At 41.7% G+C, this 72,089-nt stretch overlaps 1 protein-coding gene across 1 annotated transcript; it reads right to left on the reverse strand.

Annotated features, from left to right (window-relative positions):
- Positions 1–2,413: 2,413 nt before the first annotated feature.
- LOC139368314 (beta-citrylglutamate synthase B-like) lies at positions 2,414–39,426 on the reverse strand. Its single transcript, XM_071107063.1, has 5 exons — positions 38,530–39,426; positions 30,705–30,935; positions 22,862–22,948; positions 12,201–12,404; positions 2,414–7,586 (listed from the first exon to the last, which is right to left on the reverse strand). The coding sequence occupies exons 1-5, from the start codon at positions 38,690–38,692 to the stop codon at positions 7,075–7,077; spliced, it is 1,197 nt and encodes a 398-aa protein (XP_070963164.1). The 5' UTR covers positions 38,693–39,426; the 3' UTR covers positions 2,414–7,074.
- Positions 39,427–72,089: the final 32,663 nt, after the last annotated feature.

The raw sequence follows: 72,089 nt of genomic DNA on the forward strand, positions 1-72,089 counted from the left end.
AAAAAGAAATGGCTGAGGATATAATAAAAATGTCTGGTATGTAATGACATTTAATTCAAAGCAAATGTAGATTCTTTATTTTTATGTAGTGTCGGACAGCCATATGTTCAGTTCATGCCTATGATTTCAGAGTTCAACAAAGCCAATAACTGGGTTAGTAACTTTATTTAACATGTTTATATTCTTTTGACAACAGTGACGGCATGCAAGACAATTTATGATATAACACAATGGATGGCTAATTCATCATTCTGCATTGATATTTGATATAATTTATAACGTGTTATGCTTTGTTTTGTTTAAGATTGAATGTTTTGCATGCCAACGGTGGTTCCATGTGCTGTAACTGGGAATGAAGACAAAATAATTCAACTAACTGGAAGTGCAGTCTTTGTTGTTGAAAATGCATGCTATACCCCATCCACACTGAAGAGGCTCTGAAATGTACATCAACCATGGATAAAGAGAAAGTTAACACTGTGAAATGTTTCATACTTATCTGAAGTGTCTGTTGACATGTTGGAAAAGATTAAAGGTCTACAACTTCTGTTTAATTTGTCAATATTACATTTTTATTAATTGATTTACTGGCCACCATTACTGTGGTTAAATGTTCAGTATATGTATTGACCAGCAAACCCACTGCAGCCTACCTCACTAGCTCACTCTCCATCCCTGCTTTGGACAATTAATAGCATGACTCTCGTACTTTGCCGTTTTCCTTTATGGTTGATATTAACGACGAAAGGAGATACCATCTGTCTCTCTCCTATTGTGTACCGCTGTTAAATACTGTAGAAAAATAAAAAAACAGGGACAATAAGTACTTAGAACTACCAATTATTATAGATAAATATGAAAGAAAAGGGTAAACACAACACTGGACTGAACCCCCTAATTGTCAAATTAATCTTAATGTACAACAATATAGAAGATACATGACAAGAGGTTATGCAATATGGGTGTATATCCACTGCACGCATCTTAGGTGTGTAATTGACATGACCAAGGAGCTATTGAAATGTGAAACTATGAAGAAATGTACATTACACCGCATGATTTTACAGTACACAAACAAGAGTGTGCAATATAGAAGGGTACATTCTGCACCATGTTTGAAATCAGGTCACATGTAAAATCTTGTGAGATGAAAATGGACAAATTAAAGGGTGTGCAATGTGTAGGCCCACTGAGTGAACATTCTGAACCTTGTTTGAAGTCACTAGGTCACATGAGCAAGGAGCCATTGTCATTCTAAATTTAGAAAAATTAATGTGAGATGAAAATGGACAAACTAAAGGTTGTGCAATATAGAAGGGTGGTCAGTGGACATTCTGTACCTTGTTTGAAGTCCCTAGGTCACATGACCATACAACTATTGACATTTTACATTTTGAATGATTCATGTAAAATCATGTGAGATGAAAATGGACGATCTAATGTGTAGGCCCACTCAGTGGACATGCTAAACCTTGTTTGAAGTCCCTAGGTTACATGATCAAGGAGCTATTGAAATTTTACATTTAGAAAAATTCATGTAAAATCATGTGAGATGAAAATGGACAAGCTAAAGGGTGTGCAATGTGTAGGCCCACTGAGTGGACATTCTGAACCTTGTTTGAAGTCATTAGGTCACATGACCATGGAGCTATTGAAATGTTACAATTTCAAAAATGAATGTAAATCTTGTGAGATGAAAATGGACCTAACTAAAGGGTGTGCAATATAGAAGGTTAGTCAGTGGACATTCTGAACCTTGTTTGAGTCCCGTAGGTCACATGACCAATGAGCTATTGAAATTAAAAATAATAATAATTTAAAATAGTGCGAGATGTAAATCGACAAAAAATAAATGTGTGCAATGTGTGTCTATCGGGTTAGCTAGAACCCATTTTGAAAGTTTTAGGAGTAATGGTTAAATAGCAATTGAAATTTGAAAAATGTGATTTGTCATTATGTTGACGGTCCCTAACTGCTGTTGGTGGACGTAAGGAAGACTACAGGCGAATATCCATCGAATTTCCAACCTGAAACTGTATTTACCTCTGTGCGGAAACCACAAAAAATAACAGTAAACGGGATAAGATGTTTACATGTCACAGTATCCCATCTAAGATCAGCATATCCCAGACATCTTATCCTGGTTTCGTATAACCGGGATACATGCTTTTTCGGGTTATTGTAAACGGGATATGATGTTTATATGCCTCAACTCAAAAACAGAATACTTGAGTATCCCGAACAATATTGGGATATTAGTGTGCATGTAAACGTGGTCACCGATTGACCCTGTTTCTTCAAACAAAATTCATCACACACAGATGGTTTGAAGGGGAAAGTTCTTGTGTTATGGAATATATTTAATTAGTATTTTAACCCACAAAGTTGAATTAGATCATGAACAAATGTGGTATAACAGAAGCAGTTTTTTTATTGATCAATTTAATATATCAATCAATATTGTAAACCTTAGAGCAAACATCAGGTTCATTTCTGAACACATTGATGGATGAAATGAAGGACTCTTTCAAGTCCTACATATGTACAAGTCATGTCTTTATATCAAAACACAAAGAATCAATGTTAATAATTTCACTACTAGTATTATTAGTGTTGATTTTTACATCCATGCTTGTTTTTGGCATTCAGATTAATTACCAGGTGTTGAGAGACTGATAAACTCAGAAACACATTGGTTTCCTTAATTGAGCCAAATATACATTAGCAGCAATTCAGAAATAAATAGTAACTTTGAATTGTGTTGTTGTTGTGTATGGTCACAGACCCTTCACTCACCACAGGTGAACTAGGAAACTCGGAAATGTATGATTTGCTAACTGGTTTAACACGGCATATGTATAACTACAACTAGTTAGCAAGTCGGAAGTTTACGAGTTTCCTTGTTCCGACTAGCACGTTAACATCAGTACAGAACAGGCTGGAGTGCTACATCATCAAACCAGGACCATGTCATTACTTACCAATTACTAGCTTTAGCCATGTCATATATAGAATAGGCAGTGTAACCTGTTCTCGTCAATTGGTTCTTTGTCTCCTTCCTATGGTGGACACTGATCAGAAAAGACCAGATAGATGAAATCAAAGCTAAAAACATTTTTCATGCCTTACAACGCCAACCACATTTTTCAAAGAAGTTTCCAATTCTGTGCATATTTGTGAATAAAAAGAGTGTGTAGGGGGGGCTGTTTTTGTCAGGCAAATTTGAATCATTTCAGTGTTTCCCTATCAGTTTCCACAAAGTAAATGGGATAAGGCATTTAAAGTTCTTTTGGACACACATACTAAACCATAGAGTAAATTAACCTAGATATGCTTTGTAGGTTATATGAATGTAGTAATTAGGATTATTATTATTATTTCAACAATGCATATGTTGGAGAAATGGTAATCCCTTCATTCTTTCCAATGGCTGGTAATTAAGGTCTAGACCAGGGGTGCTCAAACTTTTTGGCTCAAGGGCCACATCGGGATTTTGAATTTCAATGGAGGGCCGCATTTCTTGTGGGACCAATTGTTTGTTAAAATCAAATTGCGGTGGCTTCCCAAGAGTGTTGCAGCGGTCTAAGGCACTGCATTGCTGTGCATGAGACGTCACTACAGACCCGGGTTCGATCCCAGGCTGTGTCACAGCATGCCGTGACTGGGAGACCCATGAGGCGGAACACAATTGGCCCAGCGTCGTCCGGGTTAGGAGAGGGTTTGGCAGGCCGAGATTCCTTGTCCCATCGTGCTCTAGAGACTCCTATGGTGGTCCGGGCGCATGCACGCTGACGAGGTCGGCAGGTGTACGGCGTTTCCTCTGATACATTGGTGCAGCTGGCTTCCGGGTTAAGCGGGCATTGTGTCAAGAAGCAGTGCAGCTTGGCTGGGTCGTGTTTCGGAGAGCGCACGGCTCTCGACCTTTGCCACTCCCTGTACGGGAGTCTGTACGGGAATTGCAGCGATGTAACTACCAATTGGATACCACGAAATTGGGGAGAAAAAAGGGGTCTCGCGGGACGGATTGAAGTGCCCGGCGGGCCGTACTTTGCCCCCTGGTCTAGACTCTAGGATGTCTTCTCTTTACATTATTTTTTTTTAAAGTATACATCAAACGTAACCTTTGGGAAAATAAAAGGGACAACAACAATTGTAGACCAGTCACCCAGAAACTGTGGAAGCAGGGTGACTTAGACTTATTGATGATCAGACCCCCTGGCCCTATTTCAAGTACAGGGGATTCAGTTTACTCAAATAGATATTTCATAATGTTGGACAAATCACAGTACTGTAAATGGTGTTACCTCCCGGTTGAGCTTGCTGAAATACTTGACTGCATTGTCCCTAAAACTTTCCCAAAAATGATTTGCCGTGTTCACATTTGGCATATTCGTGATATCTTCCCCATGGAGACCCATTAGATTCCAGCTGGTTAGTAAATCGCCCCCCACAAAAACCATGCTTCACAGCGGCCTCACTTTATTTGAGACGAGATAAGTGCACACAAACCACATCCTTAAAAAATACCAGAAATGAATTAGTGGAAAAAACACTGAACATTATAAAACAAGTAAGGAAAAAAAGTGAGTGTTAACCTTAATGGTACAACGCATCTTTTAATAGTTACAAATCCTTTTTTGTTTGTCATCAATACACATTTTAGGCAGATCTGTAGCTAGGATGGAAATGTCACATGCCTTAGGAGTGGGGATGAGATCAAGGCTGCTTCCCTGAGTTATGTTAGAGTCAACGGTTTGACATCGAAGCCTTTTACATATGGGTTATATGCCTCAACACTATGCTGTAGCTAGTCACCAAGTGGCACAAAGTAGAGTGGCTTGTGCTTTGGATGATTACAGCGAATGCTTTTTGGTTGATGATGGATGCCCCAAAGTTAATACCTAGAGGATAGGTATTTTTTGAAGGCTGAGTAGTAGATTTACCGCAAGTAACCAACAGATATCCCTGGAGAAGTTTTCCTTTTGAGGAATAAAAAAAGTAACATTCTATCAAACACACTGTAAAAAAAAGTAAGTATTGTTTTGCATTTTATTTGTACAACAGGTTTATGAAGATTACCTCACTTGAGTTGAATAAACAGTAATTCATCACCGGCCAAAACGTTGGGCTGATTAAACACATTTAGCCAAATCCACAGAAACGTTAGCACTTGCGTTTTTTTGTAAAACATTTATTTCTGACATTGCAGTTCTGTACAAACCAATCTTTTCTACACAAGTTTACCAAAATGTTTAAGTTGAGAAAGTTAGCAGTTATTTCAGCCCTTATGGTTTTCATATCAGCCAGACTAGTAAGCATGAACACTTCTAAAATTATTATTTACAAAAAATGTACTTGACTACAGTATATCTACACCCTATGTATCAAGGGAGGGACATCTTGTAAAGTCAAGGATGCTGGCTGATATGTATGACTCAAAGTAGTTTATTCTATGGCAGTGAGAAGTTTTCTGTATTGAGGTATATTTTTCTTGTAGGTGTAGTGACAGTTTCCGCACTGTTTCTAGACGGATTGAACTTGCCTCTAAAGTATCAGGTTAGAGTTTTTCGTCATGAATATTGTTCTGGAGGCAGCTCTGCAGAATGGTCACTAGCTAGCACAGCCACAAAATCATAACATCTCTAATCCTAAATTGAAACCAAAAAGCACATTTTACTTTTCATGAATTTTTACAATATTGACAAATTTGACTTTGCAGCTAGCCTATCTAAGGGGAAATCACTCAGTTCTGCCTCCAGGACAACCCTCATGACAATAAACGTCAACCTGCTCCCGAGTATGTAGTTCCACCACGCAATTCATCGGTTTATCTTAAAGTGCTTTATTTCAGATGAAGAGAAAGAGTCGCTGTTTGACTATTGTTCTTGTAAAATCCTAATAAAAACAAGCCGCTAAAAACATTAACTTGAAAACCAAGTGACAGTAGCGCTCGATTTTAGAGTTTCAGGGTCAATTGTGCTTGACCTATGCTTATGCATTTCTAGATGGAATCTCTTGAGAGGGTATCGTGTAGTGTTGTTACTATACAAGGTGCCTCTTGGCAATGGTGCTAGGTCAGTTTTGTTATTCTAATGATCCCGTGTTTAGGGGCTCCTTGTCAGCATTGGGTGGTAAGTCCCATTTTGATTACAGACAATTCGTGAATTTAATACGAATGAAATGTGACAGTGATTTTTTTATTTGTCAATTTCAATCATCCCATTTCCAGATTTAACTGAGGTAGAAAATGGAATTGACCCCAATCTGCACTTAATAGTCCCTGTGACGGTAAACCAGGTCTGTCCTCTGCTACATGGAGCTGGTGGGCAGTCTAACTAGTCCTCTGTATGTACCCCTCGCCCAGTTATGGAGAAAATCACTTGAAAAACACTTCATTTCACCACCAGTAAATCAAGCCTGGCTACTTCCTCAGTGGTTGATCTATAACGACGACCACGCATCATTCTCATTCTCCAAAATACAGTTTTGTAGTGTGTGTTCAGTTTAATTGGGTGACAGACTGGCGTGATTTTCATATAAGCCCTTGGGCTTCCAACCACACCTGCAAACAGTTGTTTTAAATGTGTTTTTATCTGTATTGTTGTCCATCACTTGTTTTCTTTGGTGCAAACAAATAAAACTTGATGTATGATGTATGCAATGCTCTTTAGGGTTCTCCCAAAAAACGCTCTTACTCAACTCACACTCACAATGCAATTGAAAACAAAAAGATTCAGTAATTCATCTAACCTTCTGTATCCCACTTCTGCCACCACCTGCGGTTGTAAAACTGGGTTGTTCGCAGTTGGGGAGAAGAGCAGTAGAGTCAGGGGAGCAGCCTCAGATCTCTATGTGTTTATGGGGGGAGTTAGTAAGAGAATGTTTCTGTGGTCATGGCATTTTTCATTTCATTTTTGTTTGTTCAGCTCATGCTTTTGCATGTAACATCCTGCCTGTATAATGTGTATAGGAGTTTGTGTGTGTGCTCTGTAACAGGAATGTCCATCGCCATGTGTTCAGGTGTGTGTGTGTCTGTGTGTGTAAGTGTGCATGTGTGCCGTGGCTGTATTCAGCTCACTCAGTCAATAGTTTGATCTCGTTGGCGAGGAGGGTGTTGAAGTTGTAGGCCGGGTCAGGGAGGTTGGGCAGGACCGGGCTGGGGCCAACTTGGCGGCTCGTGGGCTGCGGGGTGGTATCGGCCAGCTCGGGGTCGCTCTCACTAGAAGTGGACCCCACGCTCATGTTGCACACGGCCTCGGGCAGTACGTTACTGGGCGCCGGGCACACCTCAGGCTCGCTGCTAGTCTCGCTGGCACTGGACACCACCGAGAGCAGCGACATCTTGCGTGTCAGGCGGCTAGGCAGCAGTGAGAGGGCGTAGTCAGCCACGATGCCCGCCACGTCCATGCCGCACGCCTGATCGAAGGCAATGAAGCCCACATTGGCGTTGGCCTCGCACACCACAAACGAGCCGTCGTTGAGCTGCAGCAGGTCAATGCCGCACACGTCCATGCCAAGGATGTTGGACACCTGCACCGCCAGCTGCTTGCCCTGCTCACTCAGCGGGCACATCATCCCCACGCCACCTGCGGGAGAGGAGGGCACAATGGAAAGACCGGTATGTCAGTACCACAGACACGCCTGTAACTGCGATCTGTGGACTGTTCACTGTGTGCCTTACATTCACATTCTCTGCGGTCTCTATGGCAAGGAATGACAGGACAGAGAAAACAGCGACCAACTCCCAGGGCAACTATTTCTTAATGTATTGTGAAATGTGTGAAATGAACTTTGCAACCTTTTGCCACATTTCAGGCTTCAAACATAAAGATATAAAACTGTATTTTTTTGTGAAGAATCAACAACAAGTGGGACACAATCATGAAGTGGAACGACATTTATTGGATATTTCAAACTTTTTTAACAAATCAAAAACTGAAAAATTGGGCGTGCAAAATTATTCAGCCCCCTTAAGTTAATACTTTGTAGCGCCACCTTTTGCTGCGATTACAGCTGTGTAAGTCGCTTGGGGTATGTCTCTATCAGTTTTGCACATCGAGAGACTGAATTTTTTTCCCATTCCTCCTTGCAAAACAGCTCGAGCTCAGTGAGGTTGGATGGAGAGCATTTGTGAACAGCAGTTTTCAGTTCTTTCCACAGATTCTCGATTGGATTCAGGTCTGGACTTTGACTTGGCCATTGTAACACCTGGATATGTTTATTTTTGAACCATTCCATTGTAGATTTTGCTTTATGTTTTGGATCATTGTCTTGTTGGAAGACAAATCTCCGTCCCAGTCTCAGGTCTTTTGCAGACTCCATCAGATTTTCTTCCAGAATGGTCCTGTATTTGGCTCCATCCATCTTCCCATCAATTTTAACCATCTTCCCTGTCCCTGCTGAAGAAAAGCAGGCCCAAACCATGATGCTGCCACCACCATGTTTGACAGTGGGGATGGTGTGTTCAGCTGTGCTGCTTTTACGCCAAACATAACGTTTTGCATTGTTGCCAAAAAGTTCAATTTTGGTTTCATCTGACCAGAGCACCTTCTTCCACATGTTTGGTGTGTCTCCCAAGTGGCTTGTGGCAAACTTTAAACGACACTTTTTATGTATATCTTTAAGAAATGGCTTTCTTCTTGACACTTTTCCATAAAGGCCAGATTTGTGCAATATACGACTGATTGTTGTCCTATGGACAGAGTCTCCCACCTCAGCTGTAGATCTCTGCAGTTCATCCAGAGTGATCATGGGCCTCTTGGCTGCATCTCTGATCAGTCTTCTCCTTGTATGAGCTGAAAGTTTAGAGGGACGGCCAGGTCTTGGTAGATTTGCAGTGGTCTGATACTCCTTCCATTTCAATATTATCGCTTGCACAGTGCTCCTTGGGATGTTTAAAGCTTGGGAAATATTTTTGTATCCAAATCCGGCTTTAAACTTCTTCACAACAGTATCTCGGACCTGCCTGGTGTGTTCCTTGTTCTTCATGATGCTCTCTGCGCTTTTAACGGACCTCTGAGACTATCACAGTGCAGGTGCATTTATATGGAGACTTGATTACACACAGGTGGATTGTATTTATCATCATTAGTCATTTAGGTCAACATTGGATCATTCAGAGATCCTCACTGAACTTCTGGAGAGAGTTTGCTGCACTGAAAGTAAAGGGGCTGAATAATTTTGCACGCCCAATTTTTCAGTTTTTGATTTGTTAAAAAAGTTTGAAATATCCAATAAATGTCGTTCCACTTCATGATTGTGTCCCACTTGTTGTTGATTCTTCACAAAAAAATAAATTTTATATCTTTATGTTTGAAGCCTGAAATGTGGCAAAAGGTCGCAAAGTTCAAGGGGGCCGAATACTTTCGCAAGGCACTGTATTATGTAAGTAAGCCAGAGCAACCGAGAATCTATGCTTGCGTAAGACAAACAACATTTTGTTATAAAACACAATGTGACACTTGCCATGTAACTGTGGAACAATTGAAGGCTGATGACCCCAAAATGTCACAAGACATGAGTGTGTTTGCTAACCTAAAACTGAAGACGTTATGACAAGCATAATCATGTCTGTCATCAAAAGCAAAGTCACATTCAAGACAACTATATTGTCCTTCTTTGGCCAAATTCAAGTGCAATGCTCCTCTCACTGTCCCCTGTGCTCTGGTGTGGTTTCCTAACATACATGAAATAGCATGTTCAGGGTCAGTTCCATATGTTTCTTAAGAAATGATCTCATTCACTGAAAGTAACATCAGTATGTAAAAAAACTGATTTGGCCCTGACCTTGGTTCTCTTTGGCAATAACCAGTCCATAGTTGAGTATATTGTGATAAACTGCAGGCCACACTACTTGCCTAGATAGTTCTCAGCTATACTTTTCGTGGCTGTTTATTTACCACCACAGACAGATGCTGGCACTAAGACCGCACTTAGTCAGCTGTATAAGGAAATAAGCAAACAGGAAACCACTCACCCAGAGGCGGCGCTCCAAGTAGCCGGAGACTTTAATGCATGGAAACTTAAATCAGTTCTACCAAATCTCTATCAACATGTTAAATGTCACCTGTACTCCACACACAGAGACGCGTACAAAGCTCTCTCTCGCCCTCCATTTGGTAAATCCGACCACAACTCTATCCTCCTGATTCCTGCTTACAAGCAAAAATTAAAGCAGGAAGTCCCAGTGACTCGGTCTATAAAAAAATGGTCAGATGAAGCAGATGCTAAACTACAGGACTGCTTTGCTATCACAGACTGGAACATGTTCCGTGATTCTTCCGATGACATTGAGGAATACACCACATCAGTCACTGGCTTTATCAATAAGTGCATTGAGGACGTCATGCCCACAGTGACTGTACGTACATAACCCAACCAGAAGCCATGGATTACAGGCAACATTCGCACTGAGCTAAAGGGTAGAGCTGCCGCGTTCAAGGTGCGGGACTATAACCCGGAAGCTTACAAGAAATCCCACTATGCCTTGCGAAGAACCATAAAACAGGCAAAGCGTCAATACAGGGCTACATACAGATTGAATCATACTACACCGGCTCCGACGCTCGTCGGATGTGGCATTTTCAACATGTCCCCGATTGAGTCTGTAATACCAACATGCTTCAAGCAGACCACCATAGTCCCTGTGCCCAAGAACACAAAGGCAACCTGTCTAAATGACAACAGACCCGTAGCACTCACGTCCGTAGCCATGAAGTGCTTTGAAATGCTGGTAATGGCTCACATCAACACCATTATCTTAGAAACCCTAGACCCACTCCAACATGCATACCGCCCAAACAGATCCACAGATGATGCAATCTCTATTGCACTCCACACTGCCCTTTCCCACCTGGACAAAAGGAACACCTATGTGAGAATGCTGTTCATTGACGACAGCTCAGCGTTCAACACCATAGTACCCTCAAAGCTCATCACCAAGCTAAGGATCCTGGGACTAAACACCTCCCTCTGCAACTGGATCCTGGACTTCCTGACAGGCCGCCCCCAGGTGGTGAGGGTAGGTAGCAACACATCTGCCACGCTGATCCTCAACTCTGGAGCTCCCCAGGGGTGCGTACTCAGTCCCCTCCTGTACTCCCTGTTCACCCACGACTGCATGGCCAGGCACGACTCCAACACCATCATTAAGTTTGCTGACGACACAACAGCCTGATCACCGACAACGATGAGAAAGCCTATCAGAGACCTGGCCGGGTGGTGCCAGAATAACAACCTATCCCTCAATGTAACCAAGACTAAGGAGATGATTGTGGACTACAGGAAAAGGAGCACCGAGCCCGACTGCAAGGCACTTCAGAGGGTAGTGAGTACGGCCCAGTAGATCACTGGGGCAAAGCTGCCTGCCATCCAGTACCTCTACACCAGGCGGTGTCAGAGGAAGGCCCTGGATATTGTCAAAGACCCCAGCCACCCCAGTCATAGACTGTTCTCTCTACTACCGCATGGCAAGCGGTACCGGAGTGCCAAGTTTAGGACAAAAAGGCTTCTCAACAGTTTTTTCCCCCAAGCCATAAGATTCCTGACTATTTGCATCGTGTACCCCCCCCCCCCCCCCCCCTCCAGCCCCTCTTTTACGCTGCTGCTACTCTCTGTTTATCTTATATGCATAGTCACTTTAACTATACATTCATGTACATACTACCTAAATCGGCCCGACCAACCAGTGCTCCCGCACATTGGCTAACCGGGCCATCTGCATTGTATCCCACCACCCGCCAACCCCTCTTTTTACGCTTTTGCTACTCCTCGGTTCATCATATATGCATAGTCATTTTAACGATACCTACATGTACATACTACCTCAATAAGCCTGACTAAACAGGTGTCTGTATATAGCCTTGCTACTCTTTTTTCAAATGTATTTTTACTGTTGTTTTATTTCTTTACTTACCTACACACACACACATACCCTTTTTTTCACACCATTGGTTAGAGCCTGTAAGTAAGCACATGACAAATAAACTTTGATTTTATTTGATAGACCTAACCACTGGAGAAAACTTTGCAGAGGACCCACCAGTGGGGGTTTTACTTAAGCCTCCTTTCATTTTCTGTCTGTAAAACCCTGACAAAGGCTACAATCCAAATCGTGTACATTTAAAAATATATATATATATATCCTATTGTCCTCCAAGAGTGACCAAATATCCTCCTCTCCTCTTTCCAGCATCACTCACCCAGGGAGCAGTTGCTTTGCATGCGTCCATCGGTGGAGCAGCGCAGCATGGAGCCAATGACGCGGCCGCCCACCAGCACCACCCGGACGTCGCGGCCGTGAGACTCCTTTACGTACTCCTGGAAGAGGTAGGGAGCGTCGTGGCGAATCAGGTGGCTCAGGTCGGCCAGGTGGTGCTTGTCCCTGGCCAGGAACACCGCCTTTCCTGTGGGTGAGACAGAGTGAAGGGGAGCAAGAGAGAATGATTTCATTTATATATAATTTTTCATTACATGAAGAAGACGCGTTAAAAAGAAAAAGAAACTTTGGCTATTGATGGTTCGTGGCCTGGACAGTGAATGAGAAAAGCAGAATGAGGAAAATCACGTGAACAATAAAAAAATGCACATGTTTATTTTTCACGTTGTTTTTCCCTCGTGAATGTTATTTTTTCTTTTCACATTATTATTTTTTACCACTTCCAGCTACATCTGAACTTCCATCAGAGGCAAAGCAGCAGTGGGATGTAAGGTGCTATGTTGCTGGAATGAATGTGCCAAAACTTCCCACTTCACCAAAGACAAGGAAAATTGCAGGAAAGAGGGAGGCGTTTTATTTAATTGCGTTATCATTTATTTTTATCACTGATTTTGTTGTATCCATTTACAATTGATTTGCTCTGCATAAAAAAACAATCTGTGCAATATTTTGTTTTGCTATCAATAATTTTGAATTTGTTTTGCTTTCAATATCATATTTTTTGTTCTCGACTTCAGAAGTTTTGCATGATATTAAAGCAGTGCTTCTCAATTATTTTCTGTTACGCCCCCCATAGGAAGAAGTAAACATTTCGCGCCCCCCAACTCTCCGCCACGACTGTAAATAGTATAATTTGTCTATAAAATTGTTACAAGTACACCTCTGCATAACATTGTATCCTTATTAACATTAAAGAAAAAAGAAAGAAATTTAGATCAAAGAATAACTTTATTAACATTGTTTTTTTAGTCTGTAACAGAAAAGACTTAAAGTGCATCAATTTGCCTGAAATTAAAAAAAATAATTAAATCCTTATTTAAACTGTAAACATTTTTTGACCATTTGATACTGAAAAATAAAATAAAATATAATCAATAAATAATAAAAACATTCAAATTGATCAGCAACATTAACTCAGGAGCACAATATATGAAACACTTTGACCTATAAAACAAAAATGAATAAAACAATTTGTGCTGATTTTTTTTTAAATCAAAATGAGGAAGTCAGGATTAATGGCTACAATGAGCACGTTTTGCAGAGCACAGCTTTTCGAAGCGGGGTTTGAAGCATAATACTGCAACTCTCAGCTCCTGCTCAATGTTTAGCTGGGAAATGTACTTGGTCTTCAGTGCAGCAACAGCAGAGAAGCCAGTCTCACAAAGATAAGAAGAATGCCCATGGCCCTCTGCCCTAAGAGTGGATACTGCCTCTCACTCAGCCAGAATTCACTCAGTGTCTGTGATGTGAACCTCAGTCTCAATGTGGAGTCAGACGTCATATCAATGAACTGGTCCTCCTCTGCAGAGCTGAAACCAGTTGGAGCTGGTGCATTGAAAGGATCTCTCACCCAGTCATATTGGGAACTGCTTTCATGGAAGTACTTTTTAAAGAATCCCATCAGTGATGAAATATGCTCCTTAATCATAGTCAGTAGAGTCAACAAATTCATGCAGGTTCTCGAATGAATCAGTATTACCTTCATCAAGTGGCCTGCCCCACATTGCAAGCTTTTGAGTGAAAGAGCTGATCTTGTCTGTGACCTGAGGGAGGTGTTTATCTTTCCCTTGAAGCTGTAGATTTAGTTCATTTAGCTTTCCAAATATGTCACTCAGGTAGGCCAGTTTTGCCAGGAAGTTCTCATCACTACATTTTTCTGCGAGGTCATACTTGTACTCCTGCTCCGAAAACATTCTTATCTGCTCTCTGAGCTCAAAAACTCAGGACAAGACTTTTCCTCATGACAGCCACCTTGCTTCACTGTGAAACAGCACAGTCTGTCTGTAAACAATTGTTGGAAAAATTACTTGTCATGCACAAAGTAGATATCCTATCCGACTTGCCAAAATTATAGTTTGTTAACAAGACGAAAAACGAGTTTTAATGACTCCAACCTAAGTGTATGTAAACTTCCGACTTCAACTGTATATATATATTTTTAAATAGTTATGTTTAGATAGAGTCAAGGATATGTTTTGCAAAATTCTACAAAGTCCTGGAAAAACACTTAGGCCTATAGCCTATTCTCGTTTCCCTCACAATAAAAACATTACAGTGTAATCCATTTGATCAGCTTTGTAGATTCGATTAGTAATTAATAAAGTCCAGCTTCATTTGAAAAAGTAGAAATGAAAAATATAATAAAACCAGCTAGGTGCACAGGTGAAATAATTTGCAGCATTCCTAAACAAAAGCACCAGTGCATGAACAATTGTAAAGGATGAATTGCATAAATAAAAAACGTAAAATTAAAATATGCTAATATTACTAGTTTTTGCTTCGTAGCCAGAGCAACGCTGCCGCGCGATTGGTCATGTGCTGAATGCATGGACAGCACGGATATTCTTGGAAAAAGTTCAATCTGCACCTCTTGAATTATGAGAGTTATTTGACAAAGGTAAGTGTAATAGAAACTGGAAATATGCTCTTTCTGATACTATATAGAAATCACAATGTTTTACCTGCATAATGCCTATGAAGGATGATTTGATGAAGTGATGATCCTTTCCATGCATCTGTAAATTACAAGTAAGCCCATCTCTTCATGTACAATTTGACCGTTGGCCTAATATTGTCACTCATCAGATTATTGTCAACTTAAATATTGTCTATAAGCTAACTCTTATTATGTGTGAAATTAGTTTCGGTATAGTTTAGGTGTAGTTTCAGGCTGTGCAGGCTGACCGGCATTGTTTGTTTCCTGCTCATCAAGTTGGATAGAGTCAAGGATATGTTTTGCATTATTCTAAAGGCCTACTGCAACACATAGCTTGTTTTCCTTTCTCTTACAATACATTCAATTAGTAATAAAGTAAGTAAAACAGTCCCATAACTGCTTCTTTATACAATGTAAAAGAGAATGGTATCAACCTGCAAGGTCAAATGATTAAACATGAGCACCAACGGTGATAAATAGGCATAACACAAACTCATCTTTACACTATTGTCTTTCTGAATTAAGTCAACCTCTTCACCCTCATTTCACCCTCCAGTTTGGCTTAATTTAAATTTGATTGTGAATTATTGCCCATTCCATCCATTTGTCATTCATTCAGTAGGCTGGCATTGCTTGGTTCAATGGATAGAGTCAAGGATATGTTTTGCATTATTCTAAAGGCCTACTGCAATATGTAGAATGTTTTCGTTTTAATAAATTATGACATATGAGCAGTGTAAAATACAAACATTTAGTAAAAGTCAGGGAAGGAGCAGGACATACAGTGCCTTCGGAAAGAATTCAGACCCCTTGAATTTTTCAAAATGTTATGTTACAGCCTTATTCTAAAATGGATTACATATGATATTTTTCTCCGCAATCTACACACAATATCCTGTAATGATAAATAAAAAACATAAATACCTTATAGACATAAGTTTTCTGAGAGTCAAAATTGAGCTCAGGCGCATCCTGTATCCATTCATCATTCTTGAGATATTTCTACAACTTTATTGGAGTCCACCTGTGGTAAATTCAATTGACTGGACATTATTTGGAAAGGCACATACCTGCCTATTATAAGGTCCCACAGCTGACTGTGCATGTCAGAGCAAAAACCAAGCCATGAGTTCGAAGGAATTGTCCGTAGTGCTCTGAGACAAGATTGTGTCGAGGAATAGATCTGGGGAAGGGCACCAAAATATTTCTACATCATTGAAGGTCCCCAAGAACATAGTGGCCTCCATCATTCTTAAATGGAAGAAGTTTGAAACCACCAAGACTCTTCCTAGAGCTGGCCGCCCGGCCAACTGAGCAATCGGGGGAGAAGGGCCTTGGTCAGGGAAGTGACCAAAAACCCAATGGTCACTCTGACAGAGCTTTAGAGTTCCTCTGTGGAGATGGGAGAACCTTCCAGAAGGACAACCATCTCCACAGCACTCCACCAATCAGGCCATAGTAGAGTGGCCAGACGGAAGCCACTCCTCAGTTAAAGGCACATGACAGCCCGCTTGGAGTTTGCCAAAAGGCACCTAAAGACTCTCAGACCATGAAAAACAAAATTCTCTGGTCTGATGAAACCAAGATTGAACTACTGTCATTATTGAAAGAGATTGTGATATCTCACATTTCAAAATAGGGCTACTTAATGTTAGACCCCTCACTTCCAAGGCAGTTATAGTCAATGAACTAATCACTGATCATAATCTTGATGTGATTGGTCTGACTGAAACATGACTTAAGCCTGTCCTCCTGGTTACACCAGTGACCATATCCCCCGCGCATCCTGCAAAGGCGGAGGTGTTGCTAACATTTACGACGACAAATTTCAATTTACAAAAAAAAAGACTGCGTTTGTCTTTTGAGCTTTTAGTCATCTATGCAGCCTACTCAATCACTTTTTATAGCTACTGTTTATAGGCCTCCTGGGCCGTATACAACGTTCCTTACTGAGTTCCCTGAATTGCTATCGGACCTTGTAGTCATGACAGATAATATTCACATGGAAAAGTCCACAGACCTACTCCAAAAGGCTTTCGGAGCCATCATCGACTTTTCATCGGGTTTTGTCTAACATGTCTCCGGAATCACTGCCACAGTCATACTCTGGACCAGTTTTGTCCCGTGGAATAAATATTGTGGATCTTAATGTTTCCTCATAATCCTGGACTATCGGACCGCCAATTTATTACGTTTGCAATCACAACAAATAATCTGCTTAAAACCCAACCAAGGATCATCAAAAGCAGTGCTAGAAATTCCCAGACAACTCAAAGATTCCTGATTCCCTTCTAGACTCCCTCCACCTACCCAAGGACATCGGAGTATAAAAATTGGTTAACCACCTAACTAAGGAACTAAAGTCTACTTGCGTAATACCCTAGATGCAGTCGCACCCCTAAAAACAAAAAACATTTGTCATAAGAAACTAGCTACCTGGTATACAGAAAATACCCGAGCCCTGAAGATAGCTTCCAGAAAATTGGAACGGAAATGTTGATCCTGTCACGCCCTGGTCTTAGTATTTTGTGTTTTCTTTATTATTTTGGTCAGGCCAGGGTGTGACATGGGTTATTTATGTGGTGTGTTTTGTCTATGGTTTTTCTGTAGATTATGGGATTGTGGTGTAGTATAGTTGTCTAGAAAAGTCTATGGTTGCCTGGAGTGGTTCTCAATCAGAGGCAGGTGTTTATCGTCTCTGATTGGGAACCATATTAAGGCAGCCATATTCTTTGAGTGTTTCGTGGGTGATTGTTCCTGTCTCTGTGTTTGTTTGCACCAGATAGGGCTGTTTCGGGTTTTTCACGTTACGTTTATTGTTTTTGTATTGTTCGTTATCATCTTTATAACCAAGCTGCATTTTGGTCCTCCTCTCTTTCGACAGAAGAAAACCTTAACAGATCCACCCGACTAGCTTGGAAAGACAGTAACGCACAATGTTGAAGAGCCCTCACTGCTGCTCGATTATCCTATTTTTCCAACTTAATTGAGGCGAATAAGAACAATCCCAAATGTATTTTTGATACTGTCGCTAAATAAAAAGCATTTCCATGAGAGGATGGCTTTCACTTCAGCAGTGATAAATTCATGAACTTCTTTGATGAAAAGATCATGATCATCAGAAAGCAAATTAAGGACTCCTCTTTAAATCTGCATATTTCTCCAAAGCTCAGTTGTCCTGAGTCTGCACAACACTGCCAGGACCTAGGATTAAGGGAGACACTCAAGTTTTTTAATCCTATATCTCTTGACCCAATCATGAAAATAGTAATGGCCTCAACACGGGGGCCCCTCAGGGGTGCGTGCTCATCAGTCCCCTCATGACTGCATGGCCTGGCACGAATCCAACACCAACACCATCATTAAGTGCTGTGTGGTGCAAGGACGACAACAACCTCTCTCTCAATGTGATCAAGGCAAAGGAAATGATCGTGGACTACAGGAAAAGGAGGACTGAACACGCCCCCATTCTCATTGACGGGGCTGTAGTGGAGCAGTTTGAGAGCTTCAAGTTCCTTGGCGTCCACATCACCAACAAACTAACATGGTCCAAGGCCACCAAGACAGTCGTAAAGAGGGCACAACAAAACCTATTCCCTCTCCAGAGACGAAAAGATTTGGCATGGGTCCTCAGATCCTCAAAACGTTTTACAGCTGCACCATCGAGAGCATCCTGACGGGTTGCATCACTGCCTGGTATGGCAACTGCTTGGCCTCCGTCTGCAAGGCACAACAGAGGGTAGTGCGTAAGGCCCAAGACATCACCAGGCCAAGCTTCCTGCCATCCAGGACCTCTATACCAGGCAGTGTCAGAGGAAGATCCTAAAAATCCTCAAAGGCTCCAGCCACCCTAGTCCTAGACTGTTCTCTCTGCTACCGCATGGCAAGCAGTAGCAAGTGCCAAGTCTAGGTCCAAGAGGCTTCTATAAACAGCTTCTACCACCAAGCTATAAGACTCCTGAACAGCTAAACAAATGGCAACCCAAACTATTTGCCCCCCCCAAACACCCTCTTCTACGTTGCTGCTACTATCTGTTATCTATGCATAGTCACTTAGTCACTTGCATAGTCACTAATAACTACACCTACAGTGGGGCAAAAAAGTATTTAGTCAGCCACCAATTGTGCAAGTTCCTCCACTGAAAAAGATGAGGCCTGTAATTTTCATCATAGGTACACTTCAACTATGACAGACAGAATGAGGAAAAAAATCCAGAAAATCACATTGTAGGATTTTTAATGAATTTATTTGCAAATCATGGTGGAAAATAAGTATTTGGTCAATTTTATTTTATTTTACCTTTATTTAACTAGGCAAGTCAGTTAAGAACAAATTCTTATTTTCAATGACGGCCTAGGAACAGTGGGTTTAACTGCCTGTTCAGGGGCAGAACGACAGATTTATACCTTGTCAGCTCGGGGGTTTGAACTTGCAACCTTCCGGTTACTAGTCTAACGCTCTAACCACTAGGCTACCCTGTTTATCTCAATACTTTGTTATATACCCTTTGTTGGCAATGACAGAGGTCAAACGTTTTCTGTAAGTCTTCACAAGGTTTTCACAAACTGTTATTTTTTGCCCATTCCTCCATGCAGATCTCCTCTAGAGCAGTGATGTTTTGGGGCTGTTGCTGGGCAACCCGGACTTTCAACTCCCTCCAAAGATTTTCTATGGGGTTGAGATCTGGAGACTGGCTAGGCCACTCCAGGACCTTGAAATGCTTCTTACGAAGCCACTCCTTCGTTGCCCGGGCGGTGTGTTTGGGATCATTGTCATGCTGAAAGACCCAGCCACGTCTATAATCGATGCAGTGCGTATTCGCGAAAAAGGACTGTCCTTGCTCCAATGTGTACCTAACCATAAACATCAATGCCTTTCTTTAAAATCAATATACATTTTTAAACATGCATATTTAGCTAAAAGAAAACCAAGTTAGCAGGCAATATTAACCAGGTGAAATTGTCACTTCTCTTGCGTTCATTGCACACAGGGTATATGCAACAGTTTGGGCCGCCTAATTTGCCAGAATTTTACGTAATTATGACAACATTGAAGGTTGTGCAATGTAACAGGAATATTTAGACTTATGGATGCCACCCATTAGATAAAATACGGAACGGTTCCGTATTTCACTGAAAGAATAAACGTCTTGTTTTCTTACCTGGGAATATTGAAGACTCATGTTAAAAAGGAACCACCAGCTTTCATATGTTCTGAGCAAGGAACTTAAACGTTAGCTTTCTTACATGGCACATATTGCACTTTTACTTTCTTCTCCAACACTTTGTTTTTGCATTATTTAAACCAAATTGAACATGTTACATTATTTATTTGAGGCTAAATTGATTTTATTGGTGTAATATATTAAGTTCAAATAAGTGTTCATTCAGTATTGTTTTTTAAATCGTCCGATTAATCGGTATCGGCTTTTTTTGTTCCTTCAATAATCGGTATTGGCATTGAAAAATCATAATCGGTCGACCTCTAGTACATACCTACACGTATGCTACGGTCACAAGACACAGGCCTCCTTATTGTCCCTAGAATTTCTAAGCAAACAGCTGGAGGCAGGTCTTTCTCCTATAGAGCTCCATTTTTATGGAATGGTCTGCCTATCCATGTGAGAGACGCAGACTCGACCTTTAAGTCTTTATTGAAGACTCATCTCTTTTGTAGGTTCTATGATTGAGTGTATTCTGGTCCAGGGGTGTGAAGGTGAACGGAAAGGCACTGGAGCAATGAACCGCCCTTGCGGTTCCCCTCTCTCCACCAGGATTCTCTGCCTCTAACCCTATTACGGGAGCTGAGCCACTTGCTTACTGGTGCTCTTCCATCCCGTCCCTAGCAGGGGTGCATCACTTGAGTGGGTTGAGTCACTGACATGATCTTCCTGTCCGGGGTTGGCGCCCCCCTCGGGTTCGTGCCGTGGGGGAGATCTTTGTGGGCTATACTCAGCCTTGTCTCGGGTAGTAAGTGATGGTTTGAAGATATTCCTCTAGTGGAGTGGGGCTGAGCTTTGGCAAAGTGGGTGGGGTTATATCCTGCCTGGTTGGCCCTGTCCAGGGGTATCGTCAGACGGGGCCAGTGTCTCCCGTCCCCTCTTGTCTCAGCCTCCAGTATTTATGCTGCAATAGTTTGTGACTGGGGGCTATGGTCAGTCTGTTATTTTTGGAGTATTTCTTCTGTCTTATCCGGTGTCATGTAGGAATTTAAGTATGCTCCCTCTAATTCTCTCGCTCTCCCTCTCCCTCCCGGAGGACCTGAGCCCTGGGACCATGCGTCAGGACTACCTGGTCTGACGACTCGTTGCTGTTCCCAGTTCACCTGGTCGTGCTGCTGCTCCAGTTTCAACTGTTTTACCTGCGGCTATGGAACCCTGATCTATTCACCGAACGTGCTGTTTTCGACACTCTCTCTCTACCACACCTGCTGTCTCTAACTCTTAATGCTCAACTATGAAAAGCCAACTGACATTTACTCCTGAGGTGCTGACCTGTTGCACCCTCTACAACCACTGTGATTATTATTTGACCCTGCTGGTCATCTATGAACGGTTGAACATCTTGGCCATGTACTGTTATAATCTCAACCCGGCACCGCCAGAAAAGGACTGGCCACCCCCTCAGAGCCTGGTTCCTCTCTAGGTTTCATCCTAGGTTCCTGTCTTTCTAGGGAGTTTTTCCTAGCCACCGTGCTTCTACATCTGCATTGCTTGCTGTTTGGGATTTTAGGCTGGGTTTATAGCTCTTTGTGACATTGGCTGATGTAAAAAGGGCTTTATAAATACATTTGATTGATACATTTGATTGATTTGGCCCAAATGCCAAGCGTCACATCTAGAGGAAACCTGGCACCATCCCTACGGTGAAGCAGGATGGTGGCAGCATCATGCTGCGGGGATGTTTCTCAGCGGCAGGGACTGGGAGACTAGTCAGGGTCGAGGCAAAGATTAACGATGAAAACCTGCTCCAGAGTGCTCAGGACCTCAGACTCGGGCGAAGATTCATCTAACAGGACAACGACCCTAAGCACAAAGACAACATAGAACTGGCTACAGGACAAGTCGCTGAATGTCCTTGAGTGGCCCAGCTAGAGCCTGGACTTGAACCCGATCGAACACCTCTGGAGAGACCTGAAAATAGCTGTGCAGCAACGATTCCCATCTAACCTGATAGGATCTGCAGCGAAAAATGGGAGAAACTCCCCAAATACAGGTGTGCCACGCTTGTAACGTCATACCGAAGAAGACTCAAGGCTGTAATTGCTGCCAATGGTGCTTCATCCAAGTTCTTAGTAAAGGGTCTGAATACTTTGTAATTTTTATATATTAGCAAAAAAAAAAAAACTTTTATGGCGTATTGTGTATAGGGAAAAAACTATTTTATCAATTTTAGAATAAGGCTGTAATGTAACAAAATGTGGAACAAGTCAAGGGGTCTGAATACTTCCCGAATGCACTGTAGCTTTTTGGGTGGGGCTGATTTGTTTGTATATACAAAATCAAACTTCAGTGGCCGTTTGCCTATGGCAGTTCTAGCGTTAACAATGCCCTTTCTTGATACTACTATCTAGGCTCTGTCATTACCCAAAGTCTATTGTTATAGACACAGACAATGGGAGACCAATTAAAGTGTCAATGACTATGAATAAAAAGTTGATGGGCCAGAAATAGCTAAGGTTCAATCTCTTTCCTAACTTGACATTAGTCAAAAACTTCTCTGGCAATCCTACTCTAAATGAGAAGGAAAGTTGAAAAATAAGCAGTCGATGATTTGTACTATGTGCTTTCCTTTTTACAATGACAATCACTTAGCACCCCTTTGTTAAATTCCTTTTATGGGTGGACCGAAGTGCTATTGGTCACGCACACAATGGTGGAAGAGGATTCGAGAAGCAGTTTTGCAAAAAACGAGAGGCCTGGGCTGATTTTGATATTAAAGAGAGGAGTGAGAGAGGTGAATGGGGGGATGATTGCGGTCAGACTAACCTCTGTGACCACGTGCGTTCTTCACCACCACAGGGTAGCCCAGCGGTTCCGCTTCATCAATCATCTTGCGGAAGTTCTCGTGTCCTCCTACGAATAACACAAGATACACACGTTACAATTTGTCCAATGATCAAAATCTCTCCATTACCATCTGTGTAGCTCAGTCATTTGACTGTGCAAAATGGGGTGTGTTGCTATAGGAACCATGTTCTGACTTGTGAAGCAAGGAATGATTGCCATTGGGTGAGGATTGTTGTGGGTATGTCATTCTTTGTTCAAGGGATATTTCGGTATTTGGGGTAATTTCCTACTTACCCAGAGTCAGATGAACTCACAAATACCATTTTTATGTCTATGCATGCAGTTCTAAGGAAGTTGAAGGCAGCATATCATTAGCTTACCGCAATTGCTGGAAGTCTATGGGTATCTACTAACCATCTCCTGGGAAATAGACCTAACTTCTCCAAATCTGGGTGGTCGATCATTTATAAAAACTTACAAAGCTATACACAGTAATCAATATTTTATAAATTAGAATGTAATTTCTGATGATTATCAGTAAAATTGACTATCAACTTCCTCATTCACGGACTACTTTGGGTTCTTTTTAGTAGCTAGCTCACTTGCTTATTGGCAAATCATCATAATAACATGATGATTTGCCAATAATAATAACATTTGATGAATCATGTCAGACTTTGAGGTAGTAGAAGAACATTTCTATTCAGAGCCATATTTGTTAGAGACAGAATTTAGGAGGGAGGGGGAATCAGCGGAGTCAGTAGACGAGATAGCAGAAGTTGTGGCGAGACCCTGGTCTGAGGGGGACGGCGGGGCATATCAACCAACAAAGAGTGTTTGTGCTGTGCTGAGTGGGGCTTGATACTCTACATGACCAAAAGTATGTGGAAACTCTTTCAAATTAGTGGACTTGGCTATTTCAGCCACACCCGTTGCTGACAGGTGTATAAAATCGAGCACACAGCAATGCAATCTCCATAGACAAACTTGTCAGTGGAATGGCCTTACTTAAGAGCTCAGTGACTTTCAACGTGGCACGTCATAGGATGCCACTTTTCCAAGTCAGTTTAGAACTGCTCCGGTCAACTGTAAGTGCTGTTATTGTGACATGGAAACGTCTAGAAGCAACAACGGCTTAGCTGCAAAGTGGTAGGCCACACAAGCTCACAGAACGGGAACGGGTGTGCTGAAGCGCGTATAAATCGTCTGTCCCTCGGTTGCAACACTCACTACTGAGTTGTAAACTGCCTCTGGAAGCAACGTCAGCACAAGAACTATTCGTTGGGATCTTGATGAAGTGGGTTTCCATGGCCGAGCAGCCTAAGATCACCATGCAAAATGCCAAGCATCGGCCTGAGTGGTGGAAACGCGTTCTCTGGAGTGATGAATCGCGCTTCATCTGGCAGTCCAACGGACGAATCTGGGCTTGGCAGAAGCCAGCAGAACGCTACCTGCCCCAATGCATAGTGCAGACTATACATTTGGAAGAGGAGGAATAATGGTCTGGTACCGTTTTTCATGGTTCGCGCTAGACCCCTTAGTTCCCGTTAAGGGAAATCTTAATGCTACAGCATACAATGACATTCTAGACGATTCTGTGCTTCCAACATTGTGGCAACAGTTTGGGGAAGGCCCTTTCCTGTTTCAGCATGACAATGCCCCAGTGCAGAAAGTGAGGTCCATACAGAAATGGTTTGTCGAGATCAGTGTAGAAGAATTGACTGGCCTGCACAGTCCTGACCTCAACCCCGTCAAATACTATTGAGATGAATTGGAACGTCGACTGCTAGCCAGGCCTAATCGCACATCATCAGTGCCCGACCTCACTAATGCTCGTGGCTGAATGGAAGAAAGTCCCCGCAGCAATGTTCCAACATCTAGTGGAAAGCCTTTCCCGAAAAGTGGAGGCTGTTATAACAGCAAAATGGGGGTGACCAACTCCACATTAATGTCCATGATTTTTGAATGAGATGTTCGAAGAGCAGGTGTCCACATACTTTTGATCATGTAGTGTATCTACAGCGAAGAGAGCAGCGCACCCAGAGACTAACAAACCGCAAGGACTTTTATGCTTTCATCAAACCTGGATTCTTCGGTCCCAAAAATAAACTGGAAAAAGTAGCCCATACCTGCTGGACCACTGTCTATCGAGTAAGTGACAATACTCTTGCTTGTCCCAGCACACAGTAACAACATTTAAAAGATCTATTAACTTTTGTTTTATAATTTCATTCTGATCAAATTAAATTCTTTCCTGTTATTACATTTTGGCTCTAGCTACTCACAAATAACAACTTAGTTGTTCTTAGTCAATACAGGCTGGTTGCAGTGTTGGTGTTGGAGTAGGCACTGAAGGGCTATAGACTGGGACCAGAAGTCATGCATTCACGTGTTGCTTCTGCCATTCGCCTCAAATATCCCTCGCCCACATGAGTCTACATGGGATTCAAGAAGAAAGAGGATGTAATGGGCCTGTTGTAATTACACTCTGATGATTTAGCTTCACAGACAGATATTGCCAAACTAATTTAGACAAATCACTTTAATAAATGCTGTTTGAACCAGTACAACTTATTTCGTTCCAATTCTGTCAAATCACTGCCATTTTAGTTAATATCTACTATAAGTAATTCATTACAGTATGAGATAGTTGTGTGAATGAAATATAGGAGTCAAGTCAATGTTTCAGTAACATTTGAATATTAAAGGTAGAGACCTATGTAATGACATGACAATCGATGAACCGGCAATTATTTATTTTATACAACACAATACAGATCACTGCACATAATGTAAAATACACAGTATAGACAAGACATTCACACAATTCACAGCAATAAAAAGTAAATATACAATAAAATAGACAGTACAAAGTAGGTATAGCAGTAGTCTAAAGTGAATGGATTTTCTTTTCATGCTAAAGATGCAGACAGATAATGACCAGAGGCTAACAAATGATGTTACAATAAGTGTGTTTGTATTAGGTAGTAGTGCAAGGAGGACCATGTCAGTTGGGGGTGTCAGAATAGCCCCAAGTGTACTTGAATCTTGATGTGTGTGCTGCAATTGTCTATCAGAGTGTTTTGTTACTTGTCGTGTTTATGTGGACCCAAGGAAGAATAGCTAATGGAGATACCAGTAATGACCTCCTCCTTGCTGGGTTTTTGCATGGGGTTATGTTGGCAGCCAAACAACAGCCTCTTCCACAGGATTTGTTTGGGCTCCAAGTATTTGTCCATTCGTCTCTGCAGGGTGATCTCCATCAGGTCATCCCTGAATCTTTGAGCGGTGGGTTGATATATCAGCCGTGCAATCCACTGTTTTGATTGTTTTGGGTAGACAACGTTGGATCTTGGAGTGCCTGAAATGAGGCAAGAGAAGACGATAAACCAGTGAATACAATCTAAACACAAGGAAGTTGTCGTACATATAAAAAATAACATACATCTTGCTTTGCTACATTGCAATCAGGCTGGATGCAGTGGATCAGATTAGTGCAGTGATTGACGTAGTGTATATCCACTACATATACAAAAGTATGTGGACACCCCTTCAAATTAGTGGGTTCGGCTATTTCAGCCACACCCGTTGCTGAAAGGCGTATAAAAATCGAGCACACATCCATGCAATCTCCATAGACAAATATTGGCAGGAAAATGGCTCAGTGACTTTCAACATGGAACCGTCAAATTTCTGCCCTGCTAGAGCTGCTCCAGTCAACTAAGTGCTGTTATTGTGAAGTGGAAACGTCTAGGAGCAACCATTGGCTCAGGCGCGAAGTGGTAGGCCATACAAGATCACAGAACGGGACCGCCAAGTGCTGAAGCTCGTAGTGCATAAAAATCGTTAGTCCTCGGTTACAACACTCACTACAGAGTTTCAAACTGCCTCTGGAAGCAACGTCAGCACAAGAACTGTTCGTCGGGATCTTCATGAAATGAGTTTTCATGGCCAAGCAGCCGCACACAAGCCTAAGATCACCCCGTGCAATGCCAAGCGCCAGCTGGAGTGGTGTAAAGCTCCCCACCATTGGACTCTGGAGCAGTGGAAACGCGTTCTCTGGAGTGATGAATCACGTTTCACCATCTGGCAGTCTGACGGACGAATCTGGGTTTGGCGGATGCCAGGACGCGACCTTCCCGAATGCATAGTGCCACCTGTAAAGTTGGGGCTGTTTTTCAAGGTTCGGGCTAGGCCACATTTGTTCCAGTGAAGGGATATCTTAAAGCTACAGCATACAAGCACATTCGAGACGATTCTGTTTTTCTAACTTTGTGGCAACAGTTTGGGGAAGGCACTTTCCTGTTTCAGCATGACAATGGTTTGTCGAGATCGGCGTGGAAGAACTTGACTGCACAGAGCCCTGACCTCAACCCCATCAAACACCTTTGGGATGAATTGGAACGCCGACTGCTAGCCGGGCCTAATCACCCAACATCAGTGCCTGACCTCACTAATGCTCTGGTGGCTGAATGGAAGCAAGTCCCCACAGCAATGTTCCCACATCTAGTGGAAAGCCTTCCCAGAAGAGTGGAGGCTGTTATAGCAGCAAAAAAGAGGGAACCAACTACATATTAACTCCCATGATTTTGGAATTAGATTTTCATACTTTTGGTCATGTCGCACACTAGAAAAGGGGAGCCTCTGAGCACACTTGAAAGGGAGCACCATCCCCCAGAGAAACCCCCCCACTTTCCCCAAATCAACCAAACTATCCTGGAGGGGCTACCTGTCCTTTTGTTAGAATAAATCTGTCTAGACAGGCCAATGATTGCATTACCATCCCAATATGACAAAAGAAGTGCCAAAAAGTGTAAACCAGAACATTGATGGCATATTTTGAGTACCTACCAACAACTGTTGAGGCTTGTCCTCTATTCTGGTTCTGAATGCGATGTTACTTCAGCAGACATGGAGTCCGTTCCTTGTGGACAGTCCACAGCAGTCACGTCATCTATCTCAACTTTAGTTAAAAATAAAGGAAAAGGGTACAGGAAATGTTGGTATTCATAAGCAAACGAGAACACATTTGAAGAAAGCCATAATAGCTGTTTTGTTATTGTGGCATGCTGTCACCTATTACATAGCTAACACCATAAAGTCAAGCCAATTCATTTGTTTCTAAAGCATGTGGAAATTGTATAATTAGGTGGAAAGTGTTTAAATCAATTTGAATAATGATTAAAATAATGGCACCACACAATTTTTTATAATGAAAGGACATCACATAGTTTTGTGAATTTTAAGTTGTTTTGTTGTACTCAGCTATACTTTGGCTTTGAGAGGAGGGCATTCCATTAAATGTAATGGATGACATGGACAGTTTATCCACAAGACAATTGACAGGCCTATCACATTTTATCATGAGAACAGCTAGCTCCTACTCAATCAATCAGATACTGTTAGATCATCATCACACTTACCCCATTCTACTTTGTTCTGGCGTGCGTAGAATGACCACTGTATGCGTCAGGAAACGTCTCATCTTATGGCTCGTCAGTTCATCCTCTAAAAAAATAGCTACAACCTTTGAGGTCCTTGGTCAGCGTTGTCTATATTCACGGCAACTAGCCATAGTTTAAATTAGTCCGGATTATTCAATGGAAGTTTGTGAAAGATTATAGCCGACCACTTCCTTGGTTTGTTATTGCAAACTTTTACAGCATACCCACAAACCATTTTCAATATTGGACTAGTGATGGTAGTCCGTTGATGTAACCCAAGTCTCACCACACTCTACTTACTACATGTGCTAGCTAGCTGTCAAGGTAACGTAAACTAGCCAATAGCGTGAAAATACTTCCAGCAGTGTCAAGAATATTCACAGTCATGGCTGCTACTATAGTTTTGGACTGTTGATGTACTCTTGTTCTTCTGTGGGTTTTACAATTGATGTTCTCTTCTCACACGTTGCCTACTTGATATCTAGCTAGCAAACTTGTTCAAAACTGCCGCTGTCCCGACGTCTCAGCTGGCCAGCTCACACACAGCCCATCCTTGCCCACCGTCACAGCGGATTAATAAAATGCGTAGTTAGGAGAAAATAGTTCCAAAAATAAATAACTATAATTAAAATTTTACAATTTCATATATACTTAGAGTACAAAGTGCTAATTTCCCTGCTTTTAAGAGAAGATAGCTAGTAGATATCCATAGACTTCCAGCAATTGCGCTAAAATAACGATATGCTACCTTCAACTTGCACGCATACACATAAAAATGGTATCCATGAGTTAGTCTTTCTCTCCGTAAATAGGAAATTATCCAAAATACCGACGTATACTTTTAATACTTGGTTGTTCTGCCGTCTCTGACTTTTCATATGACTATATCTAGTAATACATCAAATTCAATTGACCAGCAGGACAATTTCTGACATTTAAACGCCATCTGGAGAGCGAAATCTGCTTAGTTTTGCTGTCTGGGCCTGAACTAATGTGGAATATTGAACACTGCAATTTTTGGGTGCTCTCTGTCTGTGGTCTGGCCTTTTGACAGAAGACCAGATGTGAGCTGCCCTGCACATGCCTTCTCCAAAAAGCACACGTCCACACTCTGCTGTGAGACAGAGCGAAAGAGAGCAGCAGCAAATGTCAGGCCCAGCTCTACCACGTCACCGGCTGCTACGGCAGGAGAGCCAGAGGAGGTTAGGGGCAGCAGGGAGGGATTTTTTTATTGTCCAAGTCATGATGGTTGGTGGAGGGGCGTGTTACATAAACACCCCGGCCTCTTTGTAGTCTGAGGAGTGTTAGGTTGCCCTCACCAAAATACAAAGCACTAGATTTCTGCAGTGGCACTAAATATATTAAAATACACCTTTCCTCTCTGCTTTGGTTTAGTCTTAAGACAAAATAAAAACACAGCAAGTGTGGTTTTGGCTTACAGGCCTCGTTGCCTGCCTGTATTATTCCACATCCTGCTTTGTCCAAAGTAGAGAAGTCAGAGATTCCAGGCAAAATGTGACAAATATTTTTTTTAGAGTGTTTGAGAAAGTGATGATGACAGAGGGGACTGGATGGGTCAAATGCTTTTTATTTTATGATGCATTCTTAAGATCAACTAGTGTTAGCATATTTGCTAGCTACATGGCCATGTGAAGAGGGGTGCTGAGACATTTGGGGGGGGCTAATAAAGGCCCAGTGGACTACTTTTTTGAAAAAATATGTTTTTCTTTCATTTATAATGATTTGTCAGGGGGTGCTGTAGCACCCTCAGCACCCCTACTTCATGTGGCTATGGCTAGCTAGCTAAGGAGTGCTTAAGTGGTTAGCTAGCTTGGAGGAAGTATTTAGTGTTGTGCGCATTGGGTCTGTGCACTTAGCTAACTACCATCCCATAGCCTACATTGCATATGAAGTGTGACTGGTTCACCATGGATTTACGGAGAAAATGCCCTCTTTTCTCATTTTATTTTTTGGGCTACCCCAAGTGGGGTTTGTGCTCTCTGATTGGATCAAAGTCAAGTTTTTGGCCACTGACGAGCCTTGCTAGGTTCGTCTCTACCGGGTCGGCCCACAGCAGGTACCGCTTTTGTTCAAGCAAGAGAAGGAACGGCCTCCCACTGTGATAAGTACTTTTCTGCAGTCTATCAGCAGTGAGATTCTCGGTGTGTTTCATACTTTACCCACTCGACCAGACTCCGGTCTCTTGGGTGACTTAAGTTAATCCTGGTTGTAGAACTTTGTAAGGACACTCTCAGACCAACTCAAGTGCATTCAAAAGCATGATTGGCATATATCCAATACAAGAATACACCGAATTCATACACTGGATTTTCTAAGCTCAGGAATCAGGAATAATATGACCAAGCTTAGTAGCTCACCGTAGGAGAAGGTGTCAGGGAGTGGGACCCCATGGCCGGCCAGCTCCTGGAAGGTCCAGAACTTGTTGACGCAGTTGAGGATGGCCTGGGGCCGGTTGACCAGCCGGCAGCCCATCTTTTCCAGGTGGCGTAGCACTGTGATGTCGCTGTCCGACTGCACCCAGGGGGTGGGGACTCGCACCACCGCCACCTGAGGGTAGGACGTCACCACCTCCTGCTCGACCCGCAGACCTGGAGAGGGAATGAGAGAGAGTGAGAGGAGAGAGACAAAATAGGTTTTTAGCGTGAAATATTCCAAATGTCACATTTCACATACCGTAAAGATTTAAATGAAATGCAGTCTCAAATTTCCGCCTGTCCCTTTTTATTAGCCGGGCAACGGCACACTTTTCATCAAATAAGAGACTGTTTCAAATAAACAAGGTTTAATAATGTTTGATTTGTTACATTAAATAATTCAGTAATGACTTAAAAAAATATGAAAATCATCTGTTTTTATCGCCATTAGCTGCTAACAGCTGAGAACGGCTAGCTAACTTGCAAGCACAAAAACAGTCACAACTTCGGAAGTACGGAACCCTAGAAATCAGATGATCGCCCTTTTGTGGTCACTTTAACAATGTTTACATATCTTACATTACTCATCTCATATGTATATACTGTATTCTATACTATCTACTGTGTCTTAGTCTATGCTGCTCTGACATTGCTCATCCATATATTTATATATTCTGAATTCCATTCCTTTACTTAGATTAGTGTGTATTTGGGATTTGTTGGGAAGTTGTTAGGTATTACTTGTTAGATATTGCTGCATTGTCGGAACTAGAATCACAAGCATTTCGCTACACCCGCAACAACATCTGCTAAACACCTTGTATGTGACAAATACATTTTGATTTGAAGTAAGAATTGACAAAAATGTACAGTCAGAGGAGAATAATTATGGTCAAGAAAAGTTTGATATTTTTTAATAGAGGCATACTAATACAAAAGAAACATGACCGCGTGTAAATGATAACACATTAGTGCACGAAATGAAGAAATGTATTAAAATGCTGGAAGTGAAGGCTGGAATTAAACAATTAACTATGCAAATTAGTAAAAACTGTGCACATTAAAGAAATAGATGCCTGGCTCAAATAGAAGCCTGTCTCTAATAAGCGCTTGTTGTGTTCAATGATTTAAGTAAATAAACGCCCTGGCTATTAATTTAAGTTTTATGGTAGTTTCATATAGACATCATTGGATATTATTGATTAATCATATGAACAGTCTACACTTTCACTAATGTCAAGAGAACATATTTCATTGATAACATTTTGCAGATCAACTCTGGTAGCTACAGTGGCTTGCATGTATCGCACAACAACCAGACAACCTAAAAGTAGCGTCTGTTTAGAACGTTCTTGCCACCAGTCCCTCCCATCAGTCCCTCACATGTCACATTAGCATCCCACAAACAACCCCAGAAATCTGTTCCCACAGCACCAACACGTAGGCCTAGACAAGTTGTGAGTGGATCCTGCTGTGTTTGATAATGACGCAGGGCCAGTCATTATCGAGCTGCTCTGGATGTGTGAGCTCTGAGCTGGCCCTGTGTAGCAGAGGTGTGGGTCCAGGCAGGGTAGCCTAGTGGTGTTAGTGCTTCAGTTGGACTGGGTCCGGCCCGTGTCGCTTACTCACATCACACCCTGCTCACATCCACATGCTCCCTGTGGCACTGCCAACTTCTCTGGCCTCAAGGCCAAGAGTCATCGCCCCCAGAGGAGCACAGATCCCCAGCAGTATACTTAATACAGCTTATAGTTCAGTGCTTTCTCCCAATATAGGAAGGTATAAGCACATTTATTTCAACAGGGAGTCCCATTGAGACAAATGCCCAGCATTTTACACATTAGAATACAAACAACAGTTAAAATACACAATCTAAAACACAATCATAGATACCATCTACATCTCTCAGCTACCAGATCTATAGTAAATACCTTAAAATGCCTGAGCGGCACCAGAACACCCCATTTCAACAAGCTATGCAGAACCAACCCTGCAAACATGTTTTATAACTCATGTAGCCAGTCTTAAGCCTGGGAGATTGACTGAACCTAAATACACATAAGAGCTCTCTACAATCATACACGCAAGAGGTGCTACCAGCACCTATTCTCTGATAGATTTTGCACCAAATTTGTTTAAAGTATACAAGAGATCGGCTATAAATAGCTATCTATAGATTGCATACATATGTGTATTGATATTGACATAGTTTGCGTGTTTGAACGTTGTTATGCTCAAGGTTACATTCTCACTGTGAGATTTTAACATGGCCGATTTATTAAGGCCGATTTCAAGTGTTCATAACAAATCGGTAATCTGCATTTTTGGATGCCGATTGTGGCCGATTACATTGCATTCCACGAGGAAACTGCGTGGCAGGCTGACCACCTGTTACGCGAGTGCAGCTAGGAGCAGCTAGGAGTAAGTTGCTAGCTAGCATTAAACTTAACTTATAAAAATTAATGACCAAAGGCTCGTATTTCTGTGTTTATTATATTATAATTAAGTCTATGATTTGATAGAGCAGTCTGACTGAGCGGTGGTAGACGGCAGCAGGCTCGTAAGCATTCATTCAAACTTCAAACTGATGCTTGAGAAGTCACAGAAAGAAGGAAGGAGATGGGCCATTTTTGGTTCAAACGATGGTCAGAGATAAATGCAGCAGGACAATAGAAAAGGATGGAGATGTATGCATAAAGAACTGCAGGGGAGGTGGGGAGAAGTGTGTGTATGTGGCAGGGGATGAGTCAGAAGTGGAAAGTGTTTGTTTAGGAATAACCCTGCCTGTCCCCCCCTCCTCTCACTCTCAGTATTCAATTGGGGAATTCACTCACTGCATGCACCCCCCCCCCCCCATTCATACTGGTTTGATTGTGCAGCCGTTATGTGAGCCATGCTACAATGAAGTATCAAAGGACACTGGCCAAGACAGTATTCGGTGTCCACATCACTTGTGTCGGTTTCCAAGGCAACTACACAGGTCACATGGAAAAACCCTGATGAATCTGTTCGCATCCAGTGCGCTCATAGTACTGTCAGACAGTCATTTTGAAAACATTTACAAAATGTTCTTATAACCCTCTATTCCCTTTGGCAGAAGGACCATTCGGGCATATAGTGTTTCCAATTTCTAGTGACAAAATGATGTTTACGGCCAACTAATCTACCAGTCATCTTTCCGTGTGCAGGGCCTTCCGTCCCCACGGGTGTTGAACTGTGTGTTATTTTTGTTGTGTCTGACAGGGCTGACTGGCTCCATAACTGCTGAGTGGGGGGCTCCCATCCCGCTCTGGCATTCTGTGCATTCCGCCGTGATGTCACAATAAGGCTGGGCTGACATGCCAACACTCAACGAGCTTTGCCAGCCCTGGCCACAGCATTGGCACGGGCCAGGCGGGCACCACTTCCTCTGGGGAAAGGGTGGGTGACTGGCTGGCTGGACACTGGTCTTGTCTAGCGACAATACAGCCACGTAGCCGACACAAACACACACACACACATTAAACTGTGATTTTCAGCTGTTGTCAGATGGTGTGTGGACTTTTGCAATGTTTATGTGAGAAATTACCATGCATTGTTGCATTCCAAATATGTAGGGACTGGGCCTATTAAGCAATTGTATACAATCATTTAGAGAATAACCTATTGAGTTATTCCTTGCAAGAGTCTGTCTCTTGTTAGAACTACTATGTGATTTGCTCATCTCCAATAATAATCAACATCTCAGTTGATGTTCTTTATCACAATATGTGCTATAGTAGGTTATTTATTGTACTTCAGGTCTATTTAGCTGAAAACGCCCTCAATCACACACTGTGATTAGGCTGCTACTGAATGTGCTGCTGCTGGCCCTGTCAGCAAGGATCAAGCTGGACCAAAGGAAGTGTGCAGAACTGTTTTGCTCGCAAGGGGAGGGGTATGGATGTGGGTACGCAGAACCATGAGCCTCTTTTTTGTGGCCCCTATCCCCATCAAAATTGCCCATCCCTAATGTAACCCAACCAATACCATACTAATGCATCAGCTGATGGCGTACGGTGTATGTCATTTAATTTCATGGGCCAGGTTTCAATCCTAACTGGTTGGTATTGACAACAACGCCTCATGTGTTCTTAGGCAGGATTTGAAGTGACATTAAGATGTGTTTTGTGACACACAGGGACGGCTTCGCCTATGCACTGTCTGATTGATTGGAGAGGACAGCATCCATGAGGTAGTGAGTGTTTCCCTTGGTATAATAACCATTAATGCCCTGCGGCCTCATATCTATCTAGAACTATGTAAACTGCTTTGCCAAATACAGAGTCCTAATATGCAAATGCACCTTTTCCCATCACTTGAGAGCAAGCAAATGAGTTGTCGTGACACAGCTCGCTACAGTGGGAGAGGAATTATCAGTCTTTGACCGCCAGGGCGTTATTACATCACAAGATTTTAAAAAAGAAACTCATAAAAACTGATAATCTCTCCCTGACCTGCCATGTCAACTAGCATACGACCTTAGTGTACCCTTCAACACTTTATTAAATAGGCTAAAAGTGTTGTAAACAAAAAGATAACATGAAAGTAGCTTATTTCTTTCTATATCTGTTTATAAAGGAAGGATTAAACACATATCAACCTATATGCATTTCACTTCCAAATTCAGAAAATGGGGATCATTACCCAAGCTAAATACAGCCGAATGCTGACATTATATTGGGAGACAAGTGAATTATCCATTCAACTTCAGCCATAGGCTAATAAAGAGAGGTGAAATGCTACACTGACTTCTCTGTTCCATTCTAAAAACCAGCTGAACCTATTCTTCAGGCGACTTGGTGTTTCCTCACACTTTGCTCTTTGCCATTTCCAAGGCACGTTTGTCCTTCATTGAATACAAGATTTTACAACTGACAATGTCTTGGGAAATAGGCTATTCCTATTTATCAAATTATTTTAGTTTAAGCTAAAACAATTGAGCTAAAACGGCCTTGTCAAAAGCAGAAGTGTTCATATGCCCACATGGGAAAGCTGTTATAGTTCAGCATAGTTCGTCAATTGGGAGTCTTTCCTCAGTGTTCGATGCCAAGATTAGGATTAAAGAAAGATAGAGAATTCCATCCTTGGTCTATTAATGATGCATCTTGTCTCACATCATATGACTGCTGGTGGAAAATCACAATGTGTTAAATTGGCCATCGCTCATGAGATCCTATGTCCTATTGCCTTTTCTATAATATTATGGACATGTTATATTTGTCTAGCATTGACAAGTGTGTTTGTGTGGCCTCCACAAGGAAGGCCAAATAATAATTAATCAATTCATAACCTGTCTTCCTCGTGCACAACTCTTTATTTCTGAATCATGGGATGTGAGATTCCTTTGGATGACCATTGGGTTTGGCAGTGGACATAATAATAATAATAATAATTTGGTGGGTGCTTCTATATGTACCATTTCCATATATTTGTCCTATTTGGAAATGTGTTTTTTGCATATCCCAACTCCCCCTGAGACACCCTAGGACAGTGGGGTCAAGGCCAGAGTCTGCCGTTATCAACGTCAGTGTCAGAGGAAGGCCCAAAACATTGTCAAAGTTTCCAGGCCACAGACTGTTCTCTCTGCTACTTAATTTAGTTTTATAATAATCTCATAATGATCCACCTGAACTGTGGGTTTCACAGGGTTGATGGGATTGGTTGAATGGCTTAGTGTGAAAAATGGTTTAGTGTGACCTAAAGCTGCCATTATGGCCAAACTCTCCAATGGCCGTTAATCTGTGATGTCAACACTAACGACTAAAGCCATATATGTAGATCTGGGGCCAGCTGGGATTAGAGGGCAGGCCCTACAGGACACAACCCTGCTCCAGTTGTAGCTCTGGCTAACCTAGACAGCTGTCTATTTCCCTACCTATCTAGGCCAATAGTCCTACCCTCCCTTCCTCCTGGGTTTCTCACAGATTATCCAGCATTGAAGACTATCTACCAATTAGGCCATTGTTGGCCTGCTATGACTACATTCCCACAAACATCTATTTATTTTCTGACTCCTTGCCAATGACAAACTGAGTGGTTTTGACCATTTTTATAACATAATGATGATGTAGGTTGTGTACATCGTTAGCCTATCTTGTTTAAACTGTTGTAGAGTAGCACAATCGACACGTAGCCTACGTGGAGGATTAGGAGAGAGTACACTGGTTAACAGATTGGACGTGCTCCATTACAGGTGAAGAAAAGGCTTTGGATTTGGATGCCGTTCCCAATCTCACTGCCACATTTCAAAGAGACAGCTCCCCCTCCCCACCTCCAGGTCTGAGTCAGCTTGCCCCCTCCCCCTCTCCAGTCAATGCCAACATGTAAGATGTGCTATAAAACAGCCTGCCACTTCATTGAGCTAAATGCCCCCCTCCCAAGCTCCTGTCTCACTACAAAATTCCAAGGGTCTCTTGTTCTTCCAATATGAACCTTCATAACTACAAATCAAACAAAGCTCATTGAATCAACCAACCCAGGATATGACAATTAAAGCGCCGTTTTTGGACAAGGATTCTAATATTCTTGTCCAAAAAGACTCCACCAATTTACCTTTCCACATTGTTCACATAAAACACATTTATTTTATTATTTATTTAACTAGGCAAGTCAATTGTGTGCCGCCCTATAGGACTCCCGTTCATGGCCGGTTGTGATACAGCCCGGGATCAAACCAGGGTCTGTAGTGACACCTCTAGCACTTAGATGCAGTGCCTTGGAGCCCCAAAATTCAAAGAATAAAAGCATAAATTAGTTTGTGTATGCTAAACTGCTTATATTAATGATGCCCAATAGTTTGTTTTATTATCAGTTAGTGATAAACTTGTAACTATTGTTTTACTTGTTCCACCAGCCATCAGTGCTCCAGTCTGTGTTCTGATGCCTCTGTGCCTGTTGTCCCTGCATGCAAATGCCTCGTAACAAACCCAATTTCTACTATGTATTAGCAACTGTTGGCTCGTGCATGACAAAAGAGAAGGCAGCTAAGAATTAAACAATCAAGCTAGCTAAACCCACTACAAACGTCACTTAGCTAATTACAAATCATTGAAAAGTGCACTACGTCCTCTGCTAAAGTTACAGCTTAAATGCTTCCGTTTAATTCGGGAGAGTTAGCATAGCTTTGCTGGCCCATGAAGAATAGCCTGTATAGCCCTAGCCTACATTGCTAGCTAGCCACTCTCTTTGTATTGCGATGCGCTTTTCACAACAACTATCTAGCATAACGTTAGCTGGCCAATTATTCTACGGCCTCCTGTACATAGATAGCTATGTAGCTAGCAAAGTACTGTACATCTCACCTCCGGATTTGGTATCGTGGAGTTGAGTATGGCTTTGTATATAGCCAATATTATCGCAGTGTTTACTCCTACGCATATTTCCTATTTGATAAAGTAGCTATTCCATGTAGCTATTGTTTTGCCTTGGCATCATTCATGCAGTATCCCCGTGTGAGTGACAACTCAAGGCTGTCTGGAAACTGGGTTAGGCGGTCACCGTCACACTGTTAGCTAGCTAACCAGCAGCTCGCGCTGGGAAGCTGTGTGTGTGCTGCTTGCCCGAACAATACCGTCTACTGCAAAACTTGGATAGTGGATACACTAACTTAACACTGAAACACATCCAATAATAGACAACAAAAATACACGATTCAACCCCAATTCAAAACAGTAAATCGTATATATAACTATATATGACTATTGTCTTACGCTAGTGCATGTACAACTTCAAATCTAGTGATACTTGCCTAATTGTCCCTCGCTGATGGTGAGCACGATTTGGTCCATGAGAAGAGAGCGGAATTCAACATCCTCCTCGGAGCATCGCTGTTTCAGAGCCCGAAGGATCTGAACTTGCGGATACTCCTGATGGATACGCCGGTCAGTCACAAACCAAACTCGAGAACACATGTTTATATCGAACTGTGTCGTGCCGATTAAAACAATTGTAGTGAATACACAGCTGTGGCCAAGGGGGCGGCGGGCGAGCTAGTAGGATCCTAGTCAGAGCGAAGGGAAAAATAAAGATGCTCACACAATAGAGTGCAGCTACACGAACAAGCAATGTGGAGGGGGAAAAGCAAATACCACGATTGAGTCTGTTCGTTTAAATGGAGTCGACTAATTACTCGATTTCTACTTGCGTCCCTTCATTTGCAGGCCGTTATTCCTGGTCCCATCCGATCCAACATCCCGCTGAATCATAAGCACCACAAGACAAAGGCTGTGTAACTCCACTACACTGTTTATAAGGGCGTTCTCATCTATATCAGCATGTATTATCTTCTACAAACAATACTTGTAGCAGTATTAGCTATGGCTCCTTGCACTTGCAGCCCTTTAGGGCAAACAAAGCTTGTGCAGTATTGCTTCGAATCCTCCGCTCATCGAATTCAACAGCTAGGCCTGCTATCCAGTGAACGTGGGAGCCGCTTGGCTGAAAAACACAATTGTGGTAGCTGTATGATTATCGAAAAAAAGAAGGCTGCTGCTTGTATACCCACGCTTGTTTGGTCTGATTGATTAGCTGTTGGCGGAATGGACCTGTACGGCTATCCACGAGGATCGGGTGCTGAAAAGGTGCACGTTTGTTTCCAGTTCTGCGTTTTTCTTCAAGCACGCCCTTCGTTTACAACAAAATTGTCCGCGTTCCCCGAAAATAGATGGAGAATGATAATCGAGTTTATGTCATCATACCGACCAATCGCAGCTTGTCAACCAACGGGCGCATTAATAGGTGCATTCGTTTTAGCTCGCTCATGACACTGAATGGGCCGAGTTCGTGTATTTTAGACAATTGGATTGGTTCTAAAATGAACCCCGGGGCGCCGGACGAGAACGAATGTACCCGGGGTTATTGTCCAATCAGGAGGCTGATGCTGCGGAGGCTCGCAAAGCATGTGTGCGGATGAGAATGCGTGATTTAACATAGGGGTGTGACCAACGAGGGCGCGCGGATGCGGTGATACACTGCATGTCACGAGGGGGGAGTACCACGAGATCGCGCATAACCCAAACCGGTTCATACCGGGTGCTGCGTGGAGGGTTGGTCAAACTAACGGCTCCGTCTTCATGTTGTGATGCTGAAATAAATGCCAGAAATTATAACATATCTTAAACAATCGTATGGCCAAAATGGGTTTCTTAGCCTGTAGCCTAATCGAAACATTGATCGACAGCCTACATTATAACGGTCCGCAGCATATTTAGCTCCGCAAAAGCAATGTAATATCCGAAGAAGGGCGTGTATACCGTTGTGAAGCAGGCAAGAATAACTAGGAACTTCCTGTTCACGGATTTTTGGAATTAGCAATATAAATAATAATAATTTATTCAATTTATATAGTGCTTTTCAAATAATCTCAAAGCACACAAAAAATACATGTAATTTAGAAAAACAACACCACAACATCATGAGATGGGCAGTCATTAGAAAGTTCATGGTTGAGTAGTCAAGCGAGAAGAGAAAGTCTGGGAGGCAGGTCTCATCGAGGTGTCTCGCTGTCTCTGGCTTTTCTGTAGTAGAGCTCATTCAGATGATAAATTAATAAATAGGGCAAAATGATGGAAAATGTACACAATTATCTATATATTTTATAGTAATTATCATACAAACAATAATTAAATGTATTTCTATAATAAATCTTATGTGATTTGTTTATTTATTAAAAAATGTTTTGTGTATGTACTCCTATCATTTATTGGATTGTACATAATTGCCTGTATGTTGTGTCGAAGTAAAAGGTGGGTGCAGTCTACTCAGGAGCACATGTACTTTCCAAATGGAAAGACAGCAGCCAATCAGCTTAAATGCAGTATGTTTTTCATATTGGAGATCCAATATGCACAGTGTTCAATGTGAGCACAGCAAGACACTGCAGAATGGATGTGTCAAGTTCTGAAAAATAAGATAACAACTGTGAATCACTGCTATGCTCAGATTAGGTTTTTGTTGTAAATGTTGTAAGATACACAACACTTTTTTTTAAAGTGTGTGTGCCTTTTGAAGTGAATTTGATTGTAAGACATGGAATGAAAGGTCAAGCCCCTTTTATTGTGTTTATAAAGCCATATGAACTCTTCACAGGTGGCTCATGGCTACAATCAATGTTAGATGCCACAGCAACACTTTATCCTAAGGGGTACCCTAAGGTGGTTGTTAGGGCTGATCCTAGTCTATAAACATTTTAAGTTAACATGTTGTTGATAAGTCATTGATAAACAGTTTTAACTCATAAAAATATAACTCGTTACAATTGTGGAATCATTATTTTGTTGCTTGTCAAATTAGTGAGCCAATATGCTGATGTATACAGTAATAAATGATTACTGTGCACACATTAATCTGCAAGCACCAAAATCACGAATTCACACTACTAGAAGGCCAGCATCCTGGGGTCGCCTGTTTTGCGGGTAATATTTAATGAAACTACCAGTTGAGGACTTGTGAGGCGTCTGTTTCTCAAACTAGACACTCTAATGTACTTGTCCTCTTGCTCAGTTGTGCACCGAGGCCTCCCACTCTTTGTATTCTGTTAGAGCCAGTTTGCGCTGTTCTGTGAAGGGAGTAGTACACAGTGTTTTACGAGATCATCAGTTTCTTGGCAATATCTCGCAAGGAATAGCCTTCAATTTCTCAGAACAAGAATAGATTGATGAGTTTCAGAAGAAAGTTCTTTGTTTCTGGCCATTTTGATCCTGTAATCGAACCCACAAATGCTGATGCTCCTCCAGATACTCAACTTGTCTAAATGAGGTCAGTTTTATTGTTTCTTTAATCAGGACAACAGTTTTCAGCTGTGCTAACATAATTGCAAAAGGGTTTTCTAATGACCAATTAGCCTTTTAAAATGATAAACTTGGATTAGCTAACACAAGAAAATAGGAGTGATGGTTGCTGAAAATGGGCCTCTGTACGCCAATGTAGATATTCATTAAAAATCTGCGGTTTCCAGCTACAATAGTAATTTACAACATTAAAAATGTCTACACTGTATTTCTGATCAATTTTATGTTATTTTAATGGATGCTTTTCTTTCAAAAACAAGGACATTTCTAAGTGACCCCAAACTTGTGAACGGTAGTGTACGGTAGTGAACGGTAGTGTACATACATTTGACTAAATGTTTTAGTTTTGTGATTTATAGCAGACAATCATGGCCAGCTTCTTGAACACCAGGTTTTATATTTTACTATCTTCATTATTTTGACATGGGTGATAAGCTAATGGCTAAATAGTTATTGGAAAAGTGTCTGTTGAAACGTCTTACCAAGAAATAATAATTCCTAGTCTAGAGCGTCCTCTAGTGACATAATACTGGGTACAACATTGGCCTTGTCTGAATTTCATTCTGTGCCCACTAGGGTTGGGGTCAATCTGTATTTGAATGGCTGTTGAATGGCTGTATCCTTAAACTTGTCTACTATGAAACAGGAAAAGTGCACTATATTTAAAGACATTGTGAGTTAAATGAAGAATGGCTAGGTCCTACATCCGAACCTGGCAGCGAAATTCAATACTTTTGGCTAAAGACAATGTAGAATCATAGAAAACTCTGCATTAATTCTCTAGAGTCTACGATGTGGGGAGGGGGGATGGAAAAAAATACAGTAAATGGCAAAAAAGACAGTAAAAAAATGAATCACAAGAAACAAGGTTTTGAATTGTCTGTCCTATATCTAGGACATATAAGAAAGCTCAGGATTATTTTAATATTTATTTTACACATATTTAACCCCTTTTTTGGGGTAGGCACAAAACTGCCTCCATACTTCAATTCATTTTTTAAAACTGGTACCGGTTATCGTCCGACGAGTTCCATGTTTGTGAGAATCTCCCCTTTCCACATTAGTTTGTAGGTCAAACCGTTCGGACGATACAGATGTTACTACAGATTTTTTTTGTGAGAAGACCAATTTTTGCGATGTCTGATGGTCTGACAAACACCCACGCTCTGCCACCTTTCACCGCAGATGCGGAAGTGTGACACTGGCAAATAAAGTGGATTGAAACCCATTCAATGCAAAAACAAACATATCTCTAGCTTAAACTGACCAATTTGGATGGGGATTTTTTGTTAGGTAACTTAGATTTACACACCAGTGCATCAATCGACTTTAACTTGCTTTTATCTGGATAAACATATGGGGTGTTTTTTCATAGTCTTCCCTCATTTGGAGTAATATTAATTAATGCACAGGTAATAAGCCATTTGTATTTGATCCCTGGTCTAACAAAGCCAGGGTGTGTTTAAGTTCAAGAACTTCAGTTGACTTTGAATGCATTTTCCCTCACAAAGCTTTCTTTTTTTCCTGAGACACAAACTGGGGGCTTATGGTGTATATCAATGGGTATACACTGAGTGTACAAACATTAGGAACACCTTAGACAGATTCACAGTCGGGGAAACATGGGAACAATTTAATGTTACTGAGAATGCTAACAGTAAAGACATATGACTTATTAAGTGAGGAAAGGTAAGTAAATAGTCCTTCATAAATAACTACAGCTAAGGTAGGTGGAAAATCATGTTAGTTTTGTATTCTGAGTAAACTATCCCTTTAAAGATGGTATAGTGTGTTTTTGAAACAAGAACACTTACCCTCAGATGGACAAAGAGGTTTGAAGTTGTCTTTGCTAAACATCCAACTTGCTGTTTGCATTTTTTTAAATGTCTTGAATTACTCTTCAGTATTTTCAGGTATCATACATTTATTGCAGCTTTCAAACTTTTCAGTGGCATATTGAGAGTCATACAATAGTTGAGCATCACAACTTATTTACATTTATATGTACAAAATATCATTGGTTATTTGGTTTGACTTGATAATGTACACCTGGGGCAATGGAAATTCAGGAGAAAGGACATTTAAAGAATGTTTGGATATAAATGTTTTGTGTAGATACAATATGACTGTCAGATTGGAATAGTATAGAACATTGTATTCTCTATTCATTATATTTCTATCTTCAATATGAAGTTCCAGATACAACCCTGACATTAGTTGAACGCAGAAAAAGTAGTAGCAGAAGATGTCCTGATATACAGTTGAAGTCAGAAGTTTACATACACCTTAGCCAAATACATTTAAACTCAGTTTGTCACAATTCCTGACATTTAATCCAAGTAAAACTTCCCTGTCCTAGGTCAGCTAGGATCACCACTTCATTTTAAGAATGTGAAATGTCATAAAAATAGTAGAGAGAATGATTCATTTCAGTTGTATTTCTTTCATCACATTCCCGTGGGTCAGTAGTTTACATACACTCAATTTGTATTTGCTAGCATTGCCTTAAATTGTTTAACTTGGGTCAAATGTTTTGGGTAGCCTTCCACAAGCTTCCCACAATAAATTCTTGCCCATACCTCCTGACAGAGTTGGTGTAACGGAATCAGGTTTTTAGGCCTCCTTGCAAGCTTTTTTAGTTCTGCCCACAAATTATCTATAGGATTTAGGTCAGGGCTTTGTGATGGCCACTCCAATACCTTGACTTTGTTGTCCTTAAGCCATTTTGCCACAACTTTGGAAGTATGCTTGGGGTCATTGTCCATTTGGAAGACCCATTTGCGACTAAGCTTAAACTTCCTGACTGATGTCTTGAGATGTTGCTTCAATATATCCACATAATTTTCCTCTATTTTGTGTGAAGTGCACCAGTCCCTCCTGCAGCAAAGCACCCCCACAACATTATGCTGCCACCCCCATGCTTCACGGTTGGGATGGTGTTCTTCGGCTTGCAAGCTTCCCCCTTTATCCTCCAAACATAACGATGGTCATTAAGGCCAAACAGTTCCATTTTTGTTTCATCAGAACAGAGGACATTTCTCCAAAAAACACAATCTTTGTCCCCATATGCAGTTGCAAACCGTAGTCTGGATTTTTTATAGTGGTTTTGGAGCAGTGGCTTCTTCCTTGCTGAGCGGCCTTTCAGGTTACGTCGATAAATAGGACTCGTTTTACTGTGGATATAGATACTTTTGTACCTGTTTCCTCCAGCATCTTCACAAGTTCCTTTTCTGTTGTTCTGGGATTGATTGGCACTTTTCGCACCAAAGTACGTTCATCTCTAGGAGACAGAACGCGTCTCCTTCCTGAGCGGTATTGCGGCTGAGTGGTCCCATGGTGTTTATACTTGCATACTACTGTTTGTACAGATGAACATGGTACCTTCAGGTGTTTGGAAATTGCTCCCAAGGATGAACCAGACTTGTGGAGGTCTACACATTTTTTCTGAGGTCTTGGCTGATTTCTTTTGATTTTCACATGATGTCAAGAAAAGAAGGTTGGCCTTGAAATACATTCACAGGTACACCTCCAATTGACTCAAATGATGTCAATTAGCCTATCAGAAGCATCTAAAGCCATGACATCCTTTTCTGGAATTTTCCAAGCTGTTTAAAGGCACAGTCAACTTAGTGTATGTCAACTTCTGACCCACTGGAATTGTAATACAGTGAATTATAAGTGAAATAATCTGTCTGTAAACAATTGTTGGTAAAAATGACTTGTCATGCACAAAGTAGATGTCCTAACCGACTTGCCAAAACTATAGTATGTTAACAAGAAATGTGTGGAGTGGTTGAAAAACTATTTTTAATGACTCCAACCTAAGTGTATGTTAACTTCCGACTTCAATTGTGTATACAAAAGTATGTGGACACCCCTTCAAATTAGTGGATTCGGCTATTATTGCCACACCCACTGCTGACAGTTGTATAAAATCAAGCACACTACTATGCAATCTCCATAGGCAGTAGAATGGCCTTACTGAAGAGCTCAGTGACTTGCAACTTCATAGGATGCCACCTTTCTAACAAGTCAGTTCGTCAAATTTCTGCCCTGCTAGAACTGCCCCAATCAACTATAAGTGCTGTTAATGTGAAGTGGAAACATCTAGGAGCAACACCGGCTCAGCCACGAAGTAGTAGGGCTCACAGAACGGGACCGCCGAGTGCTGAAGTGTGAATGCCGTAAATATCATCTATCCTCGGTTGCAACACTCACTACTGAGTTCCAAACTGCATCTGGAAGCAACGTCAGCACAAGAGCTGTTCTTCGGGAGCTTCATGAAATGGGTTTCCATGGCCGAGATGCCATACACAAGCCTAAGATCACCGTGCACAATGCAAAGCGTCGGCTGGAGTGGTGTAAAGCTTGCCGCCATTTGAAGTTAGAGCAGTAGAAACACATTCTCTGTACTGATGAACCACGCTTCACCATCTGGCAGTCCGACAGACAAATCTGGGTTTGGCGGATGCCAGGAGAACGCTATCTGTCCGAATGCATAGTGCCAGCTGTAAAGTTTGGTGGAGGAGGAATAATGGTCTGTGGCTGTTTTTCATGGTTCGGGCTAGTCCCCTTAGTTCCAGTGAAGAGAAATCTTAACGCTACAGCATACAATTACATTCTAGAAGATTCTGTGCTTCTAACTTTGTGGCAACAGTTTGGAGAAGGCCCTTTCCTGTTTCAGCATGACAATGCCTCCGTGCACAAAGTGAGGTCCATACATAAATGGTTTGTCGAGACCGGTATGGAAGAACTTGACTGGCTTGCACAGAGCCCTGACCTCAACCCCATCAAATACCTTTGGGATTAATTGGAATGCCGACTGCGAGCCTGGTCTAATCGCCCAACATCAGTGTCTCGTGGCTGAAAGGAAGCAAGCAATGTTTCAACATCTACTGGAAAGCCTTCCCAGAAGAGAGGAGGCTGTTTTAGCAGCAAACTCCATATTAATGCCCATGACTTTGGAATGAGATGTTCAATGAGCAGGTGTCCACATACTTTTGGTATTGTAGTGTACCTGACAAATATTGAAAACTCAATGCCCCTTTGCTATTTTCAGAATACAAAAAAAATCTCAGGTTATACAATTAATGTGGAAAAAAAACTAAATAATGACAATAGGAAAAATGAAAAATAATAACTCACGATCTACAGCGATCCTTTAAGTGGATACTTAGGATGATTAATGAGTGACAAAAAATATATAAATATAACTTTATTCCATTACTCAGCATAAATCTTGCAGGTAAAATTAACCTCTTTAGAATACCAATTACCCCACCGAAGACATTCTTTAAAAAAAGTTTACTTGATATAGTCAAATAAAATTCATAGAAAAAAAATAAAAGTTTTACATCTTCCTAAGTCTGAGGCTTTCACCCAATGCTTTCACTTGCGACATATACACTGAACAAAAACATGAACGCAACATGCAACAATTTCAAAGATTTTAATGAGTTACAGTTAAGGAAATATAAGGAAATCAGTCAATTTAAATGAATTCATTAGGCCCTAATCTATGGATTTTCCATGACTGGGAATACAGATATGCGTCTGTTGGTCACAGATACCTTAAAAAAGGTAGGGAAAATCAGAAAACCAGTCAGTATCTGGTGTGACCATCATTTGCCTCAAGCAGCGGTGACACATCTCCTTCGCATAGAGTTGGTCAGGCTGTTGATTGTGGCTTGTGGAATGTTGACCCACTCCTCTTCAATGGCTGTGCGAAGTTGCTGGATATTGGTGGGAATTGGAAGACATGTCATTTTCAGCTTCCAGGAATTGTGCACAGATCCTTGCGACATGGCTGTGCATTATCATGCTGAAACATGAGGTGATGGCGGATGAATGGCAGGACAATGGGCCCCAGGATCTCTTTATCTGTGCATTCAAATTGCCATAGATAAAATGCAATTGTTTTCATTGTCCGTAGTTTATGTCAGCTCATATCATAATCCCACAGCCACCATGGGGCACCCTGTTCACACCGTTGACATCAGCAAACCGCTCGCCCACACGACACCACACACGCTGTCTGCCATCTTCCTGGTATAGTTGAAGATGCGATTAATCGCAAACTTTTCCAGCATGCCAGTGGCAGTCGAAGGTGAGCATTTGCCCACTGAAGTCTGTTACGACGCCGAACAGCAGTCAGATAAAGACCCTGGTGAGGACGATGAACACGCAGATGAGCTTCCCTGAGACGGTTTCTGACAGTTTGTGCAGAAATGCTTTGGTTATGCATAAGGCTGTTACAGTGACTGTATTAGTACCACACCAATGGTCAGGAGTCATGATGGCAGTCAAATTCCATGTGACCGTTTAGTCAAGGTAGTTAGGCTTCTCCAAGCTCTGATGCTTCTGATGGTCATTAGTAGCCTACCAAACTTGTTAACTGGACTCAGCACTCTATTGTCCCTTTAATCACTCTGACATCAATGCAAATGTATTTAAAAAACGAATCAAACACTTCATAAGAACAAATTAGCTCATGTTGCGCAACATTTCTATAGGCTATGCAATTGTGTGAGAAAACAGTGTGATGGCCTCTATTAAAAAGAGGATGATCCCATCAGCTTTCTATAGGCTAGGCCTAGTATATTTATTTCTCAACCTTCCTAATATTAAGCATATTGCTTCTATTTAAAACAGGAGTATAGCCTACCTGGATGGCATGAAAATTATCCACAGGAAAAGCATTCTCCATTTGCTATTTATGTGCATAGATGACATGTATATATTTCCTCTGTTTCGAGACAGGTGCATGATAATGGTCCATTCCAAATAAAAAAAATGCCACACATATATTATTTAGTATATGTAAAGACAATATTAAATCAAGAATAGTGTGATGGGTGACAATATTAGCCTATCACTTGTGAATTATATATTAACAATTGTGAATTGATTGAGGCAAACAGCGCATGCTTATTTTTGTGACTATTTCAAAACATACATTACAGGTCAAAAGTTTTAGAACACCTACTCATTCAAGGGTTTTTCTTGATTTTTTGCTATTTTCTACATTGTAGAATAATAATGAAAACATCAGAACAATGAAATAACACATGGAATCATATAGTAACCAAAAAAAGGGATAAACAAATCAAAATATATTTTATATTGAGATTCTTCAAAAAGCCACCCTTTGCCTTGATGACAGCTTTGCACACTCTTGGCATTCTATCAACCAGCTTCATGACATAGTCACCTGGAATGCATTTCAATTAACAGGTGTGCCTTCTTAAAAGTTAATTTGTGGAATTTCTTTCCTCCTTAATGCGTTTTAGACAATCAGTTGTGTAGTGACAAGGTAAGGGGGGTATGAAGATAGACCTATTTGGTAAAAGACCAAGTCCATATTATGGCAAAAATAGCAAAAATAAATTACAGTCCATCATTACTTTAAGACATGAAGGTCAGTCAATACGGAACATTTCAAGAATGTTTAAAGTGAAGTCGCAAAAACCATCCATGATGATACTGACTATCATGAAGACCGCCACAGGAATGGAAGACCCAGTGTTACCTCTGCTGCAGAGGATAAGTTCATTAGAGTTACCAGCTTCAGAAATTTCACTCCAAATAAATCCTTCATAGCGTTCAAGTAACAGACATATCTCAACATCAAATGTTCAGAGGAGACTCTGAATCAGGCCTTCATGGTTGAATTGCTGCAAAGAAACCACTACTAAAGGACACCAATAATAAGAAGAGACTTGCTTGGGCCAAGAAACACGAGCAATGGACATTAGACCGGTGGAAATTTGTCCTTTGGTCTGCAGTCCAAATTAGAGATTTTTGGTTTCAACCGCTATGTCTTTGTGAGATGCTGTGTGGGTGAACGAATGATGTCCGCATGTGTATTTCCCACCGTAAAGCATGGAGGAGGATGTGTTATGGGGTGCTTTTCTGGTGACACTGTCTGTGATTTATTTAGAATTCAAAATGGCTACCACAGCATTCTTCAGCGATACGCCATCCCATCATGTTTGTGCTTAGTGGGAATATAATTTGTTTTTCAAGTGGACAATGACCCAACACAACTCCAGGATATGTAAGGGCTATTTGACCAAGAAGAAGAGTGATGGAGTGCTGCATCAGATGACCTGGCTTCCACAATCTCCCGACCTCAACCAAATTGAGATGGTTTGGGATGAGTCGGACCGCAGAGTGAAGGAAAAGCAGCCAACAAGTGCTCAGCATATGTGGGAACTCCTTCAAGATTGTTGGAAAAGCATTAAAATGACAAACAGTAACATACTAGAATGACCTAAAATTATAAATCCCTTATTGGTCTATCACAGTCAGGCTAACCCAAGCTGTACTGTGAAAGTTGGTTAATAGTAGGCCCACGAAACAGACGAATGAGGCTGTCACGTTTCACATTTTTATACGTTTTAGCTCTGTCTTTTTTTATATACAGAAATAACCAAATTGGATGTTATAAATCCACAACAATGTTTCATCCACGTCAGGATACCAGAGGTCTGGGAAAGGTCTGGGAGGTCTGGGAAAAATCGGAGAAATGTAGAATTTTGAGAGTTGTTACCCTTTAAATCAACTGTTTAGGAATCTAGCACACTGTTGCTTGGTTAGCAGCAGTGCTTAAATTTGTAAATTGGAAGGTGCAGGAACAAAAAGTGAGCCTGAGAGGGGAGTGACCTGGGGACCTCTGAGGTACCTGAACACATGAACGAAAAATCACTTTCGCATACTGGCATAGAGCAGTACATCAGAGAGAGGCGCTTGCAGAGGAGGGGAACATTTTTAGTGTCCTAGGGTCTGGGCAAAAATGTGCCTTTTTAAACACATTTCATGACTGGAGACTTTAGCAGAAACTTTTTTAATACATCAAAATGTATCAAAATGGCAAGCTATACTTTGACACTGACAAACTGAGAATCTGAGATCAATGAAAATGACCTTGTCTTGAATCAATCAAAATTCTAGGCCTATATATGTGGAGACACACATATTGTCACGTTCTGACCTTTATTTCCTTTGTTTTGTATTTATTTAGTATGGTCAGGGCGTGAGTTGGGTGGGCAGTCTATGTTTGTTTTTCTATGTTTTGGGTATTTCTATGTTTCGGCCTAGTATGGTTCTCAATCAGAGGCAGGTGTCATTAGTTGTCTCTGATTGAGAATCATACTTAGGTAGCCTGGGTTTCACTGTGTGTTTGTGGGTGATTGTTCCTGTCTCTGTGTTTGCACCAGATAGGACTGTTTTTGGTTTTCCACGTTTATTGTTTTGTAGTGTTCATCTTTGTTTATTAAACATGAATCAATATAATCACGCTGCGTTTTGGTCCGCCTCTACTTCACCCCAGGAAAACCCTTACACATATTGTACAATATGAGGAGGAAATTATAGTCCTAAAAAAACTTTCCAGTTTCACTGACTCAGCCAATGATGCGCTCGTGCCCAAAGCTTATCTCTCTTTTGATATACAGACCCTAAAAAACAATTATCTTCACTCAATAGGACTATTTGGAAGTTGATAACTTGGTAGCCTACAGACAGACTAGTCTTCTCTTTTCAGCAGAATCTGTGTTTGTATTTGAATTACTGCGAAAGGCCTGTTTTGGCTGACAGCAGAAATTATATATATTTGGCAAATGTATTTCAATGCATCAGGGGTGATGCGACACCTCCAGCACCCTTCCAGCGGCTATGATTCTATAAGTAAATCAATTATTAAGTGCAACGCTGGAGAGATGAGAGTTGCATGCTCATGTCTATCAGACCAAGGCGAGAGATCATATAAAGTGAATCTCATTCTAGTTTTGTGAGAGATACAGGCACACTTCTCTCTCTCACCACAGCAATGGCCACGCGTTGATCTATATAGACTACAATGTTGTGCAAACCATCAACCCGGGCCAGCCTCACACAAATCAATTCTAAGAATATCAAGCACTGTTGTCACATATAATTTTTTAGGGTGCCGCCATCAGATCAATCAACATTTTCATAGAATCAATTTGAATGAACTCTGATTGCTTTAAAAAAAAGGGAAAATAACGTTTAATGTCATGAGAGGTACCGGATCCTTTTGAACAGGTTCTGGAATGAAACAGTCCAAAACTGAGAGGTGCCGGATCCTGTTCTGGTGGGATCCTGTTCAAATTAAACACTTTTAAGCAGTGTTTCTGTAGCGCACAGGAGAGTTTGCAAAACAAATGGCCACTGGATTAACGCAAATAATCATGACATCATTCTGCCAGCTACTTTGTAGTTAGTTAACATTTAATTGAGAAGGTTTTTGGGAAAGTCTTTCCAAAAGATGGTTAGGCCTAAGACGGTTAGTGACGCTATTTTTTTCCTGTTCATTAATTGTTTGAAACCTGGATGTTTTACTTCATATTATGAGGCATGTCTTACCTTGCGTCAAAGTAGCCAATAGCCAAAATCCCACCATTGACCATAGACTTCCTCATATGCGTTCTCTTGTTTTATTGGTTTTCTTTCATTGTTTCTTTCAACTTTCTTTCATTCTCTAGCAGCCAAAGGCACCATCCTAGTCATATTAACAACCCATCACAGTTGTTGCAACTTTAGATCTCCCCCTTTTCCAAATTTCTAATGAAAATTTCAATCTCTGTCCATGAAACCGCTTGCATGAGCAGTGCACATTTTAGAACAGTGTTTTCACGCAGATTGCATTTTGGAACATTTGCACATAGGCCCTTGCCATGTACACATTGCTGCGGTTAAAATGTGAAGAAACAATAGTTTATCAATATTTTAAGCTAAAGATTCTGATCTGTTCCCTCTGGCTTATTTATTGATACAGGGTATACCTCCACTACACTACTTTAATAAACATTGTGGGAATTAAAAAGTGAGTGTACATGCATTTAACCTCCTCTACACCACTGGTTCTGCTGCAGGTGGCAATTCACCTACTGTACTTCGATGAAAAACATTGTATTTGATTTGATTAGAATCCCTATTATTTATTTTATTTAACCTTTATTTAACTAGGCATTTGCGACAGCTAACAAAAAACAAATTACAGACAAAAGACTTAGCCTGGCACTACAATTTACATACAGTGCCTTGCGAAAGTATTCGGCCCCCTTGAACTTTGCGACCTTTTGCCACATTTCAGGCTTCAAACATAAAGATATAAAACTGTATTTTTTTGTGAAGAATCAACCACAAGTGGGACACAATCATGAAGTGGAACGACATTTATTGGATATTTCAAACTTTTTTAACAAATCAAAAACTTAAGTTAATACTTTGTAGCGCCACCTTTTGCTGCGATTACAGCTGTAAGTCGCTTGGGGTATGTCTCTATCAGTTTTGCACATCGAGAGACTGAAATTTTTTCCCATTCCTCCTTGCAAAACAGCTCGAGCTCAGTGAGGTTGGATGGAGAGCATTTGTGAACAGCAGTTTTCAGTTCTTTCCACAGATTCTCGATTGGATTCAGGTCTGGACTTTGACTTGGCCATTCTAACACCTGGATATGTTTATTTTTGAACCATTCCATTGTAGATTTTGCTTTATGTTTTGGATCATTGTCTTGTTGGAAGACAAATCTCCGTCCCAGTCTCAGGTCTTTTGCAGACTCCATCAGGTTTTCTTCCAGAATGGTCCTGTATTTGGCTCCATCCATCTTCCCATCCATTTTAACCATCTTCCCTGTCCCTGCTGAAGAAAAGCAGGCCCAAACCATGATGCTGCCACCACCATGTTTGACAGTGGGGATGGTGTGTGTTCAGCTGTGTTGCTTTTACGCCAAACATAACGTTTTGCATTGTTGCCAAAAAGTTCAATTTTGGTTTCATCTGACCAGAGCACCTTCTTCCACATGTTTGGTGTGTCTCCCAGGTGGCTTGTGGCAAACTTTAAACAACACTTTTTATGGATATCTTTAAGAAATGACTTTCTTCTTGCCACTCTTCCATAAAGGCCAGATTTGTGCAATATATGACTGATTGTTGTCCTATGGACAGAGTCTCCCACCTCAGCTGTAGATCTCTGCAGTTCATCCAGAGTGATCATGGGCCACTGATCTCTGATCAGTCTTCTCCTTGTATGAGCTGAAAGTTTAGAGGGACGGCCAGGTCTTGGTAGATTTGCAGTGGTCTGATACTCCTTCCATTTCAATATTATCGCTTGCACAGTGCTCCTTGGGATGTTGAAAGCTTGGGAAATCTTTTTGTATCCAAATCCGGCTTTAAACTTCTTCACAACAGTATCTCGGACCTGCCTGGTGTGTTCCTTGTTCTTCATGATGCTCTCTGCGCTTTTAACGGACCTCTGAGACTATCACAGTGCAGGTGCATTTATACGGAGACTTGATTACACACAGGTGGATTGTATTTATCATCATTAGTCATTTAGGTCAACATTGGATCATTCAGAGATCCTCACTGAACTTCTGGAGAGAGTTTGCTGCACTGAAAGTAAAGGGGCTGAATAATTTTGCACGCCCAATTTTTCAGTTTTTGATTTGTTAAAAAAGTTTGAAATATCCAATAAATGTCGTTCCACTTCATGATTGTGTCCCACCTGTTGTTGATTCTTCACAAAAAATACAGTTTTATATCTTTATGTTTGAAGCCTGAAATGTGGCAAAAGGTCGCAAAGTTCAAGGGGGCCGAATACTTTCGCAAGGCACTGTACGTTTTAAAACATTAACATGTAGTGTGTGTGCATCAATCAGTTACACATACATGTCACTACATACACACAAGTAGGTCATATGGGGGAGAGGCATTGTGCTGTGAGTTGTTGCTTTATTCGTTTTTTTAAGGGAGTTCCTGTAAAGACCCCTGGTGGCATGTCTGGTGGGGTAAGTGTGTGTCAGGGCTGTGTGTAAGTTGACTATACAAACAATTTGGAATTTCCAACACATTAATGTTTCTTATACAAACAAGAAGTGATGTATTCAGTCTTTCTTCAACTCTTAGCCAAGACAGACTAGCATGCATAGTATTGATATTAGCCCTCTGATTACAATGAAGGGCAAGACGTGCCGCTCTGTTCTGGGCCAACTGCAGCTTAACTAGGTCCTTCTTTGCAGCACTTGACCACATGACCGGACAATAATCAAGATAAGATAAAAATATAGACTGCAGGAGTTGCTCTGCTTTTTTGACACCACACTCCACAAAGCATCTCTTTATAGTGGACAGACCACTCCCCATCTTTACAACCATTGAATCTATATATTTTGACCATGACAGTTTACAGTCTAAGGTAACACCAAGTAATTTTGTCCCTAAACTTGTCTCACATCTTACGTGATGCCTCAGCCGGCTCGTCAGGCTCACCTGGACTTGGACATGGAGGGACCAATTTGACATTTCCCATATGATTGATGAGGATCTCCATATGGCAAATGTATGGTCCCTTACTAGACATCCGCAAGTGTTGTTAAAATAGGCCGATGGCCTCAGGCCGTTTGCCTGGGCCAGCTCTTCCGGGAAGTAATCAAATTAAGTCTCTCAGACATTTGGTTTCCGTTTTATATTTATATATATTTTTTGTCATTTTTCCGCTGTACCGGACAATTCCACTAGATGGCGACTGGCTGCTTATTGCAAATGGACAAAACATCACCAAGTGACATGGCCATTTCCACTAAATGGAAAGACTTTGAAGACGAGACTCGGTGAGCACGGGTTTGGCCAAATGGCCTTTTAGCCCAGAAACAAGATTGAGTTAAGGCCCATTTTCTTGGATTCAAGGTCAAAAACGGCAATAGAGCGCTAATTTGACCGCTTCACATCAAAGTACATAAACTTACGGTGTAAGGAAAAAAAGAACTAGCCAGTAATTTATGAGAAATCGTACAATGTACAATTGGTGATGGTTAAAGACATTTTTAGAGAAAAAAATATAGATCCATTTGCCGCCGCAGCTAGGCCTACACATAATGTCAGACTTGGACCCGCAGCTAGAGCATAACTATGTGTTTTATGTTTTTATTATGGTTTAAACAGAAGGCACTGTGAATTTTGGGCCTGCTCTGAAATATGTGATAGTTGGCTTCTAAATGAGTTGTACAAAGTGGGTTTGGTGTCAGTATGTATCGGTTTGGTGTCAGAATGATATCTTATTGACTGATGGACGCTGACTTGATGGCTGACTTTTGTCCGTTTGCAATAAGTTTAAACAGTGATGAACCATCACCAAAATGACAGACTGAAATCATAACTTAAAGTGTTGGCAAATGGCATCACCGTAGTCTCTAGGCCGTGCCGAGTTCAAGGAGATGCCCCACTTGATCGTAGCTCACTCTGTCTGACCGCAGCAACCGTGCAAATAGCAGGCCCGGAATGAAGCCTGACTAGTAGTGATTTTTTTATTTATTTTATTTTATTTTTTATTTCACTTTTATTTAACCAGGTTAGCTAGTTTTTTTACAACTGCAACCTGGCAAAGATAAAGCAAAGTAGTGCGACACAAACAACAACACAGAGTTGCACATGGAATAAACAAGCATACAGTCAATAGCACAATAGAAAAAAATAAAATCTATATACAGTGTGTGCAAATGGCATGAGGAGGTAAGGCAATAAATAGCCAATAGTAGCGAAGCAATTACAATTTAGCAGATTAACACTGGAATGATAGATGAACAGATTATTATGTGCAAGTAGTGTGTGAAAAAGAGCAGAAAAGTAAATAAAAACAATATGGGGATGAGGTAGGTAGATTGGGTGGGCTATTTACAGATGGACTATGTACAGCTGCAGCGATCGGTTAGCTGCTCAGATAGCTGATGTTTAAAGTTTGAGGGAAATATAAGTCTCCAGCTTCAGCGATTTTTGCAATTCGTTCCAGTCACTGGCAGCAGAGAACTGGAAGGAAAGGCAGCCAAAGGGGGTGTGGCATTTGGGGTGACCAGTGCTGGAACGCGTGTTGTTATTGTGACCAGTGAGCTGAGATAAGGCGGAGTTTTACCTAGCATAGCCTTATAGATGACCTGGAACCAGTGGGTCTGGCAACGAATATGTAGCGAGGGCCAGCCGACTAGAGCATACAGGTCGCAGTGGTGGGTGGTATAAGGGGCTTTGGTAACAAAACGGATGGCACTGTGATAGACTGCATCCAGTTTGCTGAGTAGGGTGTTCGAAGCTATTTTGTAGATGACATCGCCGAAGTCGAGGATCGGTAGTATAGTCAGTTTTATTAGGGTAAGTTTTGCGGCGTTAGTGAAGGAGGCTTTGTTTGCGAAATAGAAAGCCAATTCTAGATTTGATTTTAGATTGGAGATGTTTAATTTTAAGTCTGGAAGGAGAGTTTACAGTCTAGCCAGACACCTAGGTATTTGTAGTTGTCCACATATTCTAGGTCAGAACCGTCCAGAGTAGTGATGCTAGTCGGGCAGCCGGGTGCGTGCCGCGAACGGTTGAAAAGCATGCATTTGGTTTTACTAGCGTTTAAGAGCACCTGGAGGCCACGGAAGGAGTGTTGTATGGCATTGAAGCTCGTTTGGAGGTTTGTTAACACAATGTCCAAAGAAGGGCCAGATGTATACAGAATGGTGTTGTCTGCGTAGAGGTAGTTCAGGGAATCACCCGCAGCAAGAGCGACATCGTTGATATATACAGAGAAACGAGTCGGCCCGACATTTGAACCCTTTGGTACCCCCATAGACACTGCCAGAGGTCCGGACAATAGGCCCTCCGATTTGACACACTGAACTCTGTCTGCGAAGTAGTTCGTGAACCAGGCGAGGAAGTCAATTGAGAAACCAAGGCTATTAAGTCTGCCGATAAGAATACGGTGATTGACAGGGTCGAAAGCCTTGGTCAGGTCGATGAAGATGGCTGCACAGTACTGTCTTTTATCGATGGCGGTTATAATATCGTTTAGTACCTTGATTTAATGATACTTTGGACATAAAGCGGCCTCTGGGTCACACAGAGATACGCCGTTTTTGATGGGCTCATCGGGGGAAGGTTGGGGTGGACAAGCCACAGAGTTATTCTAGCTGCGTGCACCGGTTCATGTAGTCTGACACATACACGTTTTTCCCTAAGGATAACATGGGTTTACAGGTTATGCTCTAACTCTGCTTCTTTGCAGGCCATTTTCTAAATTCCTTTTGCCACGTGTTCAGGGTCACCTGTACCTCTACAGATATCAACATGAAAAGATTGAATGGTCCCCTTCATATCCTAAAGGTGAAATGTGAACTTTACCATCAATTAGGGCTGAAATCCCCAAATTAAATAATCACAGAAAGGGAAACAAATGGCATCACCATAGTCTCTAGGCCGTGCCTAGTTCAACGAGATGCCTCACAAGATGCACGGTCTGACTGCAGCGTACACGCAAAAAAGTAGGCCCAAAATGAAGCCTGCCCTAAATTTGAGGGTGACAGTGGCAGAACCGTTAAGGTTAGAAGCACAATTCAACCACAGGAACGTTCCCAAGGTCCTCCCGATCTGTGCAAGCCTAACCTTGACTGTGTGGAATTAACACTTAACAGTGAAAACAGGGTGTTTTCTTCTAACAGTTTACAATGACATCTCTCCCCATGGGAATACATTGCATGCTCTCCTAACGTCAACCTGAAGCCTATGTGGGTTATGGATGCCATATCAAATGGTATGCGATGACAATCCATCAGGCCACTATAAGGACTACCTGTGTTGATTCTGAGCTTCCTGAAGCAAACGGAAGTGGTTAAATTCACCCTAAAAGTGGTTTTGATATACCCAATCTGCAGTTTGTGAATACACTGCATTCAACCTTCTGTAAATCAGTCAGTTTTTAATGTAAAGACTTGAAACTCAGGATTCTGTAAAAGACTATCCCAAAGAGGATATGTTTTTACTTTCAACCGGAAGCGCTTTAAATTGAGGTCATAGGGGCTGTTTCGAATGGTTAAAAAGGTCACATCTTTCCAAAATGTTGTGTGATTAGGCAAACCTCATGAACTGTAAATCAGTAATTTCTCCCATCAGATTTCCAAGAAAAACACACACACACAGCAAGGATGGAGTAACAGAACAGAACCTGCAATAGAAAAACTACCACTGCTCGACCATCCCGAGTTCAAAGGCCCAGTCAATTGGGCATTTCTGAAGTGTATTAGAGCATGTCCAAGTCATGATGGTAAATGCCCATTGTAAGACATTGCAAATGGACAGCCGTGCACCTGGTAATCTGAACAGGTACCAGGAGCAAATTTTTAAATAGTTTTTTAATGCCTTTAGGGGAGTGCAAGGGGTCCATGGCCGGGTAGGGAGCAACCCCCACCCAGGCCCATCCAATAGGTCATTGGTCATTTAGGATTTTCTAAAAATCTTTTATAAAAATACAGTCTCATTGCACCAAATTCTTACTTCCTATGATCAAACATGACAAATATACCTTCTAGGTTGATTCAGGGCTTAAAATAGTGATATATATCATTTGGTCAGTATAAATTCCATTTGGACATGCTTCACTGACTTTTGGGTTCGGAAACCGATTTCCTATGATCATATATGGCAAATGCACATGACATCCTGATTTGGTACTTTCAATACTTATGTATGGCATTTGAACATTTCTTATGCCATTTGGCCATGGTTCACTGACTTCGGATTTCCTATGATCATACATTGCAAATAGACAAAACATAGGCCTTATGGACAAACTCAATAAAATAAGACAAAGGTATGTTCATTCGGCTATTATATATGTATATAATTGACAACCAAAAAATGTGAAAACATATTGCAAAACGGTCCAAAAAGCCCATTTTTAGAGGGGTTGTATATTTTGTATTTTTTTTTGTTTGATTTTCACAATTTGACCCTTGGGCCTTGGGACTTTGTGTCCATTTTCAATATTAAAATCTATGGTGGAGCGCGCTCGTCATCTTTGGATTTTTTTTGTATGACACTTGACATTTGCCATATGCCACTTGCCATATGGTTTGGATGAACTGCCGCCCATTTGAGTGTTATTTGCGATTGTGTATATGTTTTGTCCAATACCAATATGTTGCCATTAATTTCTGTCAATTTCATGGGGGTTTTACCTTGTTTACCACTTACCTTGTTGATTGCCCCTCCTATATCTGTCTGTTCCTCAGTTAGATCCCCGTGTCAGCATTATTGTCATTTTATTATCCCCTGTCCAGAGGCTGTCCGTATTCTGTTCCTGTCCATATTTCATTAAATGTTCACTCCCTGTACTTGCTTCTCGTCTCCAGCGTCTGTCCTTACAGTATGCATGTTCAACTAGTCTACCTTAATGGTGTTATACTGGCACAGTTCAAATGTCATTAAAACTGTGCAATGGCGTATACTTTATTATCTTTCTTTGCCTAGAGACAATACTGTGTGGTGCCTGGGCTTCTTTCTGGACTGGATTATTTTGCCTGCATGTGTCATTCTAGCAGAACTGTATCCACACAACTGTGTTCCTCTCGAGGGAAAGGAGGCGGTCCCGCACACCTGTGGGCACGTAGGTGCTGTTCTCCGGTTATTCCACTGGCGCGATGATGCGGAAGGGAGGGTTATTGGGGGTCTCCTTTCCCTGCCTCTCCTCTGCGTCATAGAGGCGACACAGGGCGTCCGCCTCCACAGTCTTCGAGCCCAGCCTATAGGAAATTGTGAATTGGAACCTGGCAAAGAATAGAGCCCATCTGGCCTGTCTCGGGTTTAGCCTCTTCGCTGCCCTGATGTACTCCAAGTTGCGGTGGTCCGTCCACACCAGGCAAGGGTGTTTGGACCACTCCAGTCAGTGCCTCCATGCCTTCAGAGCCTTCTTGACCGGCAAGAGTTCCCGGTCCCCTACGCCGTAGTTCCTTTGTGCAGTGCTCAGCTGATTAGAGTAGAAAGTGCAGGGCAACAGCTTTGGAAGGGTTCCTGTGTGCTGGGACAGCACTGCCTCGATTCCTACTTTGGAGGCATCCACCTCGACGATGAAGGGGAGTGAGGAGTCGGGATGTGCCAACGCAGGAGCAGTGGTGAAACATGCCTTCAGCGTCTCGAACGCACTCTCTGCCTCCGCCGTCCAACGAAGCTGCAGTGGACCTCTCTCAGTGGGGAGGTAAGAGGCGCGACCACCGTGCTGAAGCCCCGGGTGAACCTGCGGAAATAGTTGGCGAACTCCAGGAATCGCTGGACTGCTTTCAAAGAATTGGGGGTGCGCCATGACCTGACTGTGCTGATGCGTGGCTCCTCCATCTCATCTCCCTCTGTGGAGATGAGATAGCCCTGGAAAAAAAAAACATTTCTCCTGTTTAACATATAGATCATGCTCCAACAGTATTCTCAGCACAGACCTGACTAAAGAGACATGCTGGACACGGTCAGCAGAATAGACCAAAATGTCGTCTATATAGAGCACTATGCCCTGTCCAAGCATGTCCCAAAACACTTCATTGATGAAGGCCTAGAATACTGAAGGAGCATTAGACAGGCCAAAGGGCATTATGAGATACTCGTAATGACCTGTGGTAATGGGAAAAGCAGTCTTCCATTCATCGCCTGCACAAATGCGCTCCTCATGTCCAGCTTCGTGAAGTACTGCATTCCGTGTATTTGTTCGATGATGGTTGGGATGAGGGGTAAAGAATAGCTGGACTTGACGCTGGCCTTGTTCAGTGTTCGATAATCAATGCAAGGGCACAGTCCCCCATATTTCTTCTTGACAAAAAAGACTCTTGAGGAGGCAGATAAAACTCTGTTGGAGACTCTCCTGTACATAGGTCTCCATGGCCTTAGGTCTCCATGGCCTTGGTGTCCGCATAGGAGAGGGGATGGACATGTCCTCTCGGGAGGGCTGCATCAGACAACAGGTCAATGGCACAGCCCCAGGGGCGATGGGGAGGCAGGCATGTAGTCTGGGTCTTTGAGAAAACCCGGTTCAGATCCTGGTACTCCTCTGGTAAATCCACTTGAGGAGCACAGTCCGGGCTTTCCACCGTAGTGGTGTTGACAGACACCGCGAGACACCTCCCCTGACACTCCCGCGACCAACCCAGCAGTCTCCTCTCGAACCAGGAAATAACCGGGTTATGCAAACTCAACCAGGGGAGACCGAAAACAATGGGGTGCATGGGGGTGTCTGTAATTAAGAAAGGGATCTGTTCTGAATGAGTGTCATGAGTCAGAAAAGGAACAGGGAATTTAATGGGAAAACACACTCAGGGAATTTGACGGGAAAACACACTGGTTGATATGACAGACAAGGAGAGGAGACCTTGCCTCCTACCTGGGTTGGCGCAGGGGATTTCCCCGGCTTGTCACCTCCTCGCCTCCTAGGGGTCAGAGAGCAGGTCGGGGAGAAATGACCCCTTCCTCCATAATAGAAGCAGAGGCCCAGATTCCTCCTTCTCCTATGCTCGGCCTTGGGTAAACGTGCTTAGCCCACCTCCATTGGCTCTGGCCACGGAGCAGGGGTAACCATGAGCTCCGAATTCCATGCAGGTCTTCTTCGGGACTGCAGGAGGTTGTCCAACCGGATCGCCATGCTGATGAGCTGGTTGAATGACAGGTTGACATCACGGCAGGCTAACCCCAGCTGTACCTCCTCCCGCATTCCACTGCGGAAAACGGTGACCAGAGCCAACTCGTTCCATCCAGTGGACGCCGAGATGGTCCGGAACTCCAGGGCGAACTCCGAGGGTTTCCTAGATCCCTGGCAAAGTCGGAGTAGACGCTCACTCTCCTCTCGGCCCTGCACAGGATGATCAAACACTGAGCAGAAGAGGATGAAGCACTCATAGGACTTGACCTCGGCTCCGTCCATCTCCTAGACCGCGGTACCCCAGTCCAGAGTCCGTCCGGTCAGTGCCGAGATGACGGTGGCAACCCTGTCTCTTCCAGAAACAGCCCGGCTTAGCGAGCAAGTTACAGGTCGCATTGTAGAAGCAACACCTTGTATCTTGCTGGTGCCTGACGAAGTGCTCCGGGAGGGACAGGGGTATTCCACGGACCGTCTCCGATGGAACGGAGGTAGGTCGTGGTGTGGGAGCTGGTACCGGGATCTGTGCTGGAGACTGGAGAGACTGCACACTCCCCTCCAAGCAGAGGATGGTTGCCAGCACACTGTCCATGGCGATACCGAGTCTGGAGAGACAGTCTTTGTGGAACTGTACTGTCCCTACAATGGTCGCCAGCTCGGCCTTTCCTGCTATCTCCATTTTGCGGGTCAGTGATTCTGTCACACTGGTATAAAGATTTTGGAGACAGGCGTATTACTACACAAGATGGATTTCTAATTACATTGACGTATACAACTTTTTTAAATAGCTTGTAGGTTATGTGTGGAAGCCAGGAGATGGTACATGTGTTAATGTTAATGAACGGACAATTACTGTGAGACCGACCAGTTATTTGCTTGACAATCACCAGCTGACCAAATTTCATGACCGCCACAGCACTAGTTGTGACAGAGGGAGCTGTCAGTTTTTGTGCAGATATGGGATATATATTTTAAAATAGATTATAAATATTGTTTATTTATTTATTGTCTTATCACGATGGAGCGGTCCTCAACCCTGTACCGTAGACACCCACCTGAGCGACCCAAACACTAAGGAGAAATCCTTATCTGTTTTATAGGCCTACTGCAAGTAGCACACTACAGCAGCACTGCCCCCTCAAGTGTCTGAGCCTGCCTGGCAGGATTGCTCCAACAAAGCCAAAGCCCTCGGATAAGTGAGCATCATATACAAAGAATTTCTCAAAGCTGCTAATGAGAACCGTGACAACCTTTTACCTAGCCGGTGGCGATTCCGGTGGGGTGCCCCCACCCAGGCAGTGGCAGTGCTGGCAATACTAGCTGTAGTAACCCATTGGGAGGGGGTCAGACTCGGACATTCAGATAGGGAGGAAATGATTGTGGTGTGTCTGAGCGCCATGAGCTAGGACTTGACATTGGTAAAAAAAATATTGCAACATTTTGCATGCCTTCTCAACAGCTACAACTGTATAAGTCTTCTATTGAGTTGGGTTTGAGCTTGTGGTTGTCTTTGGGGGAAGGTTTGGGAGTGTGTGTGTGTGTGTGTGTTTTCACATCTGTTGCTATGGGGTAATGATGTTAGAGAAAATACAGGATGAATCACAATAATTGTTTTCCAATGATAATAATTGCTTGTCAAACCTGGTTTTAGGTGACAATCCTTCATATGAACTGCCAGCATTATTAGCATATTATTCGTTCATTGTGGAAATAAATAATCATTTGCACGATTTTTTAATATACTGCCATAGGATACAGGTGGATAGGAGTCTCTGTATATTATTATACAGAGAATTTAGACTTGTATCTCATTATGTTAAATGGTGAAATAAGTATAGCCAGTTATAACTGTAATGGTAGATCATAAGAAAATACTATCTATATTTACCTGGCTAAAAGAGAACAAATATAATATCTATTGTTTACAGGAAACTCATTCAAATGTTTTAAATGAAATTGTGTAGAGAAAGTGCTGGGGGGGATACCTCTACCATGGACAAAGAAACTCAAAAGGGGTGATGATATTAATTAACAACCATTTTGATGTGAACGTGCAAATTGTAAAAACAGATCTGCAAGGTAGATGGATTATTTAAAATATGTTATTGGACCATAAACATATTTGGCTCATTAATCTATACAGTCCAAATAATGATGAGCCACAAATAAATGTAATAATTGATCAAACCTACAAGCAGTGCAAGACTCTATTGTTATGGTCGGAGATTATAATATATATTTTTTTAAATACCTCAATAGATCATAAAGGAAATCACACTACAAATAAGATTGTGATTTTCCTCCGTGCAACTGGTGATCTGAAATGTGCATCTGGTAACCCAAAAATGTAAATATGGTGATTTCATTATGTCCATTTGTTTATGTTTTCTTACTTTTTCAAAGTCACTGTGCATTTGCAATATGTTTTAATGGGCAGGTACCATCACGAATTTGTCATGCTATAAAAATCCTGCAGGAATGTGAAATTGACTGGCCCGATGAACTCGGGATGGCTTTGCAGTGATTCTGGTTCATCTCAATCGCTCGTTAGGGTAGATTTCAGAATGTCACTTTTGGTGGTGGTACCTCACTGTTTAAACATATTGCAAATGGACAAGAGTCAAGTGGACAAGAGTCCATCAGTCAATTAGATATCATTCTGACACCAAACTGATACAAACTGACACCAAACCCACTTTTTCCAACTCGTTTAGTAGCCAACTATTACATACTTCAGAGCTGGCCCAAAATTCACAACGCCTTCGGTTCAAACCATAAAAAAACATAAAACACGTAGTTACGTTCTAGCTGCGGGTCCATTTCTTATGTTATGTGTTGGCCTAGCTGAGGCGACCCCGAATCCCAAGTTTCGGCTCGATAGGTCATTTGGTGTCCGAGAAAAACCCTAATTGGTGCTGAAAATCCATTTTTTTCCATGACTTGCTACGGGGTCCTTGAATGAGCTATCGGACAGAAACGTTGGGGTATGTCTATATGGGCCGAGACGTTCGCAATGCACCTAGTCTTGCGACTCTGGGACATTTCTAAATGTCGTCATTTTCGTGATGCAAAAATGAATTGAAGGTAATGCAAATGTACGAGGCTGTTTCTCGGTCCGAGAACCTTCTAGAGCCACCTAACTCACCACGCACTATCGACATGAGGTCTAGAACAGGATTCTAAAGTTTCGGAACTCTAGGTCTGACGGTTCTTTAAAAGTTCCAACAAGGTTAACTAATGCAGGCAGTGTATGTCTCTACGCACCCCAATGGGTCACACATCACACATAATCACTAATCACACATATGAAGTTTTGGAAAGATCAGAATTTTTTAACCCCTCGAAACAGCCCCTGAGACACCAATTATGGCACTTCCGGTTGGCACAGGAAGCTATAAATCAACACATATCCTCGTTGGGGTATGCTTTTACAGAATCCTGAGTTGTAAGTCGTTAAGAACTTACGTTAAGAACTGACTGATTTACACAGGGTTGAATGCACTATGTCTATCAAGCTGCAGGCAGGGAATGGGTATACATACACTTTTAGGGTGATTTTAACCACTTCCGGTTGCTCCAGGAAGCTTAGAATCGACACAGGTAGACCTCATAGTGGCCTGATGGACTGGTACCGAAGACAGGTTCATACGGCATTCATAACCCATATAGGCTTAAGGTTGAATTTAGGGGTGCAGGCAATGTATTCCTATGGGGAGAGATGTCACTGTAATCTGTGAGATCAAAAAACCCTGTTTTACTGTTAAGGGTTAATGCCACACGGTCAAGGTTAGGCTTGCACAGATAGGGAGGACCTTAGGAACGTTCCTGTGGTGGAATTTTTCTTCTCACCCTAACGGTTCTCTCACTGTCACCCAAAATCAAATGACGTTGTGGGGCAGGCTTCATTTTGGGCCTACTTTTCTAATGGTCGCTGCGCCTAGACCGAGCGAGCTACGGTCAAGCGGGATATCTCGTTGAACTCGGCACGGCCTAGGGATTATGGTAATGCCATTGCCTGCTCTCTGTGTCTTTAAGCACCGCACTTTGTCACTCCATCCTTGCTGTGTGTGTGTGTGTGTGAGAGCTTTTCTTTGACATCTGTTGGGAGAAATGACTGACTTACAGTTTATGGGGGTTGCCTAATCACACATATTAAGTTTTGAAAAGATCTGACCTTTTTAACCCTTGGAAACAGCCACTATGACACCATTTAAGGCACTTCCGGTTGGCACAGGAAGCTATAATTAAACGCATATCCTGATTGGGGTATGCCTTTACATAATCCTGAGTTTTAAGTCTTTACGTTAAGAACTGAGTTATTTACAGAGGGTTTAGTATGTGTGGGTTATTTCAGAAAATCATAGAAAATCACAGAAATCTCGCAGAGCTCCGCAGCACACTTTAAAAAGATTTGTATGAACACCCTGCAACTGGATCTGTAACTGTTGAAAAAAAAACGCCTATTTGTGAACATCACCAATTTGTCATTGTACCATTTCTCTTAAATGACGATAGATAAATGGCTGGTTCTTTTTTTATTGACACCGGAGGCTCCTTGACTTTGACCTGAAGTGGAGAAATTATTTTTCCACATTTCCATTTTGGACCTTTAATCCCAGAAAAATGGCCATAACTCAAAAACCGTTGAGGCCTAGATGCCATCTTGTTCGGGGCCAACTGCCCATTATGCCAAACCTACGCTCACCAAGTTTCGGCTTCTAAATATTTTCCGTTTTCGAGATAAGGTCCCGTCGTGATTCGTGATGTTTAGTCCAATTGCCATATGATTCCTTATGCCCTCTTGTGGGAATTTCCGGGATAGCGGAAAAATGGACCAAAACTTGTTTATTTTATAAAACGGAAACCGAATGTCCGACAAAGTTCATTTGATGACTTCCCCGTAGGTCCGGCCCTACCGCACGGCCCGACGCCGACCGCGAATTTTACAAACGTTTTCGGACGTCTAGTAAGGGACCGTACATTTGCAATATGGACTTTCTCACTAACCATACACGAAATGTCAAAATGTTCCCTTAGGTATGTAAAATACACTGTGTCCATAAAATGTATGTACAGTGCATTCGGAAAGTATTGAGACCCCCTGACTTATTCCACATGTTGTTACGTTAAAGCCTTATTCTAAAATGTACTAAATGTTGTTTTTACTCATCAATCTACACACAAAACCCATAATGACAAAGCAAAAACAGGTTTTTAGAAATGTCTGCAAATTTATGAAAAGTAAAACGGAAATAGCGCATATACGTACAGTACCAGTTTAAAGTTTGGACACATTCAAGGATTTTTCTTTATTTTGGACTATTTCCTACATTGTAGAATAATAGTGAAGACATCAAAACTATGAAATAGCATATGGAATCATGTTAAACAAATACAAGTATATTTTAGATTTTAGATTCTTCAAAGTAGCAACACTTTGCGTTGATGGCAGCTTTGCATACTCTTGGCATTTTCTCAACCAGCTTCATCTGGAATGCTTTTCCAACAGTCTTGAAGGAGTTCCTACATTAAGGCATGATGAGCACTTGTTGGCTGCTTTTCCTTCACTCTGGGGTCCAACTCATCCCAAACCATCTCAATTGGGTTGAGGTTGGAGGATGGTGGAGGCCAGGTCATCTGATGCAGCATTCCATCATTCCCCTTCTTGGTCAAACAGCCATTACTCAGCCTGGAGGTGTGTTGGGTCACTGTCCTGTTGACAAATAAATTATAGTCCACCTAAGCGCAAACCAGATGGGATGGCGTATGGCTGCAGAATGCTGTGGTAGCCATGCTGGTTAAGTGTGCCTTGAATTCTAAATAAATCACAGACAGTGCCACCGGCAACTCACGCACACACCATCACACCTCCTCCTCCATGCGTCACGGTGGGAACCACAAATGCGGAGATCATCCCATTCATATACTCTACATCTCTCAAAGTCACGGCAGTTGGAACCAAAAATCTCTCATTTGGATTCATCAGACCAAAGGACACATTTCCACCGGTCTTCCATTGCTCGTGTTTCTTGGCCCAAGCAAGTCTCTTCTTCTTATTGGTGTCCTTCAGTAGTGGTCATGCAGTCTCCTTTGAACAATTGATGCTTCTACACCTGCATTGCTTGCTGTTTGGGATTTTAGGCTGGGTTTCTGTCTTTGTGACATCAGCTGATTTAAGAGGGGCTTTATAAATAAATTTGATTGAGATGTGCACGTTACTTGAACTCTGTGAAGCATTTATTTGGGCTGCAATTTCTGAGGCTTGTAACTCTAATGAACTTATCCTCTGCAGCAGAGGTAACTCTGGGTCTTCCATTCCTGTGGCGGTCCTCATGAGAGCCAGTTTCATCATAGTGCTTGATGGTTTTTGCGAGTGCATCTGAAGAAACTTTCAAAGTTCTTGACATTTTCCTGATTTGACTGACCTTCACATCTTAAAGTAATGATGGACTGTCATTTCTCTTTGCTTATTTGAGCTGTTCTTGCCATAATATGGACTTGGTATTTTACCAAATATGTACTATCTTCTGTATACAACCCCTATCTTGTCACAACACAACTGATGCTAATGCTCAAACTCATGAAAGAAATTCCACAGATGTACTTATAATAAGGCACATCTGTTAACCTCTTTGATCTCTAGGGGCGCTATTTCATTTTTGGATAAAAAACGTTCCCGTTTTAAGCGCAATATTTTGTCACGAAAAGATGCTCGACTATGCATATTCTTGACAGTTTTTGAAAGAAAACACTCTGAAGTTTCAGAATCTGCAAAGATATTGTCTGTAAGTGCCCCAGAACTCATTCTACAGGCGAAACCAAGATGATGCGTCAACCAGGAAATGAGCAGAATCTCTGAAGCTCTGTTTTCCATTGTCTCCTTATATGGCTGTGATTGCGCAAGGAATGAGCCTACACTTTCTGTCGTTCCCCCAAGGTGTTAGCAGCATTGTGACGTATTTGTAGGCATATCATTGGAAGATTGACCATAAGAGACTACATTTTCCAAGTGTCCGCCTGGTGTCCTGCGTGGAATTCGGTGCGCAAACGCCAGCTGCTTGTACTTTTCCATTTGATTGAGGGGAGAAACCATGCTTCCACGAACGATATATCATTGAAGAGATATGTGAAAAACACCTTGAGGATTGATTCTAAACCACATTTGCCATGTTTTCAGTCGATATTATGGAGTTAATTTGGAAAAAAGTTCGCGTTTTGAGGACTGAATTTTCATTTTTTTTTTTGGTAGCCAAATGTGATGTAGAAAACGGAGCTATTTCGAATTCACAAAGAATATTTTTTGGAAAAACTGAGCATCTGCTATCTAACTGAGAGTCTCCTCATTGAAAACATCCGAAGTTCTTCAAAGGTAAATGATTTTATTTGAAGGCTTTTATGTTTTTGTTGAAATCTTGCGTGCTGGATGCTAACGCTAATGCTAACGCTAAATGCTACGCTAGCTAGCCACTTTTACACAAATGATTGTTTTCCTATGGTTGAGAAGCATATTTTGAAAATCTGAGATGACAGTGTTGTTTACAAAAGGCTAAGCTTGAAAGATGGCATATTTATTTCATTTCATTTACGATTTTCATGAATAGTTAACGTTGCGTTATGGTAATGAGCTTAGGTCTGTAAATAGAATCCCGGATCCGGGTTTGATAGACGCAACAGGTTAATTGAAATGCATTCCAGGTGACTACCTCATGAAGCTGGTTGAGAGAATGCCAAGAGTTTGCAAAGCTGCCATCAGATAGGCGTCCCACTAGCGGGACAACTTCTGATGAAACTGGAGGGCACGCAATTCAAATAAATATTCAGAAAAATTATGGATATTAAACATTTAGGTACATATAAGTGTCTTTTATCGGTTGAAAGCTTAAATTCTTGTTAATTAATCTATCTGCACTGTCCGATTTAGAGTAGCTATTACAGCGAAAACATGCCATGCGATTGTTTGAGGACGGCGCCCCACATCAAAATATTTTTCCAGGTTTCATACATTAACAATTAAATTGTCACTTACTTTTTGAAAATCTATCTCTGATTTGTTATCCAAAGGTTCCCAGCTATAACATGAAGTGTCGTTTTGTTAGATAAAATCCTTCTTTATATCCCAAAAAGTCAGTTTAGTTGGCGCCATCGATTTGAGTAATCCACTTGTTCAACATGCAGAGAAAGGAAATCCGAAAATATACTCCTAAACTTTGTTTCAACAAGTCAAAATATGTTTCTATTTACTCCTCAGATACCCTAAAATGTAATCAAACTATAATATTTCTTACGGAATTTCTTACGGAAAGAAGTATATTTTCTGAATGATGTAAATATATCACTAGCCACTTTAAACAATGCTACCTTATATAATGTTACTTACCCTACATTATTCATCTCATATGCATACGTATATACTGTACTCTATATCATCGACTGTATCCTTATGTAATACATGTATCACTAGCCACTTTAACTATGCCACTTTGTTTACATACTCATCTCATATGTATATACTGTACTCGATACCATCTACTGTATCTTGCCTATGCTGCTCTGTACCATCACTCATTCATATATCCTTATGTACATATTCTTTATCCCCTTACACTGTGTACAAGACAGTAGTTTTGGAATTGTTAGTTAGATTACTTGTTGGTTATTACTGCATTGTCGGAACTAGAAGCACAAGCATTTCGCTACACTCGCATTAACATCTGCTAACCATGTGTATGTGACAAATAAAATTTGATTTGATTTGATGTTCAATAGGAAACCAATTTTAGCAGGTGTGTTCTGTCTTCATCACGCGAGCATACACAAATGTACAAGACTGTGTCCCTGTACTAAAACTGATATTTCTTATTTGTTTTGGAAGTTACAAGCCTGAAACCTTGAACATAGACTGCTGACACCATGTGGAAGTCATAGGAATTGCATCCGGGGAGCTAAAATTCAGTATGCCCCTATACTTTCCATTGTAAGGGCATTGGGTCTCTCTCAAAAAAAAATTATGGTTGGTTTTTATTTGGATTTTCTCCTATCTGTTCTGTAATATTCTCCAACATTATTTTAACATTTCTACAAACTTCAACGTGTTTTCTTTCCAATGGAACCAATTTGGGGTAGTAATCACAAAATAAGCAAATATTTTTAAAGGGATGCTTTGGGATTTTGGTAATGAGACATATATCTACTTCCCCAGAGTGGATACCATTTTTATGTCTCTGTCCAGTATGAAGGAAGTTAAAGGGTAGTGTCGCGAGCCAATGCTGACTAGCGTTAGCACAATAACTGGAAGTCTACTAGTATCTACTAGCATAAACTGTAACTCAGCAAAATTGTTGAAATTGTTTCATGTTGCATTTATATTTTTATTCAGTATAGATTTGTGCCAATCCTTATTACAATACCCTTGAAACCAATGCTGTGGTTTTGATTAGAATGGAACGCGGTCCTTTGTTGCTCAGTTTGTAGAGCATTGCGCTTGCAACACCAGGATAGTAGGTTTGATTCCAGGGACCACCCATATGTAAAAAATGTATGCACGCATAACTGTAAGTTCTGAGCTGTGTATGTGTTACCTTGCCAACTCCTATGGAGCTGGCAATACCACACAAATAGGTCTGGGGTTAGGCTACCTGTCAACGTTTGACCTTTAGCTTGGAGGTCAGGGCCCTGTGTTTAAGCCCACCATGCAGCATCTTGGCCAGGGTAAAGTGGGTGGAGTCATTGGCCAAGAAGCAGGATGAGAAGGCCAGTGCTCCATCTTTCTGGTGGAGCTGGGCCAGCTCTTGCTCCAGCAGCATATGGAAGTTACTGGTACCAGAGATGTTCCTGGTGCCGCCGGCCCCGCTCCATGTCTAGTCAAGGCTTCCCTGAGAGAATCCAAGAAGAATCACAGTCAAACATCAAGTCTTTTAATCTCATCTCCAAAACATCAAATATCTTCTTGAACTTCCAACTTTCTAATACAGTTTAAACCGAATTTCCTAACACAAATTGATAATACAGCTATCAGTCGATTGTTTTGGTTTGGTTTCTAGACTAAGCTTTCTGGGAGTATCGTAAGAATATGCATGTACTG

This window comes from Oncorhynchus clarkii, chromosome 16 (genome assembly GCF_045791955.1).
Source record: "Oncorhynchus clarkii lewisi isolate Uvic-CL-2024 chromosome 16, UVic_Ocla_1.0, whole genome shotgun sequence".
NCBI classification, from domain to species: domain Eukaryota; kingdom Metazoa; phylum Chordata; class Actinopteri; order Salmoniformes; family Salmonidae; genus Oncorhynchus; species Oncorhynchus clarkii.

What these genes read in the sequence shown, in the direction of transcription:
- LOC139368314 (XM_071107063.1), bottom strand. Translation starts at nt 38,692, where the DNA reads ATGTGTTCTCGAGTTTGGTTTGTGACTGACCGGCGTATCCATCAGGAG. An exon ending in GAACGCACGTGGTCACAGAG is followed by an intron (nt 12,405 to 22,861) that starts GTTAGTCTGACC and finishes TCTCACCCACAG; the next exon opens with GAAAGGCGGTGTTCCTGGCC. An exon ending in GCAAAGCAACTGCTCCCTGG is followed by an intron (nt 7,587 to 12,200) that starts GTGAGTGATGCT and finishes CCTCTCCCGCAG; the next exon opens with GTGGCGTGGGGATGATGTGC.